Raw genomic sequence first — 72,089 nt, 5'->3', positions numbered from 1 at the left:
TCTCATACGAATACACAGGTTGATGACATCAGCTTATGACCAGAGCATATGACGAAATCATTTATTGACTATTGGGCTGTGAAAGGTGCTGAGGATCTCCACCACAGTGATGTCAAGTCTTTGGATGCTAAATCAGCAACACAAAAAGGTGCAAACAATGTCATTTGGAAATGTACACCAGCTATGTTTGAGCGACAAAATCGAAATGGGGAAGTTGTGATACGTTCTTGGCTTTGTTTTTCACCAGCAAATGGTCGAGTCTACTGCTTCTTTTGCAAGCTAATGGGTGTTGCAAGATCCCAATTCACACATGATGGATTCTGCGACTGGAAACACACGAGTGATCGACTTGGTGTCCATGAGCAATTAAAAGACCACATTCAAGCAGTTTTGTCAGCAGAAAGTCGTGCAAAGAAAGCTGGACGTGTAGACACTGAACTTGCACAAGAAGCAGATTGAATTGAGCAATATTGGCGCAGTGTTCTAAAGCGACTGGTCAGTGTGCTTAAATTTGCATGTGAATGAGGCCTAGCTCTTCGTGGAGATAATGAAACATTTGGATCTCCTCATAATGGAAACTACTTGGGAATACTAGAGCTTTTGGCTTAATATGATGATTTCCTCAAGCAACACATCCAGAATCATGCAAATCGTGGAAGTGGTCATACAAACTATTTGTCTTCCACCATCTGCGAAGAACTTGTCAGACTAATGGGCAATCAAGTTCTGAATTAAATCATTTCACGCATAAAACTGTCAAAATACGATTCAGTTTCTCTTGATTCCACAGCTGATGAAGGTCATATTGATCAACTAACTCTGATCTTCAGATACATGGAGCATGATACATCAGTTGAGAGATTTGCAAAGTTCTTGCCAAATCAAGGACACAAGGCTCAAGAAATGGTTGAAGGATTGATGAAATTCTTTGCAGACCATGACATTGACATTCAGAATTGTCGTGGGCAATCATATGAGAACTCCTCAGCAATGAGTGGAAGATACAATGGTCTTCAAGCTAAAGTGGCAGCTGAAAACCATCGTGCAGTTTGGATACGCTGTGCTGGACATTCACTGAACCTAGTTGGACAAGCAGCAGCTGAATGTTGTCAAGCAGCTGTGGCATTTTTTGACTTCCTCGAGGCTATTTATGTGTTCTTCACAGCTTCCACAGAGCGTTATGAAATTCTTACAGACTCACTGAAGACTGTGGAATCTGGTCCTGTATCTGTGCCGAAGAGGGGTTCTACAACACGATGGTCCTGTCAATCCGATGCAGTAAAAGCACTCGTCCAAGGATATCACCCAATCCGTGAAGCACTTGCCAAATTAGCAAGAGATGAAAATGAAATGTCCAAAGCATGTTCTGAGGCAAACGGTCTCCACGACAGGATGTGCAACCTGGAGACTGGCATCTACGCTGTTTTTGGCATGACATTCTTGACAGAGTTAACGCCACAAGTCACATGTCGCAAGATCCAAAACTTCATCTGAACACAGCAGTAGCAATGTTGAAGTCCTTGAAATGGTTTGCATGTGAAAAACAAGAATGCTTTCATGTTTATCAGGATAATGGAAAGATGTCTGGAACTGATAATTATGTGCAGACACGCAATCGTCAACGAAATGTGCACCTCAATCCATTGGATTATGGACGATCAGGAAAAGCGACACTCTCACTGTCTGAAAAATTTCGAGTTCAGAATTTTCTTCCAGTAAATGATCAGTTTCTGAGTTCATTGGAGCAACGATTGGAAGCCAAGACTTTGCAAGGGTCAAGTCTCGTAAAGTGCCTGGTGGTCTCATCAGTGGTCTGTAAATATAGGTATTAGGTACTGTACTCGATTGTAGATTCGATGATTGATCATGATTGACCTGCTTGCTTATTCACTACACTATTCAGATTCTTTATACTTGAAACATGGGAACTTCCAACTTCATAGATTCTTATAGTTTGATCATGATGTATAAAGATGTGCCTGCTTGTTTATTCAAATTCTTTATGCTTGAAATAGAGGAACTTCGCAAATTCTTATAATCTCTTCGATTAATCATGTGCTCGCTTATTCAGATTCTTTAGACTTGAAACATGGGAACTAGATTCTTTCATGTATATAGATTGATCATGATGTTTATAGATGTACATTTTTATTCAGATTCTTTGTTCTTGAAAAATATACTTTAAGGATGACTGTAAATATGTCTTGTCACCTTTTTAGTATTCTAAGGTAGGGTGGGCCTCCACTACTGAAGGCTGCCCAGGGGCCACCACATGTCTAAATATGGCCCTGGGGCTGGGGAAATCAGGAAGCACTGCTCCCTGGCTCTTCTGCTATCGTTGTGTTTGTGTTCTTCACTTGCAACGAAACTACACAAGATCTGACTATACGCCCACTTGCCACTTTGCACATAGAATGGGTTTTAATAATCTAGATTGAGTCCAGGAATTTTGTTCTTTGCAATGGTCAGCAGCTGCACCGAAGGAAAGGATCAGCCACCATCCATGTAGTTATCTGGGATTGCTTTCCCCCGTGTATAGTGGACAGCAATGCACACAAAGGGACAAAGGGGACAAGGAAACTTAAGGGATTATTACAAAAGCTTCCCTGAATAACTAATGGAACCCTGGAAACAATAACAAAAACAACCCCCCCCCCCCAGGTTATCAGTGTTTAACATTCAAGAGCATCCACATACATACAAGATATGCAATGTATAATTTTATAAATACTTCCACACCTCTACATGCAAAATCGTAAAAGCTTTAGAGGACAATACCCGAGCTCATAGAAATATTAAGGGCTTGTTCATGGTAGAGTACTTTGTAATATACATTACCCCAGGCTCTGTAGCTAGTGCAGGAAGAGATATTCCCACCAGTCCTCTCAAAAATCATGTGGGCCTATTTAATGTTCCCATCTGACCACTGAACATTTATACCAGGGTCAAATATAGTACAGTACGCGGTGATGCTTTGTTTTATGTCTGCTCATGACCTTGTTATTCATATAAAGGTATATTGACATTTTCAAGCAGTCATGCAATCCATTATTGCTGCTGATGTAAAGCCTGTCCTATTTGAAAACAGCCCTCAGTTTGGATTCTGTCGCAGTCACAAAACTTTGGAAATGCTGCTGCACCTCTCTCAACAATAGTCAGAGGCCATAAATTTCAATCAAGAGGTCAGGACAGTTTTCGTAGACGTACATCAGATATTCGACACAGTCTCACATACTCATTTGATCGACCTCTGATGTAGTCACCCCCGTAGGTTACAGCAGAAATATGGAATTTGGCCAGGGTGCTGGCAATAGCTCTGCTACTATTCGTGAAGGACACAGTGGGATCTTTAACATCCACCAACTAACGCTGGTAGACGGGATGCCCAGTTTAATATCCATCTTAATATCCGCCGAGTTGAACACACATTGATGAATCGACCTGCCTCCAACACTCCAGGATGAGAGTTTATAGCTTGGTCAAGATTGAAATCCAGCACAATGTGACAGTGATGCCATGGTGTTGCTGTCAGTTGTAGAGCCGATTTAATATATATATATATATATATATATATATATATATATATATATATATATATATACATACATATATATACACACACACATATATATGTGTGTATATATGAATATATAAATATATATACATACATATACATATGTATGAAAATATGAATATATACAAACATATATATATATATATATATATATATATATATATATATATATATATATATATATATATATATATATATATATATATATATATATATATATACACATTTAAACATGCAGCAAAATGTGACAAAAGTTGAGTGGTGTGAATACTTTCAGAAGGCAGTGTGTGTGTGTGTGTGTGTGTGTGTGTGTGTGTGTGTGTGTGTGTGTGTGTGTGTGTGTGGGTGTGTGTGTGTGTGTGTGTGTGTATGTGTGTATATATATATATATATATATATATATATATATATATATATATATATATATATATATATATATATATATATACATATATATATATATATATATATATATATATATATATATACATATATATATATACATATATAGTTGCAGTTTTGGAAATTCACAAAACACCATTCAGGTTCCCCGAAGATCAGTTCTCTCGATAAGTAAGTGTTTCAGGTTAGGATTCCCCCACCGATGAATAAAAGGAATTATTCTTGTGCCGGGCTGTGAATCTTGAGGTCGCGATATTCTTTTTCTATCTTTTATTTTAAAACATCAACAAACTCTATGAAAACGCCATCTCCTCAACAACACCATCATCTCCGCAACCACGCCATCTCCACAACACCGCCATCTCCTCGACAACACCATCATGTCCTCCTCAACGACGACCGCAGAGTGCCGTTGGTTGTGGACACGCTGCGCGGCAGAAAAGGCCACATTCCACCGACCGTGTGTGCAAACGGCCGCGGAGTGGCTAATTTGCATAAGTGGATCAAAAGGAGGTATACCCCAAAAGCACCCTGTGACGTTAAACTTGGGGTTTCCCGCGAGGCTCACCGGGGTGAAAAGTTGGAGGCGAACAAAGCCTGGCCTCAGGTTGAAAGATCAAGGAACGGCTCGCTCCTGGCTGATATAAGGGTGGAACCCAGGCAGATTTTGGTGGTTGTTCACGGGTCGTTCACCAGTGCAGATCGGAGTCGGGGCTGGTGGGAGCTGGAAAGACGGAGCTTGGAGTCGTCGGAGCTAGCGGCAGCATCGAAGCTTAGAGTGGTCGGAGCCAGCGGCAGCGGCGGAGCGTGGGGGTCTGGGCAGCCGGCCCTGATACGGTCGGGCGACGCTGAGGGGTGAACGAGTTATAAAGGAGCATCAACTCTGAAAGAGCAAGAGACCCATTCGCTCCTCCGAAGCGTCGCCGGCCAGGCTCGCCAGAAAGGGGCCGCGACAAAGCCGGGCCACCGAGGCAGACCAAGCAGCCGCTCAAGCTGCTCGTCAAGCCGCCCAAGCGGCTGGCGCGGTTGCGACGCACCAGACCAAACAGAGACACCAAGGGTCGCCGATCCGAAGACCCTTGAGTCGCTACCAGGGACGGCCAGGTAACCAGCCCAGTCTCTTGGAGCCCTCGGTCAACCAGGCTCGGAGATTGAAATAAAGGCTCGCGAGCCCTATTCTTTTCCTTGGTTTTGGATGAAAGTCTGTAGCGCCTTGTCTTCCGAAGTAGAACTGGTTAAGTGCATGATTGAGTACATTGTTGAATAGGCATCCGCTGTAGGCTTTGCTCGTGTCATGTTCCCATCCCCCCATTGACTGCTTATGTGCTTGTTTGAATAAATGCCCCTATTGTTTGAATGTACATCTGCTCGTTGCGTCACTTTCCTACCATTGACTGCCACGACACGTTCGGGAAATTAGCTGGCTATTACGGCTGATAAACGTGACAATTTGGTCCGACGGAACTTGGCGATTTAAAACTGCTCGGCAATACGCACACGGGACGAGCGCGCTAAGCGGCTCATTCCGTACAAGTCTCCGTCGAGGTATAAATTCTCGGTATTTCTGTTTGCGTGGATAATTAGGAATATCGAGATTTAGCGGTTGACCCTGTACTACGCAGACAGGATATTGACAAGTTTATGGTGCGTTAAGGCACCCGTACCAGGTTTTCAGGGTTATCCGGAAGGCTACGACTGAATTCCGGTTTTCGGCGGGCGCGCGACTGCGTTTGGGCTGAAGCGGTCGTGCGTGGCCGTCCGAACCGACGTAATTAGTAACAATGTATGTGTATATATATATATATATATATATATATATATATATATATATATATATATATATATATATATATATATATATATATATATATATATATATATATATATATATATATCAGGTCAGGTATGGGAGCATGTGCCAGAACAGCGCGTCGCTGCGTCCACTTTCTGCCGGTACTCCAGGGGCCTCCGTCTGGCCATCCCCCAGGCAGATGCCAGGCCCATCCCCATCTACTTGAGATGATGGTCAACCTGCTGCAACCATGAGGCACGTGGTCGGCCCACTGGCCTCCTCCACTCATGAGACTCCCTCGCTGAGAGAATCTGGTGAGCAGGATCAGCATCAGGAAAACGAGCCACATGTCCATACAGCTGCAACTGACGCTCACGGACTATGCAGGTAACAAATCTCATCCGAGTCTCTCTCAGCAACCGCTCGTTGGACACAAAATCCGACCAGCAATAGCCAAGGATTCTCTGAAGACACCTGGTACCAAAGGAATTAAGTCTCCGTCTCAGATCCTTGGTCAGAGTCCAAGTCTCGCACCCATAGAGCAAGACTGGAAGTACCAAGGACCTGAAGACTCGGACTTTCGTCCTCCCGCACAGGTACCGGCAGCGCCACACCCCATGATCCAGTGAATCCATGACTCCCCAGGCCTGACCCAGACGTCTATTGACCTCTGACTCGCAGCCAGCGGAGACATGAATATCACTGCCAAGGTAAGTGAATCTCTCCACGACCTCAACATCCTCACCATAAACAGACACAGACAGGACAGCAGCATCCAAGATGTCACCGAAAGCCTGGATCTTAGTTTTGACCCAAGAAACCCGTAATCCCATCGGCTCCGACTCCTCATTCATCACCTCGAGGGCCCCCAAAAGGATGTCTAAAGTCTCCGCAAAGATGATTGCATCATCTGCAAAATCAAGGTCCGAGATCTTGACATTCCCAAACGATGCACCGCAACTTGATCTCTCCGACATCCTCCCTAAAATCCAGTCCATACAAGTGCTGAAAAGTGTGGGGGCAAGTACACATCCCTGACGAACTCCAGTAACAACTGGAAATAAGACAGAGGTGGTACCACCACACTTCACAGCACTCTCAGAACCAGAGTATAGTTCAGACATCAGATCGATCAGTTCTGGTGGCACCCCACGAAGACCAAGAATCCTCCAGAGGACATCCCAATTCACTCAATCGAACGCTTTACAGAGATCAACATAGGCTGCAAGCAGCCCCTGCCGAAACTCTCGTCTGCAAATCGTTGACCTCTTTGGTGTAAAGCCTGACTGCTCTGGACGCTGGTGCTCAAGCAGATGGTGGCGAACCCTATCGAGAATTATCCGAGCAAAGACCTTGCCCGGCACTGAGAGCAGCGTCACCCCTCGGTAGTTGTTGCAGTCTTGGCGATCACCCTTCCCTTTCCAGAGAGGGACAACAAGGCCCCTCTTCCAGTCAGTTGGGATGATGCCTGTGTTCCAGGCAGAGCACAAAACTACATGCAACGACACGAGTGCAGCATTTCCACCAGCCTTGAGAAGTTCGGCATGGATGCCACAAATCCCTGGAGCTTTGCCCCGTTTCAACTGGTTCACCGCAGCCCGTGTTTCCACAAGCGAAGGTGGACCACAGTTGATTCGTGGGTCAGCAACAGGGATTGTAACACCCTTGATGTCCAACTCGACAGCTGGGGGATCAGCCTGGTACAACCGCTCAAAGTAACCGGCCCAGCGGGCCTTCACTTCAGACACCTCTGTCAAGAGCCTACCACTCTCTGATCGAACTGCAGTGCTCCGAGGGATGGGCTTGGATGAACGTAATGCGCGAATTCCCCTGTAAGCGGGACGAGAATCACCTGTCCACAGGTGATGCTCTACCCCCTCACAGATTCCTCGCACATAGGCCTCCTTGTCCACCCTCAGTGCACGTACAGTTTTACGCCTCAGCTCTCTGAACAGCTCAGCTCTGCCATTCAGCCTGGCCCTGCGACTCTGGTCAATGGTATCCAGTGTCCCTTGAGAGACAAAATTCTTCTTTGCCCTGCGGTGAGTTCCAAGACATCCACCGGTAACATCAAGGACGGTGGTCTTGAAGGCACTCCACAACTCTTCAGGACCCCCCAAAGCACCCAGACCCCCCAATTGTCCACTCAGCCTGTTCGCAAACTCCTCAGCTACTCTCTCATCCCTGAGCTTGGCAACATCCAGCCTAGGCTGGGATGGTACCATTCTCCAGGATTTAAGGTGCAGCTTTAGAGTTGCTACAACAAGCCTGTGGTCAGTATTGAGGAACTGAGCACTCCGGTAGACCCTGCAGTTCTGGATCATCCTCCAACGACCGTCAATGAGGACATGGTCAATCTCCTTTGCCACACCGCCAGCGTTGGAATACCAAGTCCAGCGATGAGCTTGAGGGCGCTGAAACCATGAACCAGCCACCCTAAGTCCATGACTTCTTGCAAAGTCAAGGAACTTAGTGCTATTCTGGTTCATAGTTCCTGACCCATGGGGACCAACACACACCTCATAACCATCCCTATCAGTTCCAGTCGATGCATTGAAATCCCCCAAGACTAGAAGTGTATCTCGTCTGGGGCACTGATCAACCACAGACTCGAGTGTAGCGTAGAATGCATCCTTCACGGTGAGATCACTCGCCTCAGTCGGAGCATAAACAGAGACCAGGGAAATGACACCTAAGGAGTGCCGAATCCTTAATCTCATAATACGCTCGTTGACCGGTGTTACCTCAATTATCATTGGGGTCAGCTTATTGGACACAGCTACAGCAACTCCTTGGGTATGGTAACCATCAGAGCGACCAGACCAATAGTAGGTGTAACCACCCACCATTATCTCGCCGCAATCCGGTCTCCGAACCTCAGAGAGAGCTGCAATCCCGATTTCCAAACGCTTGAGCTCAGATGATAACAGAGACAGGTGATCATCCTCTCTTAGGGATAGGACATTCCAGGCACCCACCCGAAGGGACCGCCTCAGGTTAACCCAAGGAGACCGCCGTCTGGTGGACGACACCTCAGCACCACTCCGACACACTCTCCCGCAATCTGACCCAGGAATGTTACCCCGTGGTTTCCCTCCGATCAAAGATTGGGGGTCCCGAAGGCTTTGCCCCAATCCCGTCATCCGGTGAGCTGCCCTGCGAAGGGAAGCTGCACAGGAGGTACTCCCACGGAGTAGGTTTTCAGATTTTTTAGCGTTTTTGCGTTTTGCGGAATGAAGGGTTTTACGGTGGCCGGAGTGCAAATCCTGCCACCAACCTCCTAATAAGAATTAACCCAACTGCAAGAGGACGTCTGCAGACACAGTTGGGCACTAGATATGGATGGCCGTTGGCTCACAAGGAGCTCTTCCGCCCTTTGACAGGTTTTGTTTTTAATCCTGCTGGGTGTCCATATCCAAACACCCTCCTCACCAGAAAACCTGGTGGGGGAGACGGTTCAGTCGCCGACAACCCGACCATGGAACAGGTTAGTACAGGTTTACATGGTACCTGTAGCAGGTCACAGATCGAACCTGACCTGACAAAAAAAATGTATATATATATATATATATATATATATATATATATATATATATATATATATATATATATATATATATATATATATATATATATATAGATATATATATATAGATATATATATATAGATATATATATATAGATATATATATATAGATATATATATATAGATATATATATATATATATATATATATATATATATATATATATATATATATATATACATATTAGGTATATCGAGATTCGGCGATTATGTGTATATATATATATATATATATATATATATATATATATATATATATATATATATATATATATATATATATATATATATATTGTTGTGGTTACCAAATTCGCAAACCACCATTCAGGTCCCTTAGGTGAGGTATCTCGGTAAGTATATGTGTAGTTAGGCCCAAACCCGTTGTCTAGTGGGAATAAATGTTATTCATGCGTGCTGCGACTCTTCAGGATAGCCGTTTTCCTTTTGCTATCTTTAATTTGGACCAACCGCCATTGTTACAACCACAACATCAACCACCCACCGCGGCGCCGCTTCAAGTCACACCTCGCAACCGTCGCATCGCCACCGTTCTTGCGCCGCTTGTGGGTACCGGTGTTGGACTCGTGCAGGGCGCGCGCCGAACAGCGTGTACAAAACCACGGATTTTCCACTTCAAAAACGGATCAAAAACGACACACGCCCACTTTTGTTCCGTCCAATCGGTGAGCAAGGGGCGATTTGGCCCCGCCCCCAGGGCGTTGGAGGGCGATCGATATATGCAAATTTATGGATCAAAAAGCATTCACGCCCACTTTTTCTCGGGCCAATGGGGAGCGAGGTGAAAGGTCGAAGGGAGGGGGTCAAAGATGAGAGAGCGAAGCCACGGGGCTTATATAAGCGACCGTGTTTGTCAGTCAAGAGAATAGAGAGTTAAGACTTCGCGGGCGGTGGAGTTGGGAAGAAGAAGCAAGAAGGAGTTGGTCGTCGTCGTGTGCGTTGGAGTCGGAGCAAAAGGGGACGGAGCTGTGGAGAGGCGGCGAGGGCAGACGAGGGGGTGCTCGCGTCGTGCAGGGAGCTGCACACCAGGGAGGCCGATGGCGCGACCTGGCCGAGGTGGAGACGCTCGTCGCGGGACTCGAGGCAGAGTGGAAATCCTCTATACCCCGAGCATCAGCAACCCCCTCCTGTTTCCCCCCGCGCTGAGATAGTGCGACCAAGGGGGCCCCTTTCCCACCCCCTACCAGACACTGTCCGCGAGGCCCGCGGAGTTGAGGCACCATCGCCGCTCCGCGTCTCATCACCAGACGGGTAGGCCCGACCCGGTCTCGGCCTCAGGCCCGCCTCATCTTTGAGGGTGTTCTTTTCCTTGGTTTTGGGTATGTGTTGTCGGCGCCGTCTGTGAAGTAAAATTGTATAAGTGTTGCCGTGTGCTCGCGTAATCGGTATTAGATCTGCATTGTCGTATTTGCTTTTTGTGTAAATTGCATTGTGTTTTTCTTTTCTATGTGCTTTTGGTGGAATTGAATATGTGTGCTTTCCGTTCATCGCGAATAAATGTGCTTTATGTTGAACTGTTTCCCGCTTCGCTTCGTCATTTCTTTCATTGAATCCTCATCTTGCTTCACGTAAAGGGTTGGTAGTGGGCTGAATACGCCCGATAATTAATCGAACCGTCGAGGTCGACGAATAACACCGCTCGGTTATCCCGATAGTACGGAACGGGTCGCTTAAGTGGCCCGTGTCCGAAGTCGACCTGCGGCGAGGTGCGATCGCCCGGTCTACCCTCCGTGTGGGTACTTAGGTAGGTCGAATTTGGCGAGCAACCCTATCCCACGCGGGGGCTGATTGGCTCGATCGCGGTGAGACCGAAAGGTCCACCCATGACTGGTTCCCGGCGTTAGTCCGAGAGGGTCACGACTGGATTGTCCGCCCGGTGGGCGACGTGCCGCGATTCGAGTTACGTGGCCGTCAGCACGCCGGCGGGCGCGAATCCGTAACAATATATATATATATATATATATATATATATATATATATATATATATATATATATATATATATATATGTATATATATATCTATATATCTATATGTATATATATATATATATATATATATATATATATATATATATGTATATATATCTATATGTATATATATATATATATATATATATATATATATATATATATATATATATATACACATATATACATTATACTGAATCAAGTCCCCTAATTTGACAAGCCAGAAGGGCACAAATTGAGTCCCATCACAGCGCCTGCTGCAACAACCTGCCAGCAACAAGTGTCGCCTGCTACCCGACCACATTGTCTCTGCCCTGCTGATCACCAGTCAGGAAATTTGAAGCCAGGATATTAAATTCAACCAAAGAAGCACACTGACCCTCTGACACAACGCTGACGTCATGTACATTAATTATCCAAACACATTACCTCCAAACTAAAAGGCATCCGTATGGTTCTCAAGCCTTTGCAGACTGAGATTTATAGCCTATGGTCATGAATATACAAAGGCAGAGATGTCAATTGTAAAGCCGATGCTGATTGGTATGGGACACACCCACAAAAACAAAAACATCTCTAATGTCTTAAAATTTTCAGATTTCACTCCAGATTTCGAGAGTTATTTGGTGAACAATATCCGATACTCAAATTTGAAATCATATTTCGATTATATACTTTAATCAGTCTGTTAGAGGTCATTGCGGAAAATGACATCATAAAATGCATGAAATCACTCCAAGCTTCTAATTTGAACACTATAGCACTGACAAATGTGATTTATACAGCAATCCGTAGCTTTGATGAACAGGCATTCGATGATATGAGTGAGGAAAGTGAAAAAAAAAAAAACTTTATCGTTAAACCATTGTGGCCTGTTCCAGGTCAAGGCTTTGTTGAGCAGGCCAAAAAACAAGGCAAGTTAGGACCCCAGCGAGTGAGGTGACCAAGGATGAGCCTTGAAAAAGGATAATTAAATAAGGCCATTAATCATAATCAAAAAGGGTGTTTAAATTAACCCAAACATCCAATTTTCATTCATGCACTTCCTTTGGTGCTTTTGTGGTAGTGCAAGCTGTAGCATGCGGAGATATGCTTTTGCTGGTGGCGGTACAATATCATAACCTACATCACACATTCGTGTGGGAAAACACGGCAATAAAAGGCCTCAGCACCTGGCCAGGCCAGCTGGAAAGTTCTCGAAGAATGGCTTTTGGGCACACAATTGATTTACCATCACATCGACCTGCATGCTGCCCTTTGAGGAATATGCAATCACCCATAGCCCCCACCTGTGGGTGTGAAGGTCAAGCCCGATACACAAACCCAGGGCAGACACGAAACACGTGACACCGAGCCAGTGACCCAAACATCCAAACCGGAAGCAATCCACCCTGCAACCCCACTCTCTTTATTAAATCTCTCCCAAACCTCATGCTGATTGGTTCCTTTCACAGCCCAATCACTCATGACGTGTAGCCGGTTCCCGTCGGACGTAATAAGTACAGCTAATGTCTCTGCAGCTGCACGTCTGGTGTCTTATTGCTACTCTGAGGACGGAAGATAGTGTTCTTCTGAAATGTCAGGATTTTAACAAATAATTTTATTATTATTTTCGTCTCAGTGTACTTTTACTCTCTGTACAAACATATACATATACATAAAAACATTGGGACCATACCCTGTGCAGAGCGTTGGAGCTGTCGAAACAGACTCTTTGGCAATTGGACACAATCCTGGACGGGTGGCCACTCCGACACAGCATACCAGCAAGTTGGCACTCATTTTGCTGACCTCGGAAGGATGACAGGCAGAGTCAACCCCACCTGGTATTAATTCCACAGCTGAGTGGGATTTGAACTCAGGACCCTTGGATCCAAAGCCCACCACCCTAACAATTTAGCCAACACCAGGCACATACATACATACATACATACATACATACATACATACATACATACATACATACATATATTTTTTAAAAGAGGTTCTTTTGGCTAAACAGTTGCATAGTCACTGCGCATTAGGTATGACCCTAGCAGAGCTACAACCACTACTTCTCTGCTGTCCCAGTAGGGTTGTACTGCAGCCAATACTGGGAAGAGGATTTAATTCTAAATTTTATAGACCAGTCCACCTCGGAGAAGGAACATCCATGGACACATGTTTTTGGCTTGTTGGCCCTAATCAGTGGGGCACACAAGCTGCACTCCGGGGAGGAGCCGATTTCCACATTGATCTTTCTATGAAAACATTCACCACAATGCAGCATTACATGATGAGGTCATAATGAAATGGACACGCACAGTACTTATTCAGCATTTGTATCTGTCAGAGGTTTGTACCTCCTCTGTGTCCCATGTTATATAAATAAATGCATCAACAACAATCACATGTTGAGTTTTTTTTAATGGCAGAGAGGGTATATCAGTATATGTGTATGACACACCTCATTGATGTCTGTGCTTGCCCCACTGTTCTCATCCCCATTTCTCCACAATCACTCCCCCCCCTCCTTCCACACTATCTCACCCCACCCACCAATCAATTTTAGTCGATAAACTGTTCGAATTAATTAAAAAGGTGTATATGTAGTGCAGACAAGTTCCTTGTTTTGTGTTTCTTGCGTAAGAAGAAAGCATCCCAAAGCTCGAAGCAGAGGCAAACTGTTTATGTTTGTTGTTCAGATAGTTTGCACATCATTTCCGCAGCAATGGATCATCCAGTGAGCACAAAGTGAAGGATTGAACATTTGCAATTCTGGATCATATGAGATAAAAGTTTAGCAATTTTGCAGGTTTATAAATTATATTCATGACCACAAAAAGAGAGAGGATGGAGGGGGAGAGATCTGGTCCTTGGCAGTTTCTTGAAGTGAATATATTTCCCGACCACAAGAGAGACTTGAATGTCGAACGCTGTAAAAGGTTTATGAATGCAAAGGGGAGAATAAGGATTTGGAAATCATCTGACAGTTTTGACGGAATCCAGAGGATCATGTGCTGAGAGTCAGAAAAGACTGTTGACATCCGATTCCTTTGTAACTCAGCAGTGTGTCAGACCCATGGTGCCTCTAAAACTTGGGAAAAGTCATGTTCACGATTGGTGAAACACCCAGAGGGTAGTTTGGCAGGACCCACGAGCAATGTCCATCCTGTACACACAGCAACCTAGAAGCGGGGAAACACACAAACTGGATGAAATGAAACTTGTGGATGAAATGGATGAAACCTGTGGAGTTTCATCTGGATGAAATGGATGAAACTTGTGGAGCACAAAAATTAAAAAAATTTTCACAGATTTGCAGTCCCCATTTCAAACTAAATCATTCGCAATAAGGGCAAAAAAGCAGAAATATCTTGACGATTATATTCGATTTGGATTTGTGTCCCTCCAAAAGGGTGACACAGAGGTACCCTAGTGCGGAACATGCTACAAAACTCTGAGCAATGACGGCATGTGGCCCACATGCTTGGAACGCCACTTGAAGACAATGCATCCTGCTCTCGCTGCCAAACCCAAAGCATTCTTTGAAATAAAAAGGCAGTCCTTGAAGCAAGCTAAGATGGACAGCAGTGGAGCATTTTGGCAACAGACTTCAAAGGTTGTTGAGGATTCCTATGAGATTGCCATGTTGATTGCAAAGATTAAGAAGACCAATAACATCACACAGACTCTCATAAAACCAAGTGTACTGCGTGCAGCAGAGCTCGTTCTGGGGAAGGATAGTGCAAACAAGCTTTCCCAAATCTCTCCATCAAACGATACCGTCAAGGGAAGGATCGATGAAATGTCTCAAGAAATCAAAGATCATGTTCTCGACCAAGCAAGAGTTTCTCCTGTATTTGCCATCCAGTTGGACGAAATGACTGATGTTGCTCAGTGTTCTCAGCTATGATGTATGCTCGTTTCGCGTCAGGCAATCGTGTAAAAGAGGAAATGCACTTCTGCCATCCCATGGAAAGTTATACAACAGTAACAGATATTTTTCAAGTGGTATCAAACTTCTTCCATGAAAATCAACTTTTGGGGGACTCGCTGGTAGGGGTGTGTACTGATGGAGCTCCGGCCGTGCTTGGTTTGCAATCTGGTTTCATAACAAGAGTGAAAGAAAAAAGTCCAGCTGCTATAGGTATGCACTGCATCCTTCATCGTGAAGCCTTAGCATCCAGAACTCTACCTGCTGAAATGAGGGATGTCATGAACCTGGCTATCAAGGTAGTCAACTTGACGTCAAGACCTCAGGGATAGGTCGTCAAGAATGACGTCATTCGAGCCTTCATGGCCAAACTCAACCTCTGGAAATGTCGAATTCAGGATGGAAATACAGCCAGTTTTTCTCACTTGGATTCTGCTCTCATTCAGTTACCTTGATTCTGAGTTAAAGAAACAAATAATTACTCATCTGACTGAATTGAAAGCAGAATTCATCAGATACTTTCCGGATATAGATGAGAAGCTCGAAGACTGGAAATTCATTAGGAACTCATTTCAATGTGAAGAAGCTGATATTTCAGACGAAGTGCAAGAGGAGTTTTTTGAGTTAAAGTTCAATTCCTCGGCTGAAGAAAACTTCTAAAACTGGATCTAGAGACGTTCTGGGTCACGTACCTTCCTGTTTACCCTTTGATCTCACATCAAGCTCTTTGGATTCTCACAATGTTTGGATCAACGTATCTTTGTGAGGATGCATTTTCCACACTCGTTGCTGTCAGGACCAAGTACAGAAACAAGCTGAACATTGAAGGGGACTTGTGTTGTGCTCTCTCTGGCATTCCACCACGTATTCAAGATCTGGTAATAAAGAAGAAATGTCAGGCATCTCATTAAATGTCATCTCATTAAATATCCTGTGTATATGAGTGTTGCTTATACAGAATTCTTTGTTCAATAAAAAGACTAAAAACACGAATTTTTTCAGTTTTTCCTTTTAATTCAGGAGGGATTTTTAATGATTTGTCTGAAGATGTGAGGGGGGGGGGCGTGGAGGTAAGGACCAACTACTAGAGAGGGCATGTTCGTAAAAAGGTTAAGAACCACTGCACTAGATAATGCTCATAGATGGGTCACCCAAGTTAACGTCCTTCTGATGGATGGCATACTCTTTTATGAAATGCCTCTTACAAAGCGCCAAGATGTTAGACATTCCTGAGGTTTTTGGACCATCCTAGAGCTACTGTGAGGATATATTAACTTCCGATATACAGACTTACTCCAAGTGTGAGCAATAACATTTACATGGAGCAGTTTAAACTTTGTCAATGAATATTTGACCGAAGGCAGGAAAAACCCTTCGGCCGATCAGAATCACTTTTACCAGAGCATCCTATTATTAATTTGCAATTGGTCGCTGCCTTTGACACCAACACAAATTTGATTATGGACACTGGACATCAAAAAGCTACATACGTATATGGAACAAACAGTTTCAAATGGAGCACCTCCCCAGGCAAAAATAGCATTCCTTTCCTGGAGTAATTCTCTGCAGACGACTGTAGTATATGAGAGTACGAATCTCATATACTATAGTTCTAACTGTAGCATTTTTGCCTGGGTATCACCACCATTAGAGCAGTTCAATTACATCAGGTGTGGCAATAAATGTGAATTGTTGCCTCCAGCTTGCCGGCTCGACGACAGAAGATGCCATTCGCATTTTGCCGCCTCCATCTCTACCCTGTTAACAATCCCGCGTGGGCACGGGCAACTTGCCGTAGTCGTCGCAAAACACAGATCGTGAAACAAGGGTTCTCACAAAAGGAAGACTTTATAATGTTAACAGTTAACCAAACTGACAGTAGGACAACTTATAAGGATAGGAGATCCATAAATAAAAGATGTGAAAAGGTAAAACAGACCAACATGGCACAAAGCGGCAGAGTGAAAGACCATTCGTACCTTCATTCTATCCTCTTGGCTTCCGTGCAGTTGGGTTTGATTCACCAATTCCATTTTCATTCTGTCCCACTGTCTCTTCATGTACTAACCCTCCCAACAGGATGTTTAAAAAACATACACTCTCATCTATGCATGAAATACCCTTGGCTTTGTCTCCATTCGTTAAGTAAATTCAAAGTGTGTCTGTTTGTACTGCCAACCTTAATGATTCAAACTATTTACAATTAGTTATCTGTTACTTAAAACATTTCCTTCATCTTTAACAGGTCATCACCGAACAATCCTATACTTTCTAGCACAAATTGCATTCTTCTTCTTGCGTATGGAAGCTCGGTTGCCAGGCCAGGTCTAGCTATCATTTTGTTGGGGCGCAGTTGTGCCCCTGATGCTATGCTCCTCTACCAGTACAGTGTACACTGGTGCTCATTTCTCCGACTTCGGAAGGATGACAGGCTGAGTTAACCCCACCTGTCGTTAAATCAGCGGCTACCGGGGCTCAAACTCAGGACCCTAAGATCCCAAGACAGCCACCCTAGCTGCTAAGCCAACACCAGGCTTACAAATCACATTGATGGTCGTTTGTAACTTTTACACGTAAACCACTAAGGTGCACCTCCCTGCACTGAGCCACGACCACAAACTCACACCAACTTTCGAACATTGCAGCAATGTAACAGAATAAGGTGATATGAAAGATTAGGAGGTAATATAAAGGAAATGAAGAAGGATGAAGAGAACCACGAGGATATACAAGGAAAGTAAACACAGGAGGAAGCCATTTTGGTCGGTCATCGTGCCTCACTATCGTCAATACCAATTTACAAATCTTCGATGCATTAACACCATGATTACCAATCATTCTTAGCATCCACATCCAAGTACATGAACACAAAGCATCCTGGTTATTTGTCCTTGCTCTGTTCCTGTCGATACAAACTGTTTGAACTTTGTCATGTCGCCCCAATTCCTGGCATCATGGCAATGTGACGAATTTGGGAGAATCAGCGATGCCTTTACTGAGCTGTGCACATGCTTTTCATGTACAAATGATGACCAGAACCTTTCCACTGATTTCTGGGATACCGACCCTCAAGTCATTTGTGCTGCAAAGGGTGGGATGTTTGACACAAAAAGGGTTAGTTGATGATGAACGCTTGGCTAATTCACAATCCTAACTCGTGCGATCTCATCCTTATATCATCATCTTTCCTCAATGCATAATTACAAAACTGATGAAGTTTGGTGTGCTTTTAAGATCTTTTGTTCTGACCAATTACAGCTCAATGACCTTCGTTACTTGTTACAAGTTTTAACAGGCAAGAAAATTCCGATAACCTCAGGTTATCATTGTGTGAATCTTCGAAATATTTTCAAGTGTTTGTGTGTTTGTTTGTTTGCGTGTTTGTTTGTTTGTGCATTTGTATGTTGTTCTATCACAGCAGAACCGTAACACCTAAATGCGCCAAATTTTGGGTGTAGGCACTTCAGAATCTGGGAAAGGTTTTAAGCCACTACACGTTGGCCTTGACATCCGTTTTGAGGCCACCAAAGGGTGCTCTGAAGTGTATATTGGGATGTGGGGTCAAGGAGTGCTGCCGCCGGCCCACAGGCAAAAGGTAACCACCATGAGGCCAATAACTCCATCGCTTTTTAATGTCCAAATGTCCAACACGTCCCAAAACCCTTGCCGGGAAAAGGTCTGCACCCAGCTACGCAGCTTCTCCAACTAACTTCTCTTCGGGAGTTTTATAACAACAACCTCTTGCATAAACCTCTTATGATTTATCACAAGATCTGGTGGAAATCGAATGAGAATCTCATCAAATCCCACCAGAATGTTCTTGTGAGGGACCAAAATGATCCTTTCATACAATTCCAACCTCAAAAGTTTGCTTCACAGAACTATTGAAAACAGGGCTCCATCACAGTGTCTACAGCTGATTGATATGCTTTTGGGCAACACCTACCCCTGAGGTCATTTGATATACTAGTATATAGAGAGAGAGAGTCTTCTTGACACAAAGCCATGGCAAAGACATGTCCACATGGACAGAAAGTAATAAATACCTTTATGTCCATCACACAGTTTATCATTCATTTCAATCAGATGAAAAATGCAGATGACAGCTGTTCCCACCATGGTATACGACTACTACTACTACTACTACTACTACTACTACTACTACTACTACTACTACTACTACTACTACTACTACTACTACACTACTAATTAATTAATGACCCCAATTATTATCATATTCTAGTGTCATCAGCTGCAGAAAGTTTTTAGCCAAAGTGTTTCACAAACCTGCTGGCCAAGCCTCACATTCCGCTGAAGGTCATTTTGACAGCATTTTATAATCTGTTTGGAATGCCAAAGATAAATTAACTACTCTTTGTGAAAGAAAAAGTGGAATCTTTGACGCCCACCAGCTAAAGCTAGTAGACGGGACACCCAGCTTAACGTCAAACTGAGGAATGGCACACTGTGATGTAACGCCCCGCGTTCCTGCGAAGCATCGATCGAACAGTTTATACTCGGGTTGCTCAGGGTATTGAACACACACGAAACAGCTCAGAGGTAAATGTGCAACGTTCCCACCGTCTCTGCAAAGCCTCACCAAGGCAATTTTACTGCACTTATATAAAAAAAAATCCAAAATACAGTTCAGATTTAACTCAACATTACATCTTGTAAAACAATTAAAGCATTGACATTGCTATTAGCATGGAGTTACATCTGGTTCAGTACATGGCAGTGAGTCAATGAGGACATGCATCTCGCTTTAGATCATCATTTCATCAGATTGTTCATAAAGCCATTCAGCGATGCCTTTGAAGTCAGCATGCAAAAAATTAATAACATCAAGCAGCCTTGACTAGTTACAAATTAAAATGTTCAATGTGGTGTTTGCACTATAAAAATGAAAGTACTTACAAGAGCTTCAGAGAACCGATTATCCTGTGCAGCGTAAACCACAAATCCTTTGTGTTTTAAATACCAACATTACTTATTGTTAATGAAGAGGCATTCATCATTCAAGGGATTTCCCAAAGCAATTGTTGCATATTTAAACATATAATATTTCCTTTCAACTCTCGATTCTACTTACCAGGTTGGGAGATGAGTGCTGTGGCTTTCTCAACCTGCCCACTCAAACCTTGTGGCCTGAGTTTTCCATCAGAACAAGGAGCACGGAAGACTGAGGGAGAACAATAAAAGTGTCACCAGAACAAAACGAAATTTAATTTCGTTAAATCATACCTGCCTGCAAAACCAAAAAAAAAGGAAAAAAAAGGACTTTTCAATTAACATAGTTTGTTAGTGGCAGCCTTGGCATGGGCACCCATTAAAATGGGCTTTTAGGATGCAGGGAGGGGGAGATATGTCTGATAGCATCCCATTTGGAAAATGATGCAACGGAAGGCTACAGGTTGCAAGAATAGACAAAAGAGATGGAAATACCTTCTGAGAGTCATTCAATATAAATGTGCGATTTCAAATTTTCACAACAGTGCTGGACTGAATAAAAAAAAAAAAAACACAAGCGCAACGCACATACGCACACGCCATGTTAATTTGTCCATCGTCTCCTCGTATCCATGCAATGCATATGAAGTATGTGTAAGCTCCTCCATGAGCCTTAGACATGACAGAAAAGAACTATAACGGCACTCTTCGACGTTGTGACGTTGACAGATATGCCACCGCACACAATATTTTTGAAGGCTTTTATGTTAAAAAAAAAAATTATGACAACTGAACCACTTGACCGATGACATCATCTATTATTTTCCCCACATACAATTTAGCCCAAGATTACCCTCAAAAATTTTCATCCTGATTCGACAAAGCATTCGACGTATGCAATTATGACATCATAATGAAGCCACCAAAGACATGATCAAAAAAAAATTACACTTATCTCCCAAGGGGTTTTAATTTTTTTTCCATGGAGCGGTTTCAGAGATACAGAGGTCCATAGATTTTCCTTTTTTTCCAACATGGCTACCACACCATGTGCCCTATGACATCATAAGACAACGTTGTACATGAGTAGTCGCACATATGTTGAAAATTTCGTGTCAATCAGATATGCGGTTGCAGATAAGGGAATAACAAAATGCAGACACATGTGTAGTTATACGTACGCACGTACGCAACCGATTGCTTACCCCACTTTTTGCTTTGTGAGAGCGGCTAATTAGCACGGACGGATGGACGTATGGACAGACAGACGGACAACCCGAAAATATAATGGCTCCAGAGACTTCATCAGCGGAGGCATGAAAATGAAAGCACAAATCCAAAAACAAAAACACTTGTTTACACATCAGTAAAAGATAAATTCCTTCCAGATCTACAGTATTTCTATCTTGCATTCAGGTATTCTGCATAAACAGATATAATACAGTACAGTACTTCATGATGTGCACCCATAGTTAAAGTCTTAAAAGTACTTTTACCTACAATATCTTAGAATAGCCATAAAAAAATATATATAGATATGTATATGTATATATATATATATATATATATATATATATATATATATATATATATATATATATATATATATATATATATATATATATATATATATATATATATATATATATATATATATATATCATGACCAGTACTTGGCAGTCCAACAGAACAAATCATTCAGATATCGAACAAAAGCACTGATATTATAACACTGGTCTCCTTCTTCAGACAGTTAAGCTAACGATTCAACGTTTCGTCTGGTGAACGATAAAAATGTAATTTCCTTTCCAACTTTTGATGCTTTGGGCATCATTTTCTTTACAAATAAAAAGCCGTGCTGAAACCTGCGACCTTGTTACATCTCACTTTGCCCAATTCTGTGCTTCAGATGTACCACTAAACAAAGCAATGAAAAATAAATGGAAAAAACATTCTTTCCTTTCAAAAGTAGTCATGAATTAAAGTTGTGAACCTAATTGCTCTGCATCAGACAAACATTTTCAATGTTGCACGGCTCAGTGATGTTGAACTTTCCTTTGAGTTGCTTGAAAAAGAGCAGACTATTGTATGCCAGTACCCTGGGCATCCATTATACAAAGCCAGTCGTCTCTGTCTGCCTGTGTTGTATGTGCTCCGAACCCGCTGGACGGAATGAGAGAAAAAAAACTTGGTGATTGTACTCAGGAAATGTTTCTGCTGGTTAAGAAATTAATAGTCCCATTTGTTTTGGCACAAGTGACGATGCAAATTATTAGTATGAATGTGTATCGTGTGGTGCCATTTCTGCTGGGAGTGGGTATGACGAGTCAAAACCAGAACACCACTCGGAAGAGCGCATACCTCTGACAGGCTGACCCTCCGCCAGGCTGAAGAGGTGATGTTCTTTTGCTTGTTTGACAGACCTCTGGTAGCTTGTACAAGTTGCTGCGTTTGAGCCTGAGGAGTAATTGCTGAAATCTATCTGTTTGGCTTCTTCCCATCATCTTTGTTCCTTTCACATTTCTTTCGAATTATTATTATTATTATTATTATTATTATTATTATTATTGTTATTTTTTAACAATATATATATGTATAAATAATTCTCTTTATTCATTCTAATTCATGCTTTTTCTTCTCTTTCATCTCTCTATTCCTCTCTTTCATTATCTATCTCTCTAATGAGAAGTGAATTCTTGCAGAATTTTTTTCTGTAAGGCTCACTTGGCTGGATGGATTTGAGGGTTGTGGAGTTGCGGCTGAAACCAGAATCCTATCCAGGTTCCTCCTGATGACTCCATGTTTGCTCTTTACTTCTTCGGGTTCCTTCTTGGTCTTCCGTTTCATTGTATCCAACTAATAGGCTGGATATACATCCAGTCCATAACCGAGATCTAATCAGCTTGTTTGTGTCACCTACTCAACTCATCATCCAAGTTTTGTCATAATCCATCCACAACTTTTTATGCCTGTGTATGTATGTACGTATGTACATCCATTCGTCCGTCCATGCTAATTAGCCCACGCCCGCGAAGCAAAAATCGGGGTTAAGCAATCGGTCGCGTATGTGCGTACGTAGAACGTACGCACGTGTCTGCATTTAGTTATTCCCTTTTCTCTGTAACTGCTTGTCGGATTGACACTACATTTTCACTATACATTGAAACTTGACTCCTGTCCCATGGGGAATGTGTGATTTTTTTAAAGCTTATTACGTACACCACCGAAGGTGAAGGAGGTTATGTTTTCACCCCTTTATGTCTGTTTGTCTGTTTATCTGTGTACAGGGTATCCAAAAAAGTTGTGGACGGATCTGGATGAAATTTTGTGTACAGCTAGGGTGTGTGGCAAGAATGAATCGATTCGATTTTGGTGAAGATCCGGATCCAGATCCGACGACTAAAATTCTTTAAGTGATTCTTCACCATTGAGAGACAGGGCCAAAAAAGCATATATAGCATGATATCTCGAAAGGTTGTGGACGGATTCGGACGGAACTTGGTGAACCGGTTGGATGTGTGGCAAGACTGAATTGATTTGATTTTGGTGAAAATCCGAATCCGGATCTGGATGGGAGAATTATTTAATCGTTAAAGTGATTCTTCAGCATTGAGAGATTGGGCCAAAAACGATACATAGCACAATATTTTTACCTTCGCAAACTTCGTTTGACGAAGGTATTGTATTGACCCCTGTGTATTTATTTATTGGTAAATATGTGTGCGGACAACATTGCGCAAAAACTGCTGGACCGATTTGCATGAAATTTTCAGAGATGATGTGCAGTTACTCAAGGATGCCAGGCGAAGCTTTTGGGAGCGATTGGATCAAAGGTCAAGGTCAAGGTCACAAAAAGGTCAAAATCGTTTTTTTGCGATTAAAGTGTCAATTTTGTTCCGATTTACATCAAATTAAGTCCAAAATGTTCAGTATTCAAATCCCGATCCACTGATATAGCGTATGGTATAGTGTTTGCAACCCTAGTTAGTCTGTGGAAGTCAAAGGTCAAGGGGGTCACCAAAATGGAGTTTTTGATTGGGAAGCGTTGTGGACAACATTACACAAAATACACTTCGCAGATTGTCATGAAATTTTGTGGATGTGTTTGGCATAATGAGAGGACAAATCGATTAGATTTTGGGAGCGATCGGATCAAAGGTTAAGGTCAAGGTCACAAAAAGGTCAAAATCGTTTTTTCGCGATTAAATTGTCAATTTTGTTTTGATTTACAGCAAATTAACTCCAAAATGTTCAAAATTAAATTCCCCATCCTCTAATATGACACATGATATAGTACTTTTGTCACCCAAGGCAGTGGTTGGGGGTCAAAGGTCAAGGGGGTCACACAAATTCACATTTATATCAGAAAGCGTTGTGGAGAACTTAACGCAAAAAAAAAAACAAAATGCAGAGAGGCTTTAATTGTTTTGGATTTGTTTGGCATCATGAAAGGACAAATCCATTAGATTTTGGGAGCGATCAGATCAAAGGTCAAGGTCACAAAAAGGTCAACATCGTTTTTTCATGATGAAAACAGTTAATACGTTTCTGATTTACATCAAATTAACTCCAAATTGTTCAGTGTTCAATCCCCCATCTTCTGAAATGACACAAGGTATAGTACTATCGTCACCCTCGGTAGCGGTTGTGGGTCAAAGGTCATGGGCATCACGAAATGCATATTTGTATTGAGATGCATTGTGGACAACTTAATACAAAGGTAATAACTAGAATATATCTCTGTCTCTAAACTGTGTGTCTGTTGATGCAACAAGGGCCATAAGGGCCCTACCAAACTTAGTTACTAAGTAAAATACAACAAATTTTCATTAAGGAGACTTGGTATAGTTTGATATGCACATAGCTTCACTCATGGTTTAGTAAAAGGAGTTTTACTTTCTTGTTTAATTAGACGCCAATTAAAATGACGTTTTTGTCCTCGTTCGGATTTGAAAACATGATGTACTTGATCCAGGTCGTGTCTGCGTGGTCAGTGACATTCGACCGAATCCGACCCTACATGCTACAGAGTTCGGCACTCGGGACAACGAATCACCTAAAGTTGTCATAATCGTAATAGTTCTAATAACAAAATCCTTTCACAAAATCCGGATCATGGACTTTAAATTTGCGAAATTCCCGAGCAGATTTAGTGGAATTTTAGTTCCTCATTTCACTCTCATGCCATGTTCAAACTAGTGGCTGCGGCGAAGGTATGCGCTCTATGAGTGCCCGTTCTAGTTTTTTAAATGTATTGGTTGGGCCCGATATGTTCTCGTGGATCAGGCATTACGTGGCTGGGGTATGCACTCTACCAAGTGCTCTTCTAGTCTGGAATTGGAATTTCAGATAAGGTATTGTCATCGTGCACCATCCGTCCGTCCGGCCGTCTCCTATTTCGACTTCTCTGGCCAAACCGCTGGACCAAACCAGCTGAAACTTGGTAGCAACATTCCGATCCTAACAGGTAACGGGCATTGCAAAGATCGTACTGGTCATGTGACGTTAAGTAGGTCAAAATGGCGGACTTAGTAAATTCCTTCAAAAATCTTCTTCTCCAGACCCACCAGTCAGAATGCTACCAAATCTGGGTGACAACATTAGGACAGGGTCCTGATGATAGATTGTGGGGGTCATGTCAATCACGTGACCCGGAAGTATGTCGAAATGGCGGTGAGTTAAATTCCTTCAAAAATCTTCCTCTCCAGAACCACCATTAAGGATGCTACTGTGGAAGAGAAAAAAAATAATTATATTCATGTACTCTCAATTATAATTGTTGCTGGTGCTTTATATGCTATAATCAAATTGGCTGTCAGTTATGTTTCCCTTTCTCAAGTCTTTTATTGATAAAATTGAAAAAAGGTATTTTGATAAATAAATCATAAGATAAATATCAATAAAAAATATTGATAAAAGGAATGTCTTACTATGAGACAGGGTGGCCTGGTTGATGGCACTGCAACATTTTCCATGATTATGTCATTCTCTTTCACCCAGTGGACACGTATTGCAGTTTGAGTTCTTTTGCCTAATGCTTATCAGACCCATGTACTCACTGCCTTTTATATACACAATTCCTTATATTCATTTCTTTGTATGACCTATAACCTACGGTCTTATCCTGTACTCCTTTTGGTTGTCTGCTTTTTAGTATTTTGTCTGATTCTCACCAAGGCCAGCTGAAAGTCACCATGTTCTCCCAGCCCTCACCACTCCCACGAAAGCATATAAATGTCAGAAAATGTAAACTTAGCTTAGTGCAAATCATTGTGGATGTTAACATCTCAGTGTTTTGGACTCCGTGGTGCCACGAATAAATGTTCTTTCATCAAATGTACTTTTCGTTGTGGACGGTGAATGATTTGTGAATTGCAAATTGAGTAATAGGATTTACACCGAGTCGGTTAATAGAACATAAGAGGACAATATTCCACAACACTACCAAATTTGGGTTGTAACATTAGGCCAGGGTAGGGATGTTAAATTGCCAAAGCGAGGCTGATCACATGACCCAAAGTGTGTCAAAATGGCTGATATAGTAATTCATTGGGAAAATCTGTAAATTCCTTCAAAATCTTCTTCTCCAGACCTACCATTCTGAATGCTACCAAATTTGGGTTACAACATTAGGCCAGGGCCCAGATAAGCTACAGGTCAAGTGGTCCTTTTTTTATGATTTCATCTATGTGCCTTTGTTATGACATTATCATTGCATATGTATAACGCTATATCCGATCAGTATGGAAATGTGTGAGGGTCATTTAGGGATAAATTGTTCAACAGCAAAAAATTGATGATGTCTTCGGTCACATTGTTCGGCAGCCATATTTTTAAGAAAAAAAAAAAACCTTCAAAAATCTTCTTCTCCGAAACGTCAGAAGAGATCGAGACGAAACATTACAGGTATGATCGTCTATCCATGAGGAACAAAAAGTTCCCATCTATGATGTCATAGGTCATATGGTTTGGCAGCCATATTGGATTTACTCTTAAACCTTTAAAAATCCTTTCCTCCTGAATGGGAAGACCGATTGAAGGGAAACTTCACACAAATGATCCCCAAGCCTTGGTGATACCAGTGTGTTCACAAATAAATTAATAGGTCACAGGGTTTGGCAGCCATATTGGATTGAAGGAAAATGTTTTTTAAATTCTCTCTTGAGCCGCTGCATCAATCGACGTGAAACTTCAAAATTATGGTCTAGTAATGATGGGGAATATCTATATTTTAAATTTCAATCTGGTGGAACACATGGTCTGGCAACCAAAATTGGTTAAGTTTTTGAATGTGGATGCTTGTTTTTGGTGTTTTTTTGAATGAGGCTCACTTGGCTGTGCCTGGATGGGTTTGAAGGTAGAGGAGGAGCAGCTGAAACCCAAATCCTATCTAGGTTCCTCTTGATGACTTAATCATTGCTTTTTGCTTGTTCGGGTTCTGATGACTCCAATGCAGTACCTATTTTATTTGGTCTTCTATTAGATTTTTTTTTAATCACCATTCTGAATTCAGTTGAATAAAGAGGACATAATGGGTCAGGTGTCCGATCAAAGTGAGGTTGCATCAAAGCAGGACATCTTGGTGCCCGGTCATCACTACCAGCAGTTATAAAGCGGCAGTTCTGGTGTTTAGAATACTTCGAAAACTGTTCAACGGAGGAAATTGAAAGTTTACCACATGTTACATGACCATTTCATATAGTGCATATTACTTGGATGATGCCCCCCCCCCTCAGAATTTCCCAGGTGAATTAAACAAAGCCTAATTCCCAGAGACAAGGTCACTTCCTCATGTTACAAATTGGAATCATTGTCATTGCTTCAGCCTTCATTGTGCTTTGCTGATGATGTCATTCCCTCGGAGTTCCATGCTGACATCACCTTAGACACTGTTACTCATGAAACATCAGTAAGTTGAGCTGTCTTTGTCACAGAAGCTCCTGCGAAACGCACCTCAACAATTACCTCTCTTTCAAAATCACTGAGGCCTCCTCTTGCAGCAATGCGCGACATAAATTTGGGTGACCAGGCCTGTGCAGCATTTTTATACGTGACCCTAAACATGCTGGGATGTTATTTGTTTCATTAACAAATGGGCCACACCTGTGTGGAAGCCGTTGCTTTCAATATACTTGGTGTCCCTCATTTACTCATGTGTTTTTATACCATTTTTATGTAATGCTGTGATGTTGGCTAATTTCAATTTCCCAGGTGGATATAGGAGACCAGTCCTGAAGTGTAAAAATAATGAAAATATAAAAGAAAGACACAACTGATCCGGTCCGGAAAACTTAACATTGATGGAACTGAAGGACGAACTGCCAATCTCAGCATCCAAGTGCAACAGATCCAAAACCAGAAGTCGCCTTCTTTGCCAAGAATAGATGAGCTATCCCCGGCAACCTGGCCAAATTCCAAATTCCTGCCCTGACTGATTGCTGGAAAGGCAATGGTAAACCACCCAGCACAACCTGTGTCAAAAAACAGCTTCGACATCACCAGCGTTCTGTAATGCGTATACCACATATTGTTGCAGTTTTGGAAGACCCTAGATAGTTACATCCAACACATAAAGTTACCCTCGAGTTTAGATATGTCAGGAGTATTTTGTTTTGATCGATTACCTTTCCCCTCGTATCATTGGACAGTGAAATGCATTGTGTTTGTGTAGCATGTTTTGAATTCCCTTTGTAACCGTACTCTAGGTCTCCTCTCTTCTTAAGTCCCTTTTTATCTCTCCCCCCCCCCCCCATCCCTCTTAATCTCTCTCATTCCCCACACCTCTTTTCAGTGCATGCACACACACTTTACAACACACAAACCCACATTTAATTACAAAACTACAATTCAAAGCCATATCAAAGGAACATCCAGTGCCCGATGGAGCAGCAAGGACCTCATATGGGTGGGTTTCACAGATGATGGTGGCCCCAAGCCAGGTGGCTTGACAATAACCCTGCTCCAATGTGAAGTCAGTGCCGTGAACAAAAAGGATGCTGACCCCGCCTCAGCCAAGGGCTTTATAAGTCCAAGTAGCCCAGAACTCGGGGTTGTGTACTTCCTGGGAGCAAAGAGAGCCAGAAGGAGTCCTCAAGGAATGAGCCAGGTAAACACGAGCCACTGTGCAGACTGGTTCTGCTGGGAGCATTGGGCCATCTGTGGAGCAGATGTGAACAAGCTGTGGAGCTCTTTCCCTGGACATGCTGACAATTACACACTGATTTACATGATCTCTGTCCTGCTTTCCCCATTTCCAATTGTTTTCTTGGAACGCACAAAGAGCAATCAAACACCATCACTTTCTCTTCTTTCAACCCTGTTGCCCCCCCTCCCACCTTTCACATTGGGACTATGTAAGCCCACAGGCTTACATCAGGAGAACAAGGGGTCACCACACCAACGAGCCCTGTCTTCTTTATATCTCTCTGCCTTTCACTCTTACTTGTCTAATTTTCCGGAGGAATGAGGCGCCTATGTTTGTAGTTTTATGATAAGGATAGTCTGAGGGGCTTGAATGTGCAAGGGTAAGACTTTCTTTTGTGACACTGCATTGTTTGTAAATACATGCCTTTTGTTAACATGACCCTTCGTTTGCAAACCGACTCAAGTATCTCTTTCTCCATTGGTTAGAGAGAGTATGTAAATAGCAGATGGAAGTTTTACCCTGCACATTCACTTCAGTCTTCAGATTAGCCAACATCCCACTTATGGGTCTGTTCGGCCATTGTTTTATAGGAGTGGGATGTTGAGAGCACAGTTCACCATCTGAGGGGGGGGGGGAATAATTTGCTCAGAAGGTAATGCAGGAATTGGACATGAGGACCCTTCCTAAATGAATCGTCTCAGGCAGCATCCATGGTTGCTCAGCAACCCGTGGTGCCATGGAGTTATCTTCGGTTTGTCAGCTTCAGGGTCAAAGGTTGGGAAGCGGGTCTGAGAGGCCACTGAATTGGCAAGCCGGAAAAACGGAAAAACGGCTGCCCAGCCGGAAAACCCATAACAATATCATCATCACGTACATATATGCATGCAGACTTATTTGGCAACCATCAGTCTCAAAGAGTATTATGTATTTGTCAGGGGTTTGAGAGAGCATCTCATCCAATATGGGACATACATAGTCTGCCACAGAAATCACAGTTGAAGGTTTGGGGAATTGAAGATATGGCACAAACAACACATTTTCTCTTGTGGATTATTTTACACTCTCCAAGTTGGATCCATTGTTCATTTGCTTGTATTGCACTGAAAGATAATGATGATTCCCATGTTGCATGAACACAAGCCACAACCTTATGCTACAAAATGAGAGGTTTTCATATATATATATATATATATATATATATATATATATATATATATATATATATATATATATATATATATATATATCTCGGTGTAGCTTTTGGTGACCACATGTTCTTAAAGTGTTTGCTCGTTCACTAACCAAGGTGTCCTTTGCTTCAATACCAATTCCCATGCTGCGATTAACATAGCCAAGCTTTCAAAGATGCCTCTGTTTGAGGATGGAGTACGTTCAAGTCATACCAGTTCTCACAACAACGTAATCTGCTACTTTGTTTTGCCATTTGAATGAGAGAATGTGATGTAGGCAGTGAGGATGGTAGGTGTTCGACTTTCTGTCGTCATACACGTCGTCCACGTTTCACAGCCACAACACTAACAATGCATTTCTGATGGATGCGCATTTTTGCTTTTAAGGTAAGTTATTTTCTTGTTCCAATTGTGAATACCAAATATATAGTGGCTGCCTTGCCAATTCAGGGATCCGATTCCTTATCCAGTGTGCAATTTGTATAGCAATACAGCTGAGATAGGCAAATTTGTCAAAGATCTATTATGACTCTTCAGCGATATAAATTGCAGGTCATAAAGAAAAAACCCACAGACATAATCACAGTCTTTTTCAGACTGATACATCATCCAGAGTGTTTACAGGAAATGAAAATTTAATTCATGATTATCAACGGTCCCTCTTCTATGAGTGAAGCAAGTGCTGCATCATCAGTACATAAAAGCTTTCTTATCAAGAGGTGTATCGCTTTTGTTGTGGCTCTAAATGCCAAGTCATGCTCAAGAGCTTATTTTTTGTTGTTCTTGTGTGCAGGTAGACACCACTTTTCCAATCCTCACCAGGGAGAAGAGCAAAAATTCCACAGCAGAGCAAACAAAATACCAGAGTTGGAGCCAGGATGCAGCCTTACATGACACCCTTCCTTATTTTGAAATTGGCAGAGACAGATCCATCTAATTGCGTTGTTGCTCTTGTTACTTTATGGACGGAGCACATTAAACTAAGGAGCTTTGGAGGGTGGCCAATTTTCTCCAGAAGTAATGAATCTGAAATCATCCCCCTCCATACCCCTCACCCCCAAAAAAGAGATTCTGAAGATACCTATCCAATGAACAAGATTGCAGACAACTGAGGTTAATGAAGGCTGTTCACACTTTTCTTGGAGTTGTATGAGGTGTGTGTAATTGAGCAACCAGCACAAAAGCCACACTGGCTTTCTGCATATACATTGTCAGAGAGTAATTGTTGCTGCTGCTGCATCACATATACAGTATAAAGGCTTTTCCAATGAAGAAGAAGAATAAGAAGAGGGAAAGAGATGCCTCTGTAGTTGTTGGTCACTCCGATCATTCTTGTTCTGAGAAAGCATTATGCATCTCCTGTGTTACTGATCCTTCAGCACTGCAACAGAATATCATATAGTTGGTGTAGTCCTGTGTTCTCTATTCACTAAGGCAATGTGGCAGGTAAGCCATCACTGCTGGCTTCTTTGGTGTATTGGAGAGAGACAATGACATTTCTCAACTATTCAACTGTCCATCCAGCATCAAAGTGTGGCATACACTTGAGGATCTCCAACTGCTGCATAGACTTGAGAACAGCTTCAGAGACTTCAGTCTGTCATAAGTAAAGGTCATGATAATATTCAACCCATGTATCCACATGCTTGCCTTGATTTGTGACACGTATGGATACACAAGGAACTTGGATGGAGGAAAGGCCATTTGACCCATCACACCTGCGCTACATCTAAAGCCGTAACTGAAGGCAGATTTTTGGGAGGCCTGGAAATGTTTAAAGTGGGCCAATCAGAAAACAATATCTGTACAAGAATACCGTTTTCTTTTGTTAACCTCCGCCATAGAAGATGGACGGAGGTTACTGTTTTCACCCCTGTCGTTTGTTTGTTTGTTTGTGAACAGTATTACGGAAAAAACTCCTGGACGGATTTCGACGAAACTTGGTGGGGGGGGGAGGTTAGGTATGGTCCAAGGATCATGCCATATTAGATTTTGGACTTGGTCCAAAGTCCAATATGGCCGCTATGGCAGCCATTTTGAAAAAATATTTGAATTTTTGTTTTTGCATTTCTACATGTTTTAAGTGATTTCCAACCAAAAAATAAATAAATTTGTTAGAGAAAAAAAACAAAATTTTGCAATTTATTTTCAAAAAAATTTCGATTTTATTTGAAAAATATTTGAATTTTTTTTTTTGCATTTCTGCATGTTTTAAGTGATTTCCACCCCCCCCCCCAAAAAAAAAAAAAATTGTTAGAGAAAAAAAAAAAAAACAGAAATTTTGCACCTTTCTTTTCAAAAAAAATTCGATTTTTTTTGGCATTTCTACATGCGCGTCGATCTAGTTTAGTTTATTCAATTGTGGTTCAGTAGAGTCTGATCCGTTTTGACCTACAATGAATAGGATATCAGGTTCACTTAAGTGACCCAGCAGTATTGGCGGCGGAGGTTTTGCACTCTACGAGTGCTCCCCCTCTAGTTTTTGTTTTTCAAAAACAGATGACAATAGCTGTTTTTCAAATGCTTGAAAAATCCAAGAATACTCAAAATATGTTTCTGAATAAATATCCCTCGTTCGTTAAGATGAGAGTAAGACTAAATTAGACTTTATTAGTAACACAGAGCAAAAATCTTCTTCATAAAAATCTTCTTCATATCTTCATAAAAGTCAAAACAAAAGTTTAAACTTTGTTTTTCTTTGAAAATTAACAGGAATGGATCAGGAAGAAATATCAAGGTGACAAAAATTATCTACAAAGTGAAATCTGCTCAATAACTACGATGATTGCAATTTCCGCAATACATTAATCACAATATCCTGATTTGGCCTCAGACAAAGAAACACAAAAAACTGAGGTGATACAAGGAGATATGCAAGATTGAGACGTGGGAATTGAATTTTAAAAACCAAAAAAAACAAACCAATATTTTGGTTTGAAAATGATGTAGAATTGCCAATTTTTCAATGGGGTCTCAAGACCCCTTTTTACTTTAAAAGTCCTGGAGTTATGCAATTTTAAGAAGATACTGTGAAGTGCAGAAATAATTTGTTTGGAAGTTCAGAGCTAAAATTGTTTCATATTTCAGAACATTGATGTAACCATGACCAGCACGTCTTCAATAACCCAATGTGAAAATCATAAGTTCTGAATTTTTTGGTAGGCCAGGCCTACCAAGGTCTACCCAGAGTTACAGTCGTGCCTACATCTACACCATATCAATTCAATAAATTTATGAAGTTAAATTCACTTGGGGTGGGATGTCAGTGGTGGAGGAGTGGGGATGAGAACAGTGGAAATAGCACAGCATCACCAGAGTACTCCTAAGATATTCTGAATAATTATATCCTTGAAATACACACACGGTGGGCCATAAAAAAGGTCAATAAAACAATACATCGTAACTCGACATCAGTGATGGATACAGAATAATTTTTTATGCGCTATATTTGTACAATTCTCAAGTGTAAATACATAAACCAAATGCTCAATATCACCTCCCATGTTTCTACATTTTCTTATATACAGCAACAGGTTCTGCATCACTTTATGAAGGATGTCTTGAGTAATTCCGAAGGATAATCTGAATAACTGAATCTTTCCAATTGTCAATTCTGGTTGGTTTCAACTGAAACATTCTCCCGTGAGTAGTCCCCATAAAATATAATCCGGCAGTGATCAGTCAGGGTATCTGGGGGGGGGCACGGGAATTCAGGTCTGTGACTGATAAAACCATGAGGGATTTTTTTTCCCCTCAGCCAAGCGAGACATTCAATAGAGGTGTGGGATATGTCTCCATGTTGTTGAAAGCACAGATTTTTCTTCTTTCTCACTTTGGTCCATAGGTAAGTTTTCAGCATGTGCAGAGAATGATCTGATGTAACAATTACTTCCTAAAGTTCTTGTGGTTTTTCCAATCCCCCAAATCTGCAATTCTGTTTCTTCATCATCCCATTAATGTAAATATGACACTCATCAGACAAAATGATGTCATCGATATTGATGTCTTTCGTACCTTCTTCTGTGATCATTTTCATAAAGTTCCTGGAAAAGCTGAATTTTGTAATGAGAAAAGGTTCAATATCTTACTCGAGTATTCGTCACACTAATGTGCAGCTGATTCCTCTTTCAGCTGAGAGTCGTCTTATTAATTTGCATGGATATCTTTCCCTGCAATGCCGCACATCTTCAATAGTTTCTGGAACATGAACACTACCACGCCATCATGAACAGCCCTTATTCACATTTTGTAATGAGCCAGTATCCTTCATCTTTCCACTTATGCCTTAATTGCTTTGTCACCAGATAAACGAGATGCTGTGAATCTTCTCTGAAATGCTTTCTGCATTCTCTTCGATGACTTTGTTTCAATGTACGTGTCAAAAATAAAGATACGCTACTTGATATTAACTTGCCACATTATTACCTCTGCCACAAAATGTGGACAGAGGTTATGCATTCCCCTCTGTCTGTTTGTTTGTCTGTGAGCAGAATATCTCAAAAAGATATGAACAGATTCGGACGAAATTTGGTGGCCTGGGTGGGTGGGTGACACAGACGAAATTATTAGATTTTGGTGAAGATCCGGATCTGGATCAGAGAAGTTTTTACGAGATTGTTCACCATTGAGAGATTGGGACAAAAACGACATAATAGTATGATATCTCAAAAGGTTGTGGACGGATTTGGACAAAACTTGGTGGATGGGTTGGGTAGATGAAAAAAACAAACCAATTCGATTTTGGTTAAGGTCGGAATGCAGATGCAGCCTATCAGTGGGATACAAAACGTAAACTACCAAGTGCCGCTCTAGTTATCATCACTAGTATATTATCATTATCAATATTGTCATCATTAATATCATAATGCAACATTATCACTATGTACCATTATCATTATGGGTAGACAGGATGTCCGAGAGATATGTACATCCGCCTCCAAGCTGTCTCGCCTGGGTTCATTATGAACTATCATCCCAGTGTTTTCACAGGCAGGGTGATTCATCAATGTGTATGCCGTCCCTCGGATGGACGTTAAACGGACGTCCACTGTGCCAGCATTTGTAGTTGAACATTAAAGATGCCACAGTGTCCTTTGCGAAGAGTAGGTGAGCTATCGCCGGCACCATGAACAAATCCTAAATTCCTGCCCTAACCAGCAGAGGGCATTGCACATCAGCAACACAGCCAATGATGCATCAGTGGTACAGCTGCGTCCTCAGCCAATGAGGCGACTCCACAGCCTTGTGCTGTATACTAAGAATAATTATCACTATGTACTATTATCATCTATAATTATGAACCATAATCATTATAATTAGGAACCATTATCATGATCATTATGCACCATTGTCACCATCATTATGTATCATTATCATTGCCATAATAATTTCAATAGTACATAATTAATACACATACTCATGTTGTATATGTGGATAAACAAACAGACAAACGAACCCAAATGCAATGGCCTCTCCTATGGCCAGTGTCATGCAGGTGTTGGGATTGGGTAAGAATAATGAAAATAGGTACTACAGTACATAATGCAAGGGGCAGTTTTAAGCATGTGACACAGGAGGAGGATCTGGGGCATGGTAATAGGATGGGGGTTGTGATTGAATCCATCCAGCAATCTATTGGGACCATTCTCTGTGCAGAGCATTGGTGCTGCCTAAGCAGTCTCCTTGTCTATTGGGCACAATCCCGGATGGGACACCACTCCGACACAGGATACCAGCAATCTGGCACTCATTTTGCCGACCTTAGAAGGATGACGGGCAGAGTCAACCCCACCTGGTATTAATTCAACAGAAAGGGGGATTTGAACTCAGGATCATAGGATCCAAAGCCCACCACCCTAACCAGTAAGCCAATACCAGGCATATGTGATGGAATGGAGGTAACCAAACAGCACAGTGCCAGGCTGCCATAGGTAAAGCTAGTAGGGTTGAAGGTTGTGTTCTTAGAGGGATAAATTAGAAATCAAAAGAGGTAGTTTTATTACACTCACTGCACAGGAATTTAGTGAGGCCTCATCGAGAATATTGTGTTCAATTTTGTTGTCATATCTGAGTTCGGCCATAGCTGCCATAAAGAGGGGACAGCCAAAAGCGACTCGATTGATTCCAAGTCAAGCTAAACTAAGCTATGGGGAGAGGTTGACTTTTTCATTAGAAAGGAGGCAATTGCAAAGTGATCTCATGGAGATAGATAAGCGAGTGAAGAATATCGACGAATTAAGTGCGGAGGAGTTTTTGAGTAGAATGGAGAGTGACATGACTATGGGCCAATGTTTCAGAGTAAAGAAGAGGAGAGTTAGGATGGTAGTAAGTCAGGAGTCTTTCATTCAAGGAGTCATAAATACATGGAATAGTTCCCCTGGAAAGGTAGTGGCTGCAGACAGTAGATATTGTTACGAATTCTGGCCCGCCTGGCATGCAATCAGCCGCGTAACTCTAATAGCAGCCGCGTCGCCCACCGGACAGAATTCGTCGCCCACCCACCCCACAATTCAGTCGTGACCCTCCTGGAACTACCGCCAGGAGCCAGTCACGGGTGGGGGTTTAACCTCACCACAACCCAGTCCGCATTCTACCCGCGCGAAATAGGGTGAATCGCCGAATGTCGATATACCTAAGTACCTGCGCGGATAGCGTACCGAGGAGTTGTACCATGCCGCAGATCGGCTCCGGACACGAACCGCTTAAGCGGCTCATTCCGTGCAAAGGGGATAAACGAGCGGAGTTATCGCTGACCTCAACGGTTCAGATTACTTGCTGGGTGTCTAAACCGACTACCAATCCCTTCCGTGATGCAAGATGGAACTTTCAAACGAAGGAAAGGACGCAACGAAACGGGTCACAATTTAACAAGCACTTTTATTTCACACACAAGGAAAGCACGTATTCACAGCCATACAGTAAGAATGCACATATAACAGTCAAAGCAATGAAAGCAACGCAGAGCTACAACCGAATAAAGCAATGTACAAGCACTTATTCAGGTTTACTTAAAAGACTGGCGCCACACACCTCAACGGTTCAGATTATTTACCGGGTGTTGTAAACCCACTATCAATCCCTTACGTGATGCAAGATGGAACTTTCAATAAGGGGAGAAAAGATGCAATGGAACGGGAAACAGTTCAACAAGCAAGCACTTTATTACACACACACACACACACACACACACACACACACACACACACACACACACACACACACACACACACACACACACACACACACACACACACACACACACACACACACACACACACACACACACACACACACACACAGAAGCATGTATTCACAGCCATACAGTAATGCACATATAACAGTCAAGAGAAAATGCAACAAAAGCAAAAACACAATGCAGAGCTACAACCGAATATAATTATTTACAACACTTAAACAATTATACTTGTCGGACGACACCACAGCATTCACTCAAAAGCAAAGGAAACGAAAGCCACCCTCACAGGCAAGGGGGCAGACAGGTCCGTGGACCAAATGTACGTGGGACCTGGGTGAGCGGCCAGGTCCACGAGACCGAAGGGGTCTTAACCGCGCCCTCGTGGCGCGATGGCGGGCTAGCCGCAATGTCAACGTAACGTGCCTGACTCCATGCCCCTGGCGTGGTCGGTGAGCTCCTTTAGGTGTGCGTTGCGCAGGCACGTGTTGGTCGGTCGACACGGTTGGGGTGGGGAACGGACGGGGTTACCGACGCTATCTCAGCGCGGATGGGGGGAATTGTTGATGCTCGGGGTGGAGAGAGGGGAATGGCGGACGCTCCGTCCCGCTAGCGGGGCCTTGGGACCACACCGACTCCGGCGAACTCTCGCCCCTGAGCCCTCTTCCGCGTCCCTGCTTCACTCCGCAACTGGTCCCTCGACCTCAACTCCGAGCTCCGTCCTCTTCGCCGTCTGATCCCCGCAAACACAAGACTCAGTCTCCACGACTTCGACCACGACCCAACAACGACAACCTCGACGACGACCTCAGTCTTCACTCGACCAGCCAGCGAGTCGCCTTGTGCTCGCGTCTTTATAGACCGGGGGAGGAGCGTGTATGTAAATTCGCGGATCAAAAGGCGCTTGGAGGCGGGGCCACGCCACCCGATGTTCAGCCATTGGTCGGGCAAAAAGGGGGCGTGAGCCTCTCTTGATCCGAATTTCCTCCTAAAAGGAATCCACATGCATCGCGCTAGGGGGCGGAGCCACACCGCCCGACGCTTGCCCATTGGACAGAGGAAAAGGGGGCGTGAACCTCCCCTGATCCGATTTCCTCTCCTGTAAAGGCATCCATTTGTACTCGCGGCTCGACGCGTTCGGCAACAATCACCGAACAGGCCCTGGACAGCACGATGTTCGGTGTTGACAGGTGGTGTGGTTGATGGTTGTGGACAGAGAAAGGTGAAGGTGGTGGGGGTTTGCTGTGGTGGCTTGGTTGTTGGCAGGCAATTGGTCCAAAATAATGATAGATCAAGAAAAATGGCTAACTCAAAGCGTCCCAGCCCGGATGAATCACACATATTCCCTCTAAACAACGGGTGTGGACTAACTACACATGAACTTATCGATATATCTAACCTGAGGACCTTTCTGGTGTATTGCAAATTTCCACAGGCGTAACAATATATTTAAATTTGTGTTCGATAGGTATCTAGTATCAGTAGTGATATAAGGGTACATGGTAGTTATGTAAGTAAGGTAAGGTATGGATTCTGCTCACAGACAAGTAAGTAAGGTATGGATCGGTGATTGTATATGTGTAGTGATTGTGATGTCCATGAGAGGGTCTTGTCAAAAAGTGAATGTGCCATTGGCATTTGATAATCTCTCATTCTAGAACCCCTTCACACCTGCCTACCCACCCCCCCCCTTCCCCAACAAAACACAATAATAAATAAAATTTATATTTAAGAACATACCACCAGACATGGTAGTGCAATGGTTCGAGGTTCTGTTCTGAGCCTGGGAGGATGGCAGTTGGAACCCTGGCTAAATAATACCAAACACTTTAAAAATGGTCCGTGCTGCTTCCTTGCTTGATGATCAGCATTTCGAGGATAGATCATGGACAAATAACCTAAGTTGAGAACCTCCTCCTGCGTTCTTCTTCTTCTTCTTCTTCCAATAAAGTGCAAAGACTTCCAAGGAGCATTATTGCACTTCAGACTTCCTTTTAAGGGAACTCATGTTGTATTATAACCCACTGGTAATATCCTTGTTCCTACCCCACTGTTTTCCTCCTCACTCCCACCCACCACTCCCCCACCCCATTGAGAATAAGTCGATAAACTCGTAGATTGAATTGATTTGGTGTTGACGGAGCACAGGCATGATGTGTGAAATGGTCTGTGTCCTACTTCCCTGAATGTATTTATATCTTGCCTGTGCCTCTGCTTGGACTTGTGCAGCAGATTTACTGTTTCTAATAAGCTTTTCTAGGACAAGCCAATCCAAAGCCCATCCTGGTTCTAAGGGTCCGGGGTCCCCCCCCCCACCCTCCACGTTTCCAGCATTTATCAGCTTGTCACCGGGCCATCACCATGGACCGCCCATGTATGGGGTGGAACCTTGGCAATGTGTACTTCATAAGGATGGCTTTGGGCCAGGGAAGTTTCAGATACACTTCTACCTACTCCTGTACCACCAATGAACCTTCCTCAGACCTGGCTACCTGCACACTTGTCATTTTTGCTCTTATATAGGATTTAAACCATTCCATTGATGTCTGCAGAGTTTTGCTCAAATTTATAGGTTACAGCAGTACCTAAAACAATCGACCGGCGCCTGTGCCATTATTATCAATTCCTTCCGTCATACTGGGTGTAATGATGTAGACGAAGAGGAAAAAAGACAATTTATGAATTACTACACAAACTCGCTTGAACAATTGATGAAAAACTGCAGCAACGATTACAAGTTTCATTTCAGCATGGAATATCAGTGGTTTACCTGAAGAAGCCTCCACACAAGTAAGCCTTTGACATATGTTCTGTGTATTAGCTCTTATACGAGCCTCAACAATGTATACAAAACAAGCTCAAATGAGCTAAGATCCTCGTCCTCTTAATGATGACGTCAAAAAACGAATATGACGTCCTTGTGATGTATCAGGATTGCGATAAATTATCTGTGCTAATGCCCGACTTGATTCCTGCAAACAGAATTCAAACAGCTTGCCTAGTTTCGGTAATAATGGTATAGGCAATTTCCATTAGCGGCGATATTATGACGTCAACTTTTTTTCTAGGAAGAATTTCCAAACTCGCAGATGGTTACTGCCTGCACGTGGGCTTTCTGCATATGGGCTGTTTCACAGTCATGGTCATTTCTGGTATTTTGTACCCTTGCATGCTAAATAGCTAAATGAGAGACTGTAGTATCTCTGTCATTAGGGCCAGTAGTTGGTACTAGTGATGGCACAACTTGGACCACTTTTTATTTGACAAAAAAAATGTCAATTTTTGGCAGAATGGCATAAAAATTGCCATTTCTTTGACAAATAGCTATCTCATTTTCTCCAGGTGCACTGCATTCACAGTGTATAAACAAATACAAGCAGAAATTGGGACTTTTATTTGTTGTTGCATCAATTTTATACCTCTTCTGTACTTTGTCCACAACATATTATTCATTTCAGACTATGAATATTTATTTCATCCTCAATAAATATGTCCCACCGTTTGTCCGTCAAAAAATGTCCTCTCCGGAAATGCATATTGTAGAAGAATTTTTTTTCTAGAAATAAAGGGTCTTTTTAAAAGTTTATTGTGTGTTTTACCAAGTGTGTATATACCTGCACTGATATTATGCCACAAAGTTTGAGTGTAACCAATAACCTTCTATTTGCATGGCCTGCACTGATTGCCTTACATGTGTCCGTCAAAAATGTGTCCTCTCCGGAAACGCCTAAACTGCCACGAGTTATCAGGAAACTACTGTGAGGCTATAAATTTTGATGTTTTGTAAGGTTGACATGGTCATGAATATCCATTATCAGTAAAAGGTATTTACATTTATGTAATTTATCTTGTTACAACACTGATTGAATGTCCATGTCAAAAATGTCCTCTCCGGAAAGTTATTCAATGGCATTCAACAGGAGAGTAATCACATGAAATGACATTGAATTTTGTACAATTATTGCTTCATCCAGCACAATATCGACTATTGTTTATAAAGTATGCTGAATTTGATTACTTTTAACATTTCTTTTTCTGGATATTTGAAACTTAGTTCAGTCTTTTATTGATATTTCTACAAATATACTTCATTTATATACTGAATCATAATTCCAGTAATGGAATAATACTTGTGGAACATATGGAAACCACTGAAGTTTGATAGTGTTATTATTTTGTGGTTATAGTTGAATTGTATTAATGACTGTTGTAGTTTAAAAAATGCTCTAACATCCTCGGGGTATTATTTTAAATAAGAAATATTCATTCAGATGCTCCAAAAATTTGGATTTAAGTACTGTATTGTAATTAACAATGTTGGATTTGGAGAAATAAAAATATAAAAATATTGAATTTGAATTTTTAGTGGTTGTGACACAAACTTGGTACCCTCATTGTGAAACAGCGCATATACATGGCAAGTTTCACGAAGATCCGATGAAAACTCTGGGTTGTGAAACAAAAAATGTCAAAAAATAGGAATGACGTCATATAAATTATGACGTCATTCCTATTAATCATAGTAATGCATCATATGTGCGGTAATTAATCTCTGCTAATGCCCTGTTCGATTCCCACAAACAGAATTCAAAAAGCTTGCCTAGTTTCGGAGATAATTTTTTAGGCGATTTCCATCAGCAGAGATATTTTGACGTCATAACTTTTTTTCTAGGACGAATTTTCAAAATTGGAGATGGTTACTGTCTGCGCAGGGTATTTTTACTTACATACGCCAAGTTTCAGGAAGTTTCGATGAAAACTTTAGGCTGTAAAACAAAAAAGTCAACAAGAAGAAGATGAAGAACAACAACGTGAGTAAGACTTTGAGATCCTCCACGAGGATCTAAAAATGTAAGACGTGTATTATTACCTACATCACCGAAGGTGGACGGAGGTTGCATATTCGCCCACATGTTTATTTGTCTGTGAGCAGGATATTGAAAAAAGTTATAAACAGATGCAGACTGAACTTGGTGGACAGGTTAGGTGTGTGACGAGGACAAATTGATTCGATTTTGGTGAAGATCTGAATAAGATAATTACTTCAGTGATTCTTCACAATTCAGAGTTGAGGCCAAAAACGATTTATAAAAAACTCACAATATCTCAAAAAGTTAGAGATGGATTAGGATTAAACTTGGTGGACAGGTTAGGTAGGTGACAAGAACAAGCAGATTAGAATTGGGTTATGGTCTGGATCCATATCCGGTCTATCAGTGGCAGAGCCGGATTTAGACATGTGGTGGCCCCTGGGCAGCCTTCAGTAGTGGAGGCCCACTCGACCTTAGAATACTAAAAAGGTGACAAGACATACTTACAGTCATCCAGAAAGTATATTTTTCAAGAACAAAGAATCTGAACTTCCATATAAAAGAGAGAATGAGATAAGGTGAATATCATATATCTGTTATAGATGAATATCTTGTATCTGTTCCACGAACTACCAACTACCATTTAGGCACTCACAAATACATTTTTCCTTATAACTTTTTTTTCATGAAATATGTGGAGGCCCCCTGGTTGTGGAGGCCCCTGGGCAACTGCCCGGCTTGCCCATGCCTAAATCCGGCCCTGATCAGTGGGATACAAAACATCTTCACAATTCTTCACGTCGTTTACAAGTTTCGGTTTTTTTTGGGGGGGGGGGGTTTCTGCACGTGTGGTGAAATCTGAGGTCCTCATTTTTCAACCTCATTAAGCTGAGTTTTCCGAACCAGATTTGTTGTGGTTTTTGTCGTGTCTTTGTCGAGGTGTTTCTTTTGTAACCCATGCAGTATTTTATGTTAATTCGCTCGTTGTTTGTGCTGTTCGTTTCATTCGTTTCATATTGTCAAGGCCTGAGAGGCCTTAATCCCTCAGATAGAAAGTGCATCTTGCTATCTGCTTTTATGCTGGGAATATTCCCTTGTGTCTTGCTTCTATTTCCTCAGCACTATGCTATTTTCCTCTCGCTTCAAAAATCAAAACAAACAATAAATAAACCAATGTCACCCTTAGGGTGACCCGTATCTTGCCAAAAGGTGACCACGTGTGACTTCTTTAAGGTCACACTGAGGTGAACAGAGCTGCTATCCACCAGGAGCGACTCCTTCATGAATATCTGCCTACGAGAAATTCCAATGAGAATCGTTCTACAGAGTAACCATGAAAAATATGCTTTTGCCTCATAATGTCACCAAATGACGTCATAATGTCTCAAGCTTGACATATCTAGAAAGCACTCATCGAGGTGTTCAATTTGAGGTACTACACGATATGGTTCCTAAAACTTGAAAATTTGACCTTGGGGTCAAATATGTTTGACCTCAGGCGCTAACCATGAAGGTCAAGGCCAATCGCCACCAAAAATTAATCAGCTGAGCGCCAGACCATGAACTATATTCCCATGAAGTTTGAAGACGATCCGATCAAAATTACTCAAAAAATAAGGGTTTCGTCGACTTCCCTGATTTGCGACAAAGTGACCTTAACCTTTGACCTTGACCTTCAAAATTTTGTGCACTGAAAGTGACCTCTATAGGCCTCTGATATGCGAAGTTACAAAAATTCCCAATGATAATTGTGCTCTGCAGAATTTTTTATACTTGATTACAGACAAACAAACAAACAACAAAAAAAAAACATACAAGCTGACTAACATATCTTGCAAAAACTTCGTTTTGGCAAGATAACAAACAAAAACCTGATTTTTCACTCCATCATGTTTCTCATTTCTACGTGAATTTCCTTCTGCTTCATGTTCTACATGCCCCTCTTTTCTCCAAAATGAATCTACATTGATGATAAATGTTTCTTCTCCAAAAAATATCATTTTAAGAATTCATTGATACACTTGTATCTCCTTCATAAATGCAATTGTTCACATGTTCTTCTTCTCCAGCACAAGAAAGGTCTCTTTTTCTTCATCAAAAGGATTATTTTGTCTGAGGTGTTTGTTTGCTCTGAGCACTGGTCTCCCACACCTATCCCACACTCAAACCCAACCCCTCCCAACCCCGGCTCAAACAGCGCTGCATTTCTCCGTGTGTTTAACAAGCGACCTTATCGCTCATCCCATGATCTATATCTCTGTTTGTCAAAGTTGTCAATTTGGAATCAGAAAAAGCATCCACCCCCACCTCACCCCCTCAACCTCATGTCGCCCCCTTTCTGCATCCATCCTCACTCCACCACCCTTTCAATGCTTCCTCTTATCCCACATATTAAGCCTAAATACTTCCCCCTCACCCCACCTTCAAAAACATTCCTCACACAACCACCATACCTCGCAAACTGAAACCCTCACCGCATCCCACACATGCAAACCCTCCACACACCCAAACTCCCCCCTCCCCCCACATCTCAAGCACTTAAATCCTCACCCCATACATTCAAATCCTCACCCCACACTCCACAAAATCAAACCTTCCCCCTCACCCACATACCCCAAAGCCCTAACTTCCTCTGCAAAGCTTCACCCCCCCCCTCTCATCCTGCACCCCCAATTCCTCCTCTTCTCCCTCTTCCTTAACAGTGTGGACCTCAAATACCTGGGGTCTCTGCTCTAACCTGACAGACCTCTCAATACAGACCGCTGCCGATAAAACAGACATGTTTAACAGAATCCTTCATCCTACAGGATGTCCCCAACTCCTTAATGTCTCTCCCCAGTTATTGTCTCCTCCAATTTGATAGGCCTCAACCACACCCTGGCAGCGGAGTTGCACTTTACATCAATAACTCAATTCCTCACCGCCCTTGTACCGATGTTACACCACGCAACCCTCAGGAGTACCTCTGGCTGTGACTTCTCCTCTCCCACCTCTTGTTTGTCTGTGTGTTGTGACGTCCTCCTAACAGTGATGACCATCTACATCTCTCTCTCAGACAACATGGACAAACGACTCATTACAGCTCTCTCTTCCTCACATGTGGCAACTACATTTGTCACCATGCAACTTAGCTGGGTGTTGGTATCTCTCTCACCAGCCATGGTACTTCAACAAAGGACTTCTGTGATACCATGGGACTGATTCAATCTGTGAACTTTCCACCTGGATTTCTCCCAATGGCAAATCCTCCCTTCTGGACTTGGTGATGACTAACTTCCCTTCAAATATCTCCTGCGCTTCCTCTGCCCCAATTGGTTCATCTGATCATGTGCTTATGAAAGTGAACATCTCTCTGGCTATTCTCAGTGAGCTGCCTCAATGCCAGTGAGTCTGACCTTTCACTCAGGTAGATTGGCAGGGACTGCAAGCAGCTATCTCTCTTCAGGACTGGTCTCCCATATTTACTGCTCCTGATGTTAACTCAGCCTGGGAATTCTTCCACAGAATCTCTCTCAATCTATCTCTATCTCTCTCTCCCTCTCCCTCTCTCTCATCTTCAATTAACCCACCTTTCTCCCTGCCCATGGTACACTAAATCCTGTGATGAGGGAGTTGCTTTGAAACAACCTGCCTTCTCTTCCTGGAAGACTAATCTGACCAACGGCATTCTTAGTGCATACGCAAAGGTCACAACAAGTGTGTCCACTCTCTGGAGAGAGAGAAAACAACATCTGTCCAACCTGAAGAATTACCTTTCAAACATGTCTCCCTCCTCTAAAACCCAGTAGTGCCTTGTTAAGTCTGTCTCTGGTACATGCTCCCCTTCCATCCCATCCCTCTCTTAAAATGGCATCACAGTCGACTCCGCTCATGAGAAGGCTCAATTCCTCAATAATGTGTTTGCTTCCAAATATTGTGTCCCCAACCCCTCACAACCCATCCTTCCCTGTCGTACACAACTGCTCCTGGACTTTGTGTCTTTTGCACCTGCAGGTGGAGGTGGAGAAGGCTCTTTCAACCCTCCACTCTGACTCTGCTACTGGACCGGATGGCATCAGCTCATGTGTCCTTGAAAACCTGCTCTGCTGATCTTCACATCCTTTTCACCCTGTCATTTGCACTTCATCATCTTCTATCTTCTTGGAAATCTGCCAAAATCACTGCATTACATAACTAGAACGGCACTCGTAGAGCACAGTCTCACCTTGCGTGTTCATCCTGAACAAATATCCCATGATCAACTGAACATGCTACTATTATAGCCCACTGCTCCAACAGCCCATATACCTGTATCATCCATGTACCCGATTATGTCACATCGTTTCTTGGCATGGGTTATGAACATCATAAATTTAATTCTTCACTCACATCAGGTCATAAATCAGATATATATGAAGTTTCAGACTTTTGAATAAGGATTTCAATTCAACCATTTTTGGCTTGAATATCACTTCACTGATGATGTCATCATGACCACCCTATATAAAGGCCCTGTCACACCATGACGTTTTGGCCAGCATATGGCAAGGTCTCAAAATGTATGTAAAACGCTGGCGTATGCTGAACTATTGATGTTTTTTTTTTAAGTTTCAGGCGTATAATAACGTGTTGGACATATGCATAATGTATTAGTAATGTACACAGAATGTTTTAATAACATATAGATAACTTATACCAACGAATGCTGAGCGTGTTGTTGGCGTTCACAACCTATGCCCAACGATAGTCTAACTTATGCATAGCGCGGCAGCGTATCGCCGACGATCACGTGGCGTAGGCTATTCATTGGCTGCGGCCGACGATTCAAATCATAACCGCACTAGACATCAAAGTGTGAAGCCGCTGTCACACCTTGACGTTTTAGCCAGCGTATGCCGACGTATGAAAAATTTGACGAACCAAGCTGGCACACGTCGAATATGTTATGGGTAAGTTTTTGTATACGTTAATAGCACACTGGCATATGTCGCAGTACGCTGGCATACATCGTAGTACGCTGGCATATGTCGTCATACGCCGAGTACGTCGAGAAATTTTCAGCATGTTGAAAATTTCTCGACGTACTCGACGTCTAACACACATTCCACATAATGCTGGCCATAAGTTGTAGGCACGTTACGCGATCGTTGACACACGTCGACACACGTTACTTGTACGTAACTCATAAGTCGAAACACGTCAATGTAATGGTTAGCATCAGTGTTCCAGACTCCCTGGTTTTTATTTTTATCTTGCCAAAACTAAGTTTTTGCAAGATATGTTAGTCAACTTGTATGTTTTTTTTTTGTTTTTTTTTTTTTTGTTTGTCTGTAATCACATATAAAAAATTCTGCAGAGCACAGTTATCATTGGAAATTTTTGTAACTTCGCATATCAGAGGCCTATAAAGGTCCCTTTCAGCGCTTAAAATTTTGAAGGTCAAGGTCAAAGGTCAAGGTCACTGTCGCAAATCAGGGGAGTCGACGAAACCCTTATTTTTTGAGTAATTTTGATCAGATCGTCTTCAAACTTCATGGGAATATAGTTCATGGTCTGGCACTCAGCTGATTAATTTTTGGTGGCGATTGGCCTTGACCTTCATGGTTAGCACCTGAGGTCAAACATATTTGACCCCAAGGTCAAATTTTCATGTTTTAGGAACCATATCGTGTAGTACCTCAAATTGAACACCTCGGTGAGTGCTTTCTAGATATGTTAAGCTTGAGACATTATGACATCATTTGGTGACGTTATGAGGCAAACACATATTTTTCATGGTTACTCTGTAGAACGATTCTCATCGGAATCAATCGTAGGCAGATATTCCTGAAGGAGTTGCTCCTGTTGGATAGCAGCTCTGTTCACCTCAGTGTGACCTTAAAGAAGTCACACGTGGTCACCTTTTGGCAAGATACAGGTCACCCTGTGGGTGACATTGTTTTTATTTTTTCTTCGGTATAACGGTGATGTTGATACTTCCATTTCTAGTGCCGTTATAATATAATATAATTAATAGGCTGCCGCTCAATGATTTAAATCATAACCGCACTAGAAATGGAAGTGTCAACATCACCGACATACCGAAAAAAAAAAACAAAAAAAAAAAACAGGGAGTCTGGAACACTGACGCTAACCATTACATTGACGTGTTTCAACTTATGAGTTACGTACAAGTAACGTGTGTCGACGTGTGTCAACGATCGCGTAACGTGCCTACAACTTATGGCCAGCATTATGCAGAACGTGTGAGTCATACGCTGGCATATGTCGAAAAATTTAAAGCATGGAAAATTTGTCTAACACCTCGGCATACTACGACGTATGCCAGGGTGCTCTTAACGTATACAAACTTACCCATAACGTATTCGACGTGTGCCAGCTTGGTTCGTCAAATTTTTCATGCGTCGGCATACGCTGGCTAAATCGTCAAGGTGTGACAGGGCCTTAACCCATGGGAAGTTGATGACATATGCCAAGTTTCAATTTTTTCGTTGAGCGGATTTGGAGAAAATGATGTCAAATTTTTCCTTTAATTCAATATACTTGCTATACCATGTGACCTATGAATAAAGTTTCGCATCGATCGGACAAGCAGTCGCAGAGAAAAGCATTTCTAAAGCAAAAATATATGGACACACACACACACACACACACACACACACACACACACACACACACACACACACACACACACACACACACACACACACACACACACACACACACGCACACACACGCACACACTACAACAGTCTCGCATCCCCTTCTGGGTGAGACTAAGAAAAGGTGCAAAAACTGATCCCCCTAGAAACCTATCAGCTTACCTCCAATCATCAGCAAGGCCATGGCCATATGTCCTTTTCTCCAACATCCTCATTTCAGATCACCATACCCATTAGAGAACATTGTACTTTACGGTAATTCTACATATCGACGGTCCCCTGTGCCAGTGCGCATGCGCAGCCTGACCCGGAGCCAGGGATGTTGTGGGTGTTTCAACCTGTTCAATACTTGTTTGATTATTGTCGTTCCACGCTAATAAAGTGGTCGAACAAATTGAACTCTGTTCTTATTTATAATCAAACAACTTGATGCAGTCGAGTAAGGATCGTCGGTGCTGAGGAAGACGCGACTGGGTGAAAACGGACCATGAGAACGTCGACAGTGCGTTTGGATTTCTCGGGTACTGTACCCAATCTTCGCCCCCAGGACACTGTACACACGTGTGCATCACCGAAAATAGAACGTTTACTCCAGAATAACTGTTTCTATGGCGCCGGTGGAAGCAGAGTGCCCGATCGAGGGTTGTGACTATATGGCTACACACGCAGAGGCGGCAGTGGTGGCCGCCATGTTGAGTATACATGCAACTGTGCACGTCGCCGCCCCAAGGGCGGCGAGCTCGAATGCCAAGATGGAGAAACTCAAGCGTCCCTCCATAGCACTGGCCGGAACGGGCGAGGCCTGGTCGTACTTCATAACCCGCTGGGGCGAATACAAAACAGGTACTAAGCTTGTCGGACCTGACATAGTCGCGCAGCTACTGGAGTGCTGTGAGGAGGAGCTGAGAAAGGACCTCACTCGCGCGGCGGGTCGGAGCCTCGTGGGCAGCGATGAAGAAGACGTCCTCGCTGCCATGAAGGCGCTCGCCGTCCGGACGGAGAACACGATGGTAGCTCGAGTGGCCCTGTCTAACATGCGGCAGGGACACGAGGAGCCCGTCCGGTCGTTCCACGCCCGCATCAAGGGGCAGGCGGACACGTGCAAGTATGATATGAAGTGCACCAGGGCGTGTGCGATCAGGTCAACGACTTCACCGAAGAGATATTGCGCAACGTGGTTGCCCGTGGCATCGCGGACCAAGCAATACAACTTGACCTACTCGGTGAGAAGAACCAGGACATGCCATTAAAGGACATGATAGAGTATATCGAGGCCAAAGAGTCTGGAAAACGCTCGGCATCGCGCCTGCTTGACACTCAGAGCACGGACGCGATCAGTAGTTCGTATCGGCGGGGAAAGCGACAGGACGTCCGCGCCAGAGTAGGAGCCAGGCCGGAAAAACGGAAGGCCAAGCCCGAAGGAGTATGCATCTACTGCGGCGAGGTGGGCCACGGCAAAACGCCTCAATGGCGCGCCAGACGCGCCGAGTGCCCCGGATACGGTAAAAAGTGCCGGAAGTGTGACCGCCAGAATCACCTCGACAAGGCGTGCCTGGGCGGCCGATCGGCAAGACCCCCATCTAAGGAGACCGGCGGGATGTACGACGAGCAGACGGCAGCCTTCGTCGAGCTATGCACGGTCACCATGGCCAGCACAGAGGACGAAATGCGCACGCTTCCCCTCGCTCACCACCTGTACGATGATATGTGCGATAAGTGGATGAAACGCATATCCGACCCGCAGCCATACGTCAACCTCTCTCACCAACAAGCGCGAGGATTACAAAGCGCTGGGTTTTAACCTCCTGAAACACACCCGCGCGGTAACCCTACCCGCTATGGCAGACACGGGGTGCCAGAGCTGCCTGATCGGCATTAAAGTCGTCCAACAAATGGGCCTGAGTACCGAGGACCTCATACCTGTATCCATGACCATGAAGGCCGCAAACAACAGAGGAATTCGTATCCTCGGAGCCGTGGTAGTCAGATTCGCCGGTAACAGTGACGACGCTCGGAGATTGGAGACGCGCCAAATCGCGTATGTGACGGACTCTTCAGACCGCATATTCCTCTCCCGCGCGGCCTGCATGGACCTGGGAATGATCTCGGACAGATTCCCGACACTCGGAGAGGTGAATCTGACGACCTCGGAATTGTGCGACTGCCCGCGACGCGCGGAGCCGCCGACCAAGCCGACCGCACTCCCCATGCCAGCGACCGAGGCCAACAGAGAGGCACTACAGTCACATTTACTCAGGATGTATGCTCAGAGCACATTCAACACGTGCCCACACCAGCCACTACCGAGAATGACCGGCCCGCCACTACGTCTTATGCTCAGTGAGAACGCGACACCGGTTGCCCATCACACTCTCATCTCCGTGGCCATACATTGGCAAGATGAGGTAAAAGCAGGCCTCGACCAGGACGTTCGGCTCGGCGTGTTGGAGGAAGTACCCGTCGGCACGCCGGTGACATGGTGTCACCGCATGGTAATTTGCGCGAAAAAGAATGGCAAGCCGCGACGCACCGTCGACTTTCAGGCCTTGAACAAGCATGCGTTCCGCGAGACCCACCACACCCAATCCCCGTTCCACCAGGCGAGACGCGTACCTAACGGGAAGCGCAAGACAGTATTCGACACATGGAACGGTTACCATAGCGTCCGCCTACACGAGGACGACCGCCACAAGACGACCTTCATCACTCCATGGGGGCGCTACCGGTACCTATCTGCCCCACAAGGGTATATGGCATCGGGGGACGGTTACTCACGACGAAACGATGAGATCGTCGCGGACATTGGTAACAAGACCAAGTGCATAGATGACACGCTCCTATGGTCAGACACGATTGAGGGGAGCTACTTCCAGGCGGTCCAATGGCTGGATATATGCGGCCGGAATGGAATCATCCTCAACCCGGAGAAGTTTGTCTTCAGCGCACCCACGGTGGACTTCGCGGGCTTCACCATCACCATGACCGACGTGCGACCGTGCAGCCGCTACCTGGAAGCAATCCACGATTTCCCACAACCGCGTAACATCACCGACGTCAGATCGTGGTTCAGGCTTGTCAACCAGGTGGCATACGCCTTTAGTATGGCCGAACGAATGCAGCCATTCCGGAAGCTCCTGAAAAGTGGAGAACGCTTCCAGTGGTCCATGGAGTTAGAGGACATATTCCGCGAGTCGAAAGACGTGATCGTACAAGAAATCGAACACGGTGTCCGCATATTTGACAAAACTAAGCCAACATGCATCGCCACGGACTGGTCGAAGGAGGGAATCGGATTCTGGTTGCTTCAAAAGCACTGCCGATGCGTGCCAGTTAGACCATTCTGCTGCACTGATGGATGGAAAATAACCCTGGTCGGCAGCAGATTTACACACGCGGCAGAATCCAGATACGCGCCCATAGAGGGCGAGGCTCTCGCAGTCGCGGACGCCTTGGACAAAGCGCGCTACTTCATACTGGGCTGCGAGAACCTGATCGTTGTGGTAGACCACAAACCACTGCTGAAACTCCTTTCGGACAGAACACTTGACGACATACCCAACCCCCGCCTCAGGAACCTCAAGGAGAAGACCCTGCGTTATCGCTTCCGCATCATACATATCCCGGGAATGAAGAACAAGGCGGCAGATGCCATGTCGCGCAGGCCAGTTGGCACCACGCGACCTCCACTCATGAACCTTCCAGATGACAATGCCACCATAGCGACCCACCTCCAACCAAGCACGCACACCGACGTCCTGTCCCTCCTACGCCAAACTGAGCCGGAGTATGACGACGACGTCGAGGACAACCTGGCATGGTGTGCCGCGGGCCTCGAATCATTGCGATCAGTAACATGGGATCGCGTCAGGGAAGCCACCAGCAGCGATGGCGATATGCACATATTGGAGGGAATGACAATGAACGGCATCCCCGACTCAAAAATCGAGATGCCAGAGACACCCGCGACTATCACCAGTACCGCGAGAACATTACATCGACAGATGGAGTGATCCTATACAAGGACCGAGTAGTCATACCACCCTCACTCCGCGGCGATGTGCTGAGCGCCCTACACGCTGCCCACCAGGGCGTATCAATGATGACCGCCCGCGCAGAATCCTCTGTATTCTGGCCAGGCATGTCGGCCGACATCAGCGCCACTCGGAAAAAACTGCGAACACTGCCACCGGATGGCACCATCACAGCCTGGAGCGCCACCAACTCCACCTATTCCGGTCGTTTACCCCTTTCAGGCAGTGTGCTCGGACTTCTTTGTACACAGGGGTGCACACTACCTTGTGACAGTGGACAGATACTCGAACTGGCCGATCATCTCAAAGTCGACGGGTGGCGCCGCCGGACTCATAAACCACTTATGTCGCGCCTTCGTGACGTACGGGACACCAGAAGAGCTCGCGTCAGATGGGGGACCGGAGTTCACCTCCACCGAGACCAGGTCATTCCTGCACAGATGGGGCGTACACCACCGCTTGTCATCGGTGGCCTTCCCTCACAGCAACTGTCGCGCGGAGATTGGAGTTAAGACAATGAAACGACTTATCACGGACAACACCAGCCCGCAGGGAGAACTTGACACTGACGCTGTGCAGAGAGCGATACTACAATATCGTAACACGCCTGACCCTGACACGAAGATCTCCCCGGCAATGTGTGTCTTCGGCCGCCCGATACGCGATTTCATCCCAATTATCCCCGGGAAGTACAGACCGCACGACACTTGGCATGAGACCCTGAAAGCGAGGGAGGAGGCCCTCCGCAAACGTCATATCCGCACAGCCGACACCTGGGCAGAACACACCAAACGCCTTCCGCCACTTGCTGTAGGGGACCAAGTCCGCGTACAGAACCAGACAGGATTCCACCCAAAAAAATGGGACAAGACAGGCAGTATCGTGGAGGTACGCCAACACGACCAATACGTGATCAAGATCGATGGCTCGGGCAGAGTCACACTTCGGAACAGGAAATTCCTGCGCAAGTTTAGCCCAGTTCGCAATGACCAGCTGCCACCCCGGTCTATCTATGATGATCTAGCAACCCGAATCACTGTACCTGCACCCGTTGTAACACCGCAACTGCCTGACCTCGACAGCGAACCCGTGACATCTGCAATGCCAACGGGGCCCACGCCGGCACTGACGTCAGTATGCACACCCCGGCGCAAGACGACACCCGTTTTAGACACGCCAGCAGCACCAGGACGAGGCACACCGAGGCGTGCGATCCTTCAGACGCCACCATCGGCCCCTGAAACCCCGACAGCCCCATCCCCACTGGGGCCCGATGTGACACCACCAGCACCAGCGATAGGTCAACGCCGATCCACCAGAGCGACCAGCGTGCCTGCCTGGCACAAGGACTACTCCATGGAATAGTCACACGATGGGCGATATAAACTTTTGTTCATTCATTAAACTTAATATTTTCTCAGCCTTTATCTATTAACATAATAAAGACTCGGAAGGAGATAGAGAACATTGTACTTTACGGTAATTCTACATATCGACGGTCCCCTGTGCCAGTGTGCATGCGCAGCCTGACCCGGAGCCAGGGATGTTGTGGGTGTTTCAACCTGTTCAATACTTGTTTGATTATTGTCGTTCCACGCTAATAAAGTGGTCGAACAAATTGAACTCTGTTCTTATTTACCCATCTTCCCGTCCATGTGCACGATCGTGTTTATTTGTATTTTCTCCTTATTAACATCAGTTTTTATATTCTCCACTTTTCCTTCCACCCTCTGTTTCATGTCTTAAATGTCAAAAGAATCCCCCCCCAAAAAAACCTTTTCCCTTCTCACCTTACACCCCACAGAACCACATGACTTCCTGTACCGACTCTTCTTCCTCCTTCCTCTTTTGTTGACCTTCCATCTGCCTTCTCCTATTGCTGACCCACAATCACCATGCACCTTCACTATTTTTTCTTCAACCTTTCCTTTACATAATTTTATCGAATCTTACCTAATCTTTCATTAAACAAGGACAAATGTGCCCACGAGCAGCGTCCTAAAGGTTTTGTTGGCTAAAAAAATAAAATAAAATAAAAAATAAAAATTAAAAACATTTTTAAAAAACAACAACAACTTCCGATATTTCGTCACGTGCCTTCATTAAGCCAATAGCGAAACGCGTCATAATGTATTTACGATATATCGGGTATTTACGAAATAAATAATGTATTTACGAAATTACAATATGATAAATGGAATAATCTTTAAATAGTAACGTGAACTTTTCGAAACCTTAAAGCAAATGTCCGAATATATTTAAAAGTTCATGATAGACGCTCTCAAAAGGCACCGCCTATGTGAGGATGTGTACATGTGCTCAGTATTTAAGGAGATCCGGATCTTGTATATACAAGAGCTGAATCCTTGAGATTAAGGGAGAAGAAGAAGAAGAAGAAGAAGAAGAAGAAGAAGAAGAAGAAGAAGAAGAAGAAGAAGAAGAAGAAGCTCCTCGTTGTTGTTGTTCAAGCATGGATTCGGACCTCCTTAAATACTAAGCACATCCTCGCATTGAGAGCATTTTCCTTTAAAGTTTAGAAAAGTTCACGTTACTATTTAAAGATTATTCCATTTAATGTGTTGTAATTTCGTAAATACACGATTTTCTCGTCATTAGAGTGTACGAGGTGCAGTGGGACGCAAGAAGCACGCGGGCCAGCATCTACTCCGCTTTATTGCGTGACCAGAAGCACACTCTTGCCACCCCTAGCGGGCGAGGCATGATATACGAAAACCCAATCACGTGACACAGCACACTCCTCCCCTCGTAAAATGACCCGTCACACAATGAACGGACAATCACAACATGACCATCTGAAACCCATCAACACTCATAATCCTCCAAGTACCGCGGCCGCACCCTGACCCGCCTCGGATGGGCAGCGCCACCAGACAGCCCAGGCTCAGACGCCTCCCGGCTCCCGCATCGTTCGGCCCAGGGAGGTGTGGGGGGGGGGGTGACGCTGAACAGCGATCATGCATTTGGTCCACATGCCGCTTCCACACATCCCCGCCATCAGTCTGCACCATGCAATTCGCCGGCCCCAGCACCACAGAGACCACCGCCGACACCCATTTGGAACCGTGGAAATAATCGCGCACCATTACCCGCTGCCCCACCGCGAAGCTCGCAGCCGCGTCGGACGCGACATTGCCCCACTCCCCGACCCTCCAGGTCGCAGCAAATCCAGCCTGGACCGCAAAGCCCGTCCATAGAGACGAATGGCAGGCGAATCACCTGTGACAGGATGAACTGCGTTCCTGTAATGGAGCAAAAAGACATCGACCACCGTCTGCACAGGTGCAACACCCCCCCTGCGCATAGCCCGCTTCAACATCTTGACAAACGACTCAGCTTGGCCATTCATCTCAGGGTGATACGGTGCGGACCTGAGATGTCGAATACCATTCTGGCGCATAAACTCATCAAATACACCCGCGATGAACTGCGGACCATTATCAGAGACCAGGATCTCCGGCAACCCTTTATTAGCAAAGATCGTCCGCAGCTTCTCTACTGTAATGTTTGCTGATGTATGCCGCATTACTACAACCTCCGGCCATTTTTAGAATGCATCAATCACAATCAAAAACATCTTGCCATTAACCGGTCCCGCAAAATCTACATGGACCCTCTGCCAAGCTCGGTCTGGCACAGGCCAGAGACCCGAAGCTCGACGCGGATTATCAGCATCTGTCTGGCACGTGGCGCAACGCTTAACCAACTGCTCAATGTCTTTGTCCAACCCCGGCCACCACAACAGGCTACGAGCAAGACTCTTGGTCTTCACGATGCCAAGGTGACTGACATGCAGTTCTTCCAAACACCGCTGCCTGAACCTCGGTGGAATCACCGTCCTCATTCCCCACATTACGCACCGTTGGACCAACGACAGCTCCGATGCGCGTGACGTGAAAGGTTGAAATGCCGGTGTCGAAGGCAGATCGCTCCAATTTCCCGTAGAAATCGCCTGGACGACACGGGCAAGCGCCGGATCACGAGCTGATTCCACCGCGACCTGCCTGGCCGTGACCGGCCCGCTTTGGACCTGGCCCAGCGCGAACACATTGACCCGGTCGGCCAACTCAGACGCAGCTGGACCCTCCGCACATGGCAAGCGTGAGAGCCCGTCGCAGTTAGCATGCTTCTCAGTGCTTCGGAACTGAATATCATAATCGTAAGCACCCAGAAACAGACACCACCGCTGTATTCGCGCGGCTGCTACCACCGGCACCCCGCGTTCAGGTCTCAGGATGAATTGAAGCGGTTTGTGATCCGTCTGCAAAGTGAAATGCCGCCCCAGCAGATATTGATGAAACCTCCGCACACCCCAGACGAGGCTGAGAGCGTCACGCTCAATCTGGGCATATCCGCGCTCTGCTGCGGACAGGGTCCAGAATGCAAAACAAACAGGCCGCTCGGAACCATCGACCATCCTGTGGGAGAGCACTGCCCCAGTGCCATATGCAGAGCTGTCGCATGCCAATAGGAGCGGACGCGCAGGCTCGTAGTGCACGAGGACCGTATCCTCTGTGAGCAGCCGCTTGACGCGGTCGAACGACGCCTGGTGTGCAGGCCCTCAGGCCCAGCGCTCGTCCTTCCTGAGCAACCACGTTAACGGCGCAAGTTGTGAGCTGAGCCCGCGCACGAACCTTTGGTAATACTGGGCCATACCAATGAACGAGCGCAGCTGCGTCTTGTCGCGAGGCGGTGGCATGTGCTGAATCGCCTCCACCTTCCGAGGACCTTTCAACAGCCCCTCCGGCGTGATGATGTGCCCGAGGTATTCCAAGCACTGCTTGAAGAACGCGCACTTGTCCCTGTTTAAGCGCAGGCCGCACGCTTCTAGCTTTGTCAGCACTCGGGCAATGTTCGCAAGATGCTCGTCCGCCATTTTCCCCGCAATGAGCACATCGTCCAGGTAGGTCTGAGCGGGCAGGCCAATGCAAACCTGATCCATGGCTTTCTGCCACAAGGCGGGGGCCGAAGCAATCCCAAAACAGAGTCGGGTATATCGATAGAGTCCTTGACACGTGTTGATTGTCAACAGCTCGCTACTCCCGGGATCCATCGGCAGGTGAAAATATGCATCACGCAGGTCTAGCTTTGTGAAGTATTGACTCCCCGCCAATCGCGCATATATTTCATCGATTGACGGCAGTGGATATTGCTCCACGCAGAGCCCCGGGTTAACCGTGGATTTGAAGTCCCCGCACAATCGGACGTCTCCATTCCGTTTCAGCACCGTGACAACCGGGGTGGCCCAATCCGAGCACGACACCCGTTCGATCACTCCACAGGCCTCCAGCCTATCCAGTTCACCCTTGACCTTGTCCCGCAGGGCATACGGCACAGGACGTGGTTTACAAAAACGAGGAACCACCCCCTCCTTCAGGAAGAGTTTTGCCTCCATGCCCTTGAGTTTTCCAAGGTCGTCGCTAAACAACCCTTGATGTCTTTGAAGAATCTCCTCCAACTGATCCTCCCACTGGCTCGGCATGGGTTGCACAAGGTGAACTGCGGCCCAGTCTAGCCTGATGCGGGTCATCCAATCTCGGCCGAGGAGAGACGGTCCCCTCCCCCGCACGACGTACACCTGAAGCGTGGCGACCTGGCCTTGGTACCGCACAGACACGTCTGCCATCCCGACTGGCGTTATCTTCTCACGGGTGTACGTGAACAGCGTGAGGTTTGACCTGATAAGCTTCAAGCCGTCGAGTCTACGCGCGGTCTGTTCGCCGATGAGCGACACCGCTGCTCCCGTATCGACCTGGAACGTGATCGGCGTTTCGTTCACTTCGACTTCCACCGTCAAAGGGCGCGCCGTCGCCGGGCCAATTGAAAACAGGCTCAACAACGGCCGCTGGTTCCACCCCGAGTCGCCTCGCACATCGCCGTCCACGACCCTAACGGTGGCCGGCGCTCACGGCACACACGCGCCAAATGACCCACCTTGTGACAATTCAAACACACGTTGCCTTTACACGGGCATGCACGGCGCAGGTGTCGACCTCCACATCCCAAGCATGTCCGCGGGGTCACCCCGCCGCACGCGCGGCCGCGTGGCGATGTCCGACCCGCATCGAAGGTCGTGCGCGCGTCCCGGGGTGCTCGCGACCCCACGTGGCCGGTGATGGCTCGAACATCCCCGCGAGTCTGCTCGACCGCTGTAGCCGTGCTGACCGCCGAGTCGAATGTAATGGTTTCATCCTTCAGCCGTAAAACCGCTGAAACCATTTTCACATCTCGTAAACCAGCAATAAAACGATCTCTGAGCCGCGCTGGACGCTCCCCCGCCGTGAACTTGCAGGCCACGGAAGAACGCTTAATCTGCGCCACGAACTCAGCGACGCGTTCCTCTGCCCCTTTCGAGAGGCGATCAAACTGGACTCGAGCGAGCTGCAATGACTTCTCCGGCGCCATGTGTGCTTTCATTTTCTCCACAATGTCCGGAAACGCCAGCCTGTCATCCCGGGGCCTGTTCGGTGCCACTAAATCACCCAGCAGCCGATAATGCTCCGGTGAAAGCGAAGCGAGCAAGATCGACTTCTGTTTGCTCTCGTCGACCACATTGTTCGCGTGGAAATAGCATTGCAACTGCTCCGAAAACAATTCGAAGTCGTCCCCGTCGAAAACGGGCACAAGTCCGTATTCAACCATCCTCGTCAGCCAACTAGAGTGTACCAGGTGCGGTGGGACGCAAGAAGCACGCAGGCCACCATCTACTCCGCTTTATTGCGCGACCAGAAGCACACTCTTGCCACCCCTAGCGGGCGAGGCATGATATACAAAAACCCAATCACGTGACACAGCACAGTCATGAACAGGAGCCTCCATGACGGGTCTCGCTATTGGCTCCATCAGGCACGTGACGAAATATCGGAAGTTGTTGTTGTTGTTGTTGTTGCCTTTCGGACGCTGCTCTTGGACACATTTGTCCTTGTTTATCCCTCTCACAATGAAGTGATTTCTCTATCCCCTCTTCCTCTTCCTGTAACCGACCGACCTACCATCTTCCTTCTACTTTAGCCAATCCACAATCATCATTCACCTTCACAATTTCTTCTTCAGCCTTTCCTTAACCTAATCTTACCTAATCTTTTTTTTTTTTTAAACCCTCTCTTAGAATGTTTCAACTTCCTCTTTCCATGTCAGGTCAGGCCAGATTAGATCTGTGACCTGCTTCAGGTACCATGTAAACCTGTACTAACCGGTTCCATGGTCGGGTTGTCGGCGACTAAACCGTCTCCCCCACCAGGTTTCCTGGTGAGGAGGGTGTTTGGATATGGACACCCAGCAGGATTAAAAACAAAACGTGTCAAAGGGTGGAGGAGCTCCTTGTTATCCAACGGCCATCCATATCTAGTGCCCAACTGTGACTGCAGACGTCCTCCTGCAGTTGGGTTACTTTATCTTTATTAGGAGGTTGGTGGCAGGATTTACACTCCGGCCACCATAAAACCCTTCACTCCGCAAAACACAAGAAAAACGAAAATAAAAAATTGAAAACCCACTCCATTGGAGTACCTCATGTGCAGCTTCCCTTCACAAGGTAGCTCTCCAGATGATGGGATTGGGGCAAAGCCTTCGGAACCCCCACTCTTTAATGATAGGAGGAAAACCACAGGGTAACCTTCCTGGATCAGATTCTGGTCATGTGTGTCGGGGTGGTGCTGAGGTGTCGTTCACCAGACGGCGGTCTCCTTGGGTTAACCTGAGGCGGTCCCTTCGGGTGGGTGCCTGGAATGTCCTATCCCTAAGAGAGGATGATCACCTATGTTTGTTATCATCTGAGCTGGAGCGTTTGAACATTGACATTGCAGAACTCTCTGAAGTTCGGAGACTGGATAGTGGTGAGATCATGGCGGGTGGTTACTCCTACTATTGGTCTGGTCGCTCTGATGGTTACCATACCCAAGGAGTTGCTGTAGCTGTGTCCAATAAGCTGACCCCAATGATAATTGAGGAAACACCGATCAACGAGCGCATAATGAAGCAACAGATTCATCACTCCTTGGGTTTCATTTCCCTGGTCTCTGTGTATGCTCCGACTGAGGCGAGTGATCTCACCATGAAGGACGCATTATATGCCATGCTCGAGTCTGTGGTTGATCAGTGCCCCAGACGAGATACTCTTCTAGTCTTGGGAGATTTCAATACATCGACTGGAACTGATAGGGATGGTTTTGAGACATGTGTTGGTCCCCATGGGTCAGGAACTATGAACCAAAATAGCACTAAGTTCCTTGACTTTGCAAGAAGTCATGGACTTGGGGTGGCTGGTTCATGGTTTCAGCGCCCACAAGCTCATCGCTGGACTTGGTATTCCAACGCTGGCGGTGTGGCAAAGGAGATTGACCATGTCCTCATTGACAGTTGTTGGAGGATGATCCAGAACTACAGGGTCTACCGGAGTGCTCAGTTCCTCAATACTGACCACAGGCTTGTTGTAGCAACTCTAAAGGTGCACCTTAAATCCAGGAGAATGGTACCATCCCAGCCTCAGCTGGATATTGGCCAGCTCAGGGATGAGAGAGTAGCTGAGGAGTTTGCGAACAGGCTGAGTGGACACTTGGGGGGTCTGGGTGCTTTGACGGGTCCTGAAGAGTTGTGGAGTGCCTTCAAGACCACTATCCTTGATGTTGTCGGTGGATGTCTTGGAACTCACCACAGGGCAAAGAAGAATTTTGTCTCTCAAGGGACACTGGATACCATTGACCAGAGTCGCAGGGCCAGGCTGAATGGCAGAGCTGAGCTGTTCAGGGAGCTGAGGCGTAAAACTGTACGTGCACTGAGGGTGGACAAGGAGGCCTATGTGCAAGGAATCTGTGAGGGGGTAGAGCATTACCTGTGGACAGGTGATTCTCGTCCCGCTTACAGGGGAATTCGCGCATTGCGTTCATCCAAGCCCATCCCTCGGAGCACTGCAGTTCGAGCAGACAGTGGTAGGCTCTTGACAGAGGAGTCTGAAGTGAAGGCCCGCTGGGCCGGTTACTTTGAGCGGTTGTACCAGGCTGATCCCCCAGCTGTCGAGTTGGACGTCAAGGGTGTTACAATCCCTGTTGCTGACCCTCGAATCAACTGTGGTCCACCTTCGCTTGTGGAAACACGGGCTGAGGTGAACCAGTTGAAACGGGGCAAAGCTCCAGGGATCTGTGGCATCCATGCTGAACTTCTCAAGGCTGGTGGAAATGCTGCACCCGTGTCGTTGCATGCAGTTTTGTGCTCTAACTGGAACACAGGCATCATCCCAACTGACTGGACGAGGGGCCTTGTTGTCCCTCTCTGGAAAGGGAAGGGTGATCGCCAAGACTGCAACAACTACCGAGGAGTGACGCTGCTCTCAGTGCCCGGCAAGGTCTAATTCTTGATAGGGTTCGGATAATTCTTGATAGGGTTCGCCACCATCTGCTTGAGCACCAGCGTCCAGAGCAGTCAGGCTTTCCACCAAAGAGGTCAACGATTGACCGTATCCTTGCCCTTCGTGTCCTCACCGAACGCAGACGAGAGTTTCGGCAGGGGCTGCTTGCAGCCTATGTTGATCTCTGTAAAGCGTTTGATTCAGTGAATCAGGATGCCATCTGGAGGATTCTTGGTCTTTGTTGGGTGCCACCCAAACTGATCGATCTGATGTCTGAACTCTACTCTGGTACTGAGAGTGCTGTGAGATGTGGTGATACCATCTCCGACTTATTTCCAGTTGTTACTGGAGTTTGTCAGAGGTGTGTCCTGGCCCCCACACTTTTCAGCACTTTTACGGACTGGATTCTGGGGGGGGGGGGGATGTTGGAGAGATCAAGCTGTAGTGCATCGTTTGGGAATGTCAAGATCACTGACCTTGATTTGGCAGATGATGCAGACATCTTTGCGTAGATTCTGAAGATACTTTTGGGGGTGGTTGAGGTGCTGAATGAGGAGTCAGAGCAGTTGAAATTACAGGTTTCCTGGGTCAAAACTAAGATCCAGGCTTTCAGTGACATCTTGGATGCTGCTATCGTGTCTGTACCTGTTTGTGGTGAGGATGTTGAGGTCACGGAGAGATTCACTTTCCTTGACAGTGATATTCATGTCTCTGCTGGCTATGAGCCAAATGTCAACAGGCAGGTGGATCAGGCATGGGGAGTCATGGATTCACTGGATCATGGGGTGTAGTGCTGTCGGTACCTGTGCAGGACGACAAAAGTTTGAGTCTTCAGGTTCTTGATTCTTCCAGTCTTGCTCTACCGATGTAAGACTTGGACTCTGACCAGGGATCTGAAAAGGAGACTCAATTCCTTTGGTGCCAGGTCTCTTCAGAGAATCCTTGACTATCGCTGGTCCGACTGTGTGTCCAACGAGTGGTTGTTGAGAGAAACTCAAATGAGATTTGCTACCTGCACAATCCGTGACCGTCAGCTGCGGCTGTCTGGACATGTGGCTCGTTTTCCTGACGCTAATCCTACTCACCAGATTCTCTCAGCGAGGGAGCCTCGTGGAGTGGAGTAGGCAAATGTGCCGACCACGTTCCTCATGTGTGGAGTATGTTGATCAGCCTCTCAAGGAGATGAGGATGGGTCAGGCATCCACCTGGGGCATGGCCAGATGGAGGCCCCTGGAGTACTGGGCAAAAGTGGACACAGTGATGCACTGCTCCGGTGCATGCTCCCATACCTGACCTGACCTGACTTCAAACAAATTTTCAATCCACTTTCCAGTTTGCAATGCATGTTCGTGTTCCATTACTCGTCCTCTTTTGTCCAATTTCAGTGCCAATTTACCCAACCTCCTTTAATCTACCTCCTCCTAACTCCTCACCTGTTATACCCTCTCCTTACCCCTCCCATTTTTCCCCTCATCCTCTTTACTGTCTTCTCCTTTATTGTCATCTCCTACTCTGGTGTCCCAAACTGCGTGGTGTTCTCACATCTGAGGACTCCATTCCAACCTCACAAATATCTCACTTTCTCAATCAGTACACTCCTCAACATCACAGACATTCTCTTTCTTTCCTCTCACCACATCTCCCTCTCTTCCAAACCCCTCAAATCTTGTACCTCCCCCTGCCCACTCCCTTCTTCACCATATCACCACCAAGTCTCATCCCTCCCCCCCCCTCCTATCACCCTCCTTGGTGTTGGCCATGTTTGGTCTCATCATTTACCCTCCCTCTCAAGGCTTCCCTCTCACCTTTCTCAAAAACTCCCTTCTCACCCTTCTCCCTCCAATCTCCCCCTCACCCTTCTCCCTCAACTCTCTTCTATCTCATCTCTCGACCTCCTGAAATCTTCAACTTCCCTGTACCTCCTCTCGTGGTAATCCCCACTATGCCTCATCCCATCACCATCGAGCCTTTTCTCCTCCTCATCCTGCCCTCTTTCCTCACTCTTCTGCAATCACCCACACTGTAAACAACTCTTCATACTTCCTCCCTCCTCCCTCATCCTCCCCTCCCTCTTCATTAACAGTGTGGACCTCAAACATCCAGGGACTTCGCTCAAACCTGACTGATCTCTCCTCACAGGTCGCCACTGACAAACCAGACATTTTCTGCTTTTCAGAAACTTTCCTCCTTCAATGATCTCTGACTCCCTAGTATCCCTGGTTACTCCGTCCACTGATATGACAGACGTGAGCCACATCCTGGCGGAGGAGTTGCTCTCTTCATCAAAAACTCTATTCGTCACTCTTCATGCACTGCCTTCACTCCCCCATACCCCCAGGAATACCTCGGGCTATGGCTTCACCTCCACTCCCACCCATATGTTTATATTTCAGTTCTGCCATCCACCAAGCAGTGATGACTTCATTTACACCTTGCTCGCAGAAAACATGGACCAACTTCTATCCTTTCATGCCAACTCTCTCTTCCTCATATGTATTGACTTCAATTGTCATCATGCCAGTTGGCTGCATGGAGGTACCTCCCTCACCTGCCTTGGCATTTCAGGAAAAGACTTCTGCGACTCATTGGGACTGACGCAATGTGCCAACTTCCCGACCCGGATCTCAACCGAAGGTACCACATCTCTTCTGGACCTGATTTTGACCAATTTCCTTGAAAATATCTACTGTTTTTCCTTTGCTCCAATCAATTCATCTGACCACATTTTATAAAGCATAGCACTATTACACACAAATCATCAATCTTAAACAGAAAATGGGCCCTCTCGCCCGGAAAACAGGGCCCTGTCACCCGGAAAACAGGGCCCTCTTGCCCGGAAAACAGGGTCCTCTCGCCAGGAAAACAGGGCCCTCTCGACTGGAAAACAGGGCCCTCTCGACTGGAAAACAGGGCCCTCTCGACTGGAAAACAGGGCCCTCTCGACCGGAAAAATTGGCCCTCTCGCCCGGAAAACAGGGCCCTCTCGACTGGAAAACAGGGCCCTCTCGCCCGGAAAACAGGGCCCTCTTGCCCGGAAAACAGGGTCCTCTCGCCAGGAAAACAGGGCCCTCTCGACTGGAAAACAGGGCCCTCTCGACTGGAAAACAGGGCCCTCTCGCCCGGAAAACAGGGCCCTCTCGCCCGGAAAACAGGGCCTCTGGCCTGGAAAACAGGGCACTCTCGACTGGAAACCAGGGCCCTCTCGACCGGAAAACAGGGCCCTTTCAACCAGAAAACACGGCCCTCTCGACTGGAAAACAGGGCCCTTTCAACCAGAAAACACGGCCCTCTCGACTGGAAAACAGGGCCCTCTCGACAGGAAAACAGGGCCCTTTCAACCAGAAAACACGGCCCTCTCGACTGGAAAACAGGGCCCTCTCGCCAGGAAAACAGGGCCCTATCGCCCATAAAACAGTGCCCTCTCGCACGGAAAACAGCACTCTTACACATATGTAAACACCAGAGCATCCCTGCAACAGCCATTCCTGCACCGCAACAGCCATTCCTGCACTGCAACAGCCAGTCCTGCACCACAAGAGCCATTTCTGCACTGCAACAGCCATACCTGCACCACACAGCCATACCTGCACCGCAACAGTCATCAAATGGCACCACAGTCGACTTTGCTCATGAGAAGGCTGAATGCCTCAATTCTATGCTTGCTTCCAAATGTTGTCTCCAACCCCTCACTACCATTCCTTCCCTGTCATACCCAAACTGCTCCTGAACTCTGTGTCTTTTGCACCTGAGAAAGTGGAGAAGGCTCTTTCATCCCTCCACTCTGACTCCGATACTGGACTGGACTGGACGGCATCAGCTCATGTGTCCTAAAATCCTGCTCTGCTGCTCTTGCACATCCTCTTTCTGCCCTTGTCACCCTGTCATTTGCACGAGGTCATATTCCTTCAGCTTGGAAATCCACCAACATCACTGTATTACATTAAAAAAAAGTTGCAAAAACGGATCCCTTTAACTACAGACCTATTAGCTTACTTCCAATCATCAGCAACGCCATGGAATCCATCATTGCAGTTCATATGTTCATAACCTTGTTGCTGTGGAACCCAAGGCCTTCAAGATTATGAAAATCTCCTGCACTGAAGCTGAGTCTATGGGCCCATCACTTCGCCATTGCAGACAGGTCAACGGTTTCTCTGTCTTCGACTGTCTCCTTTCTGGTCTTGCACCCTCTGTTCATTCCATGCTTTGTCCCCACGGGTTTCTGCACGGCCCACCATAAACCCTCTTTTAGTGAAACTACCTAAATCCACGATCACGACTCACCTCCACTCATTTGTTTCTCTTTTTCCCCACCTGTGGAATCAACTTCCACATCCTATGGAATCTCATTCTTCCCTCCAAGTCTTCAAGACAGCTTTTCACCACCATCTCAAATCGTCCCCAATCCAAAATCATGATCTTTCCCTACCCCAGTTAATCCCACCCAAATCCCTCCTCCTAATTTTCCAGTTTTTCTTCCTTGGAGTTTCCTTCTCCATGTATGCATGTTTTCCAGCCTGTTTTTTTTATCTCTCGCGTCCTGATCCGTTCAGTGCCCTACTCTCCTTTTCATTCGTGCATCAAATTGACAATCCCATAACTCTCTCATTCTCCCCCCCCCAAAAAATCCACTCCACAACAACCTCAACAATGACTCCCTCAATGCACCAACGACTGTACATGCCAACAACTGTCCAGCTCAACAATTTTCCAACAACAGGGGTATACTTTAACAACTTAATGTTTTAATAATGCACAATCAAAGACACTTGTACTTTTTGTTGGAAATGTTGCAGTTTCGCACTCGTGGCTCACTGTCAGCCTGCTTGAGGACCTTCGGTATGACTCCAGCTCGCCTCCAGAAGTGTAACCTGTGTTCCTCGACGCGTCGGCTCTGCGAGACAATTTGACTGGATGTGAGGGGAAAACGAACGAGGATCTCACGACACAAGTGCGCATGGAGGGGCTACACGGGCTCTACGAGCTCGTCGATTTGGAAGCGCTGGGAAGAAGAGACTGGGCTCCTCGAGAATTGCCAGTGCCAGGTATAAATGTACTCGACCTGCAACATTGGGAGATCTGCTTTCTCAGCAACATGGCGAAATGTACTCCACATGTACCGGGTGTAAATGCACACGACCGGTACTTCCAGGAAATGCGCTCTACCTGTACTACCGGGAAATGCGCTCTACCTGGACGACCGGGAAATGTGCTCTACCTGTACTACCAGGAAATGTGCTCCACCTGGACTACCAGGAAATGTGCTCCACCTGCACTACTGGGAAATGCGCTCCACCTGGACTACCGGGAAATGCGCCCTACCTGCACTACCAGGAAATGTGCTCCACCTGCACTTCCGGGAAATGCGCTCCACCTGGACTACCGCGAAATGTGCCCTACATGTCTACCGGGAAATTCTCTCTCCTTGTACTATCAGGAAATGCGCTCTACCTGTACTATCAGGAAATGTGCAATATCTGTACTACTGAAATGCGCTCTACCTGTACTACCGGGAAATGTGCTCTACCTGTGCTACTGGGAAATGTGCTCTACCTGTACTACTGGGAAATGCGCTCTATCTGTACTACCGGGAAATGCGCTCCACCTGGACGACCGGGAAATGCGCTCCACCTGCACTACTGGGAAATGCGCTCTACCTGTACTACCGGGAAATGCGCTCTCCTTGTACTACCGGGAAATTCGCTCTCCTTGTACTACCGGGAAATGCGCTCTACCTGTACTATCAGGAAATGCGCAATATCTGTACTACTGAAATGCGCTCCACCTGCACTACTGGGAAATGCGCTCCACCTGGACTACCGGGAAATGCGCTCTACCTGTACTACCAGGAAATGTGCTCCACCTGCACATCCGGGAAATGCGCTCCACCTACACATCCGGGAAATGCGCTCTCCTTGTACTACTGGGAAATGCGCTCTACCTGTACTACCGGGAAATGCGCTCTACCTGTACTACCGGGAAATGCGCTCTGCCTGTACTCCCGGGAAATGCGCTCTACCTGTACTACCGGGAAATGCGCTCTCCCTGTACTACCGGGAAATGCGCTCCCCCTGTACTACTGGGAAATGCGCTCTCCTTGTACTACCGGGAAATGCGCTCTACCTTTACTACCGGGAAATGCGCTCTCCCTGTACTACCGGGAAATGCGCTCCCCCTGTACTACTGGGAAATGCGCTCTCCTTGTACTACCGGGAAATGCGCTCTACCTGTACTACCGGGAAATGCGCTCTACCTGTACTACCAGAAAATGCGCTCTCCCTGTACTACCAGGAAATGCGCTCTCCCTGTACTACCAGGAAATGCGCTCTCCCTGTACTACCGGGAAATGCGCTCTCCCTGTACTACCGGGAAATGCGCTCTCCCTGTACTACCGGGAAATGCGCTCTCCCTGTACTACCGGGAAATGCGCTCTCCCTGTACTACCGGGAAATGCGCTCTCCCTGTACTACCGGGAAATGCGCTCTCCCTGTACTACCAGGAAATGCGCTCTCCTTGTACCACCGGGAAATGCGCTCTACCTGTAAGACTGGGAAATGTGCTCTACCTCTACGACTGAGAAATGTGATCTACCTGTATGACTGAAAAATCTGGTCTACCTCTTCCTGTAAGACTGGGAAATGTGCTCTACCCGTACTAGTGAAAAATGTGGTCTACCTCTACCTGTAATAGTGGGAAATGCGCTCGAGTTGGACAACTGGGAAATGTGCTTTACTTGTACGTGGGTAATAATCCGCTACCTGTACCATGGGTAAAAGTACTCTACCTATAAATGCGCTCCATGTCCTGTGCAATATTGCAAGAACTTTATCTGAACCTCCTTGGGTTAATGTGCTATCCCTGCACCATTGGGAAATGTGCCGGCTGCACTGTGGGCAAATGCGCTTTCCTTGCACCATGATCATCATGAGTAAATGTGCTCTCCCTGTACCGTGGGTAATTGCTCTCCACATACCATGTCCACATGTCCTCTCCTTGTACCATTGGGAAATGTGATGCATATTGATGGTGGGTAAATGCACTCTATCTGTACTGTAGGGAAATGTGCTTAATTTCTACCGTTGGTAAATACACTCCACTTGTACCATGTTTAATGCGTAGTATGGCTCAATGCGTCCTCCCAGTACCACTTGGGAATTGTGCTCTACAAGTACCATTGTAAAATGTGTGAAACTTCAACTATGTGTAAATGTACTCTATGCATATAAAATGATCAATTCTGCTCTACCTGGGCCATGATGATGTGTATTCGTACTGTGATGGAGACGTCGCTGCTCTCAGGTAACTCCTGGAGTGTGAGATGTCTCTACAAATGATCTTTTCTACTTTTCTACCACAGACGTCATCTACTACATTCAACTCTGACTGGAACTTCGTACCCAGGGATCATTTTACCATACCTGTGAGATGACTGAAGCAGTTAGGGAACCGTGCTGGCACTGCAGAACGGATGTTAAGCAGCCGAGCAAACCAGCATGACAAGCCGCGCCCTATCATCTATCAGAGGCCGACCAACTCGCAGGTGTGCTTTGGATCAGTGGCCCTCAGGTACGCTATGTCACGATCAAAGCAGGACAGGACAAGTCAAGACAGTTTCAAGCTTGTATCGGCAATGGTAGGCAAGTATTTATAATGGCAGGAAAGCAAGTACTTACAACACATATAACATTCCCATTACTTCTTTGTGGCATGCCCACCTTCAGAATGCTTACAACAATCAGTTAACACTTCCACACAAAATGGATCCAGACACCTCAATAAATGAGAGAAGGTGTGGGAAGTGGGGTGAGAAAAGGTGAAGGTGAGAAAGAAGTATCTGGGGTGGTGTTGCAGCCCAGATATACCTGAGTTTCCACTTAATTGTCCATCCATCCATCAGGACCATACTCTGTGCAGAGCGTTGGTGCTGCCAAAGCAATCTCCTGGGCTATTGGGAACAATCCTGGACGGGTCGCCACTCCGACGCAGGATACTCGAATGGCTCAATCATCCCAGCAAGCTGGTAGTCTATTTTACCAAACTCAGAAGGATGACAGGCTGAGTCAACCCCACCTGGTATTAATTCAACAGCCAAGCAGGATTTGAACTCAGGACTCAAGGATCCCAAGCCCACCATCCATCCATCCATCCATGGGGACCATACTCTGTGCAGAGCATTGGTGCTGCCGAAGCAATCTCCTGGGCTATTGGGCACAATCCTGGACGGGTCGCCACTCCGACACAGGACACTCAAATGGCTCGATCATCCCAGCGAGCTGATAATCATTTTTCTGACCATGGAAGGATGACAAGCTGAGTCAACCCCACCTGGTATTAATTGAATTGCTGAGCAGGACTTGAATTCAGAACCCTCGGATCCTGAGCCCACAACCCCAAACCATTAAGCCAACACCAGGCATACAGTCACAATGCATATCTGTCATGTCCTTGAAGTTCGCACTCTTTATCAGATTCAAGGTATGGATTGTACCATTACAAAAAAGAAAAGAAAAAAAGTTAATACTACTACTTTCATTGATTCGGGGAGGAATTGGGGACCCGTGAATAAGAGGTGAATCGAAAAACGGGATGAATTGGGTAATGCCCTGAGAAACATAACGTAAGAGGTGAATAGGGTTGGGGTTGGGGTTGGGGTTAGGGTTCCTACCCGATTCAACCCTTTACCCTATTTACTACCCCCTCCCCCTTCTTTTTTTGTGATGATACAATCCACAACTCCCTCTTTTTTTTGTTATTGTACAATCCATCCTTTGAATTAGGTGAATGGTCGAGGGTGGTATGGTGGTATGGGTAACAAACCACACTGAAAATGCTCTCATTTAACCTGAACTCATGCACTCTACTCATTGAAATTACAATTAGCTTGAGAAGAGTTTGATTTAAGTTTTTTTTTTCAAACAAGTTAAAGATTTGAAAACAAATGTCAATACAGTCTGCTGAATAAAAAGATGAGCTCGTTGAAGGAAGAATTGGTGTAATATGATCAATCCTGACTGAGGATATAATGTTCCTTAAATGAGGTGAGAATCAAAAACTGAAAATCTCAACTGATGTGAAGATGTGTGGGAGGGAAGGGGTGCAAGGTGAGAAATAAATGAGGAACAAAATATTTATACTTGCTGGTCAAAGAAGAGGTATCGAGGTATCTCATATGGAGGGGAGGGAGGGGGAATGGGAGTGGTGGTGTAGGAGTTGAGGGGGGAGGAGTGTTGGGGGAATTGGGAGTGGGAATTGGGAGTAGGAGGGGTGGTGGGAGTGGGAATTGGGAGTGGGAGGGGTGGTGGGAGTGGGAATTGGGAGTAGGAGGGGGTGGTGCAGGGGATTGAGAGGGAGAGGGTGAGAGTGGAGGCATGGATGGGGGTTGAGGGTGGTGGAGCGATTGGGGAGGGAGGGAGTGGTGTGGGGATTGTGGGTGGAATTTGGGAATTAGGGTGGGAGGAGGAATTGGGATTAAGAGGATGGATTGGGAGTAGGAGGGGTGGGATTGGGAAGGT

At 45.3% G+C, this 72,089-nt stretch overlaps 1 long non-coding RNA gene across 1 annotated transcript; it reads right to left on the bottom strand.

Moving 5' to 3' along the window:
* Positions 1-14,063: 14,063 nt before the first annotated feature.
* Positions 14,064-55,216, bottom strand: LOC147025934 (uncharacterized). The gene is made up of 3 exons (XR_015058059.1): positions 55,007-55,216; positions 20,349-20,438; positions 14,064-14,507 (listed from the first exon to the last, which is right to left on the bottom strand). It is a non-coding gene; the product is annotated as an uncharacterized LOC147025934 (long non-coding RNA).
* Between the last annotated feature and the right edge of the window lie 16,873 nt (positions 55,217-72,089).

Source organism: Eptatretus burgeri, chromosome 5 (genome assembly GCF_056783735.1).
Source record: "Eptatretus burgeri isolate ZD-2024b chromosome 5, Ebu_testis_v1, whole genome shotgun sequence".
Taxonomy (NCBI): domain Eukaryota; kingdom Metazoa; phylum Chordata; class Myxini; order Myxiniformes; family Myxinidae; genus Eptatretus; species Eptatretus burgeri.
The sequence above is the reverse complement of the archived record's forward strand: the minus strand, read 5'-3'. Positions and strand labels throughout refer to the sequence as shown.